This window comes from Macrotis lagotis, chromosome X (genome assembly GCF_037893015.1).
Source record: "Macrotis lagotis isolate mMagLag1 chromosome X, bilby.v1.9.chrom.fasta, whole genome shotgun sequence".
NCBI lineage: Eukaryota > Metazoa > Chordata > Mammalia > Peramelemorphia > Peramelidae > Macrotis > Macrotis lagotis.
In genome coordinates, this window is record NC_133666.1 from 411640446 (window position 1) to 411712534 (window position 72089).

Sequence of the window (72089 nt, forward strand, 5' to 3'; positions counted from 1 at the left end):
GAACCAAAAGAATGAAAAATTAGAAGAAAATGTGAAACATCTCATTGAAAAAACAACTGATATGGAAAACAGATTTAGGAAAGATAATGTAAAAATTATTGGAATAGGGTGGCTAGGTGGAGCAGTGGATAAAGCACCGGCCCTAGAGTCAGGAATACCTGGGTTCAAATCTGGTCTCAGACACTTAATAATTACCTAGCTGTGTGGCCTTGGGCAAGCCACTTAACCCCATTTGCCTTGCAAAAAAAATTATTGGAATACCTGAAAGTCATGATCAGGAAAAGAGCCTTGACATCATTTTCAAAGAACTACAGGAAAATTTCCCTGATATCCTAGAAGCAGAGGGCAAAATAGAAATGGAGAGAATCCACAGATCCCCCGAGAAAGAGATCCCCAAAATCCAACCCCCAGGAATATTATAGCCAAGTTACAGAACTCCCAAGTCAAAGAGAAAATATTACAAGCAGCCAGAAGGACACAATTCAAATATCATGGAGCTTCAATCAGGATCTCACAGGACTTAGCAGCAACTACATTAAAAGCTCATAGGGCTTGGAATATAATATACTGGAAGGCAAAAAAGCTTAGAATGCAACCGAGACTCAAATACCCAGCGAAACTGAATGTCCTCTTCCAGGGAAAAAGATGGACTTTCAATGAACCAGGGGAATTTCAAATGTTCCCATTGGAATGGCCAGAGCTGAACAGAAGGCTTGATCTTCAAATACAGCCCTCAGGTGAAGCATAAAAATTGGAGGAGAAGGAGAAAATATGAGGGACTCAATGATGATGAACTGCATGTATTCTTGTATAGAAAAATGACATTGATAATACTCATATGCACCTTTTCAGTTAATAGAGCAGGTAGAAGGTGATTTTATAGATGAAGCACAGGAGAAAGCTGATTTTTGAAGATAAAATACAGTATAAAAATGGAGTCAATAGAAAAAAGGGAAATGTAATGGGAGAAAGAAAAAGGAAAGGGGGGAATAGGCCAAGATATTTCATATAATAAGATTTTTTCTTTATTACAATGAACTATTGCAATGATATGGAAGGGGGGGAAGGCAAGGGGGAATGAGGGAATCTTTGCTGTCATCAGAGGTGGCTAGGAGAGGAAACAGCACATACAGTCATTGGGGTATAGACATCTGGAGTAAGAAGGGGGGGAACAGGAAGAAGGGGTGGGCATGTGAATGAAGGAGAGGACGGACCATGGGCAGAGAGTGGTCAGATATAACACATTTTCTTTTTTACTTTTTGCAAGGGGCTGGGATTGGATGGCCTGTCAGGGACCATAGGGCTGGGTGGATGCTGGGCCTAAGGGGTGGTATGGGGGCTTGGGGCCTCTTGGCCCCAGGACCAGGGATCTGTCTGCTGCACCACTCAGCTACCCTGCAGGAGAGTCAGAGTGAAAGGAGAGAGAAAATATAGTACATGGTAGTGGAGAAATATGAAAGGAGGAAGTTGCAATAAGCAATGGCAACGGTGGAAAAATATGGAAGTAACTTTTGTGATGGACTTATCATAAAGAATAAGATCCACCCGCGACAGAGTTAGTGGTGTTGGAACACAGAGTGAAGCACATTTTTTATTATTATTATTTTTTGGGGGGTGCAGGGCAAATGGGGCTGGGTGGGCCGCCTGGGGCCGCATAGCAGGTGATGGTTGGGTGTCTGAGGCCGGATTCAGACCTGGATGCTCCTGGCTCAAGGGCCAGTGCTTTGTCCGCCACCCAGCCACCCCTACTATTATTACTATTTTATTTTATTTTATGTCTTTTTTTTCTTTTTTTGGTTTTATGCAGGGCAGTGGGGTTGGGGTGGCTTGCATGTCACACGGCTGGGTGATTGTTGGGTGTACAGGGCCGGATATGGGCTCAGGTGCTCCTGGCTCCAGGGCTGGTGCTCTGTCCACTGTGCCACATGACCATACCTACAATTATTACTATTTTTTTTAATTTTAATTTTAATTTTTTTCTCTCCCCTTTACTTTATCGCTCAAGTGAGTCTATATTTTTTTGGGGGGTATTTTGTTTACTCTTAAACAAGACTATTTTATTAATGTATAAAAAACATTGTTTGTACAAAATGATAATAAATAATTATTAAATAGAAAAAAATACTGACATTATTAATAAAATGATTAAATCATCTTAAAAAAAGAAAGAGATTAGGATGTTTTAGGATTAGCAGAGCTGTTTGTGGTCCTGTAATGCTTCCATGGATGTTCTCATTTAGCTTGATATTTGCATATTGTTGCTATGGATCTCTTTTCTAAACCAGATGAAAATGGAGATAGATTGTAATCAACCAAGCAAATTATGTTGATGATTTTTGGAGTCTGAGATATATTTTAGAAATTCCACTAATACCATCTTCCCTCAAAATCATTCATTCTCTATCTTATTTCTTTTTTCTATTTTTGTTTCCCTACTTCTTTTTCTCTTTCTCTGCTTCTTTCTTTTCCTTTATCTCCAGTTCTCTGGTATTGCTTCTTTCCCTCTTTTTGATCCCTTCCCAATCTGAACTCCCTAACTCTCCTTCCTATTTCTTTCTCAAACACCTCTTTTCTCCATTGGCCATAATGGATATTTTTAAGCATTTTTGCTATTTGATATATTTATTAAATAAAGCTTTATAAACCTTGTTCTTTTAATTTTAAAAGTAGATGGACACATATTAGATTGACAAAAAGGAAATATGTTGAATGCTGGAAGGGCTGTAGGAAAACAAGTGCATTAATGCATTTTTCATAGAGTTGTGAATTGGTCCAGTCATTCTGGAAAGTAATTTGGAACTATGACCAAAAAGTCATTAAACTTTTGATCCACCAATACAACTGCTAGATCTATAACTCTAAAAAATAAAGAGGAAAAGACACCAAATGAACAAAAACATTTATAGCAGGTCTTCACAAGGCAAAGAAACTGAGGTGAAGAATGAATAAGTTATGATATGTATATGCAAAGCAATGGTATTATGCTATAGGAAATAGTGAAGAGGAGGGTTTTAGAAACACCTAGGAGAATTTGTTCTAACTGATGCAAAATGAAGTAAGCAGAACCATGACAATTTATACAATAATAACAATATTGTTAAGACAAAGAACTTTTATAGACTTGGGAACTCTGATCAACAAAATGGAACCAACTATAATTGTTTAGGAACACACACACATATATACACAAAATACACACTCACATTTACATATTTATTTATACCTTTATATCATATGTACATTTTATTGTGCACTCTGCCTAAATATGTATATATTTAAATGTATGTGATTATATATATGTGAATGACATGAGAGAATTTGTTTTCCTTGACTATACATATTTGTAATGGCTTTATTTTTCTAGGTTTCTCAGCAACTGTGGGGAGGGGAGGTAAGAAGGAGAGAATTTGGACCTAAAAATAAAATAAAACTGAAGTTTAAAAAATGGGATATGTTAATGTTTTATATCACTTTAAAGAAGAAACACCCAAAACAAATTGTCTTGTGTTTATGGCCCTCAAGTGATTTCCTACCTGCTCCTTGGGGGAATCAATAGCCCCTGAAGTGTTATTATTTATTAATGCCAGTCTTTTGAAATATTGTTTACTTACGAGTTCCACTGCTCTAATCCTTAAATATCTGGAGGCACTGTATTAAATGACCAGAACAATATACCATGATGGAATTCATTCCATAGCAAGAGTGACTAATCAATGCCATATCAAACTAAAGGTTAGATGAAATCAAGTAAAACACTGGTATGACCTCTACAGCAGAGTTTCACCATGCCTACTTTAAAGATTCAAAAAAGCTCTTTAACTATAGCTATCCTTAAGGTTTCGATGTGGTCATTATATATTAATTATAGAACACACATTCAAAATAATAATTGAAACACATAAAAGTTAGGTTTAAAGACAGCAGACAATTAATCAAGGAACTTTAAAAATGAGAAATAATTCAGATAAATGATAGAGTAGAAAATTTTGGAGGATTCCTTAATAAAGTAGCTCCCAAAAAGTGAAAATCTATAAGTTAATGTAAAGAAAATACTAAAAGCAAATCTTTCTTTAGTTTACTTTTGATTAAGAGGAAGACTTTTGGAAAAGGATAATGTTTGTAGACTTAAGTATTTTGAAGCATACCACCAACCTTTTATACCAGTACTATATAAACAAATCATAAATGGAGTGAGGTTAGAACTGTAATTCTCTAATTCCACAGTTTATGCTTCATTAAGAAAAATAACATCCCATTTCCCACAGTTTCTATTACATTTATATCTTATCCTTAGAATTCTCTAATCATAGTATTTTGTTCAGATTTGGGCACCACGTTTAGGAAAAACACTGACTGACTGAAGTGTGTCCAAAGAGTGAATAAACTAAAACTTGTTTTTGCATGTGACTGGGGAAAAAATAAAATAAAATGCAAAAAAAAAAAAAAGAAAATTGGTTGAAGGATCTGAGAATATTTAGTTTAGATAAGAGATGGATTAGAAAGGATGGATTCTTTCTAAGTATGTGAAAGACTATCAAATAGAAAAGTCATGAGACTTGTTATACCTGGCCCTAGTGGATAGAATTATGAGCATGGAGAGGAAGCTGTAATCCATTAATCAATCAACAAATATTTATTAAGTGCATATAATGTGTGAGGAAGCACTATATTAAGTGAGGGACAAAGAAATAGCAGGCAAAAATAGGGTCTTTGCTTTCAAAGAGATCATATTCCAATTGTCTGGACAACATGCAAATAACTATATACATGTAAAAAAAATACAGTGTAAGTGCAAGGTTTTTAGAAAACGTAGACTCAGTGGAAGGGACAGGGAGAGCCTTCTTAGAGCAAGATTTGAACTGAATCTTAAAGCAATGTGGAGAAGCTGGGAGGCAGAACTGAGGAGCATTCCCTGAAAGGGAAACAGTCAATATAAATAGATCATAGAATAAATGGAAGCTCATTCTACTGAAACTGTTCATTCCACTTTTGGATAGCTGTTAGGAAGTCTCATGATTCCTACCCTCACAACATCACTTTCATACTGTCCTCTTCTCTTTACTCAAATAGCTAGCACTCTGGTGAAGGGTCTGATCACCTCACTCTTACACTATTGCAATGACCTGCTGATTGACTTCCCTGCCTCACATCTCCATTTCAATTCCAGCCTCCACTCTTTTTAAACACAAATTTGGTGGAACTCCTTAAGTAAAATATGTTTGATGGTATCACCTGCATGACTAATATAAAATCTTTAAATTGGTTTGCTCTCTGTAGATGTTACATACTTAAGAATCATACTATAAAAACTCATCTTGACTTCCTAGTCATTTTTTACTTTCTTGTTTAGTAACAATATTAAACATTTTTGGAATCATTTCAGGGATGTCAGAAGTCATTAACTGTAACTTGCACAAAAATAGGAATTGTTTCTTTAACAATACACAAAGCTTAATTTAAATTTCACTGTATTAAGAAATGTAAAAGGTCCATTTCAAGAGATCATCATCTTGCCTGACCAGATGATGCCTAAGGAATGTATTCAGTTTGGGGCACTGCATTTCAAGGACACTCACAATCTAGAGCACATTCAGAAGAGACCAACTGGGCTGTTGAGGGGATATTATCTTGTTACATTTTTTTCATTAAAATAATGGCTGTTGTTTTTAAAATTGACTTTTATTTGCAAGAATCTTAATAATTTTGTTATAATCTAGATTTTTAAAAAAAAATTGGTAACACAGCATGCATTGCATCAGAATTACTAGAAGTAAACCCACATTGGACAAAGTTATTGTTACCATTGTGTTAATTTTGATAATACGATACTTAAATGAGTTTCCTGTATGTTTTTTCATTGTTAAGATCTTGGTCATTAACACTTTGGTTTGCTCTTCAGACTTTCCTAATTCCACCTAATTGCCCACAATGAGTTTTTTTTTAGGATTTTTTTTTTTGCAAGGCAAATGGGGTTAAGCGGTGTGCCCAAGGCCACACAGCTAGGTAATTATTAGGTGCCTGAGACCGGATTTGAACCCAGGTACTCCTGACTCCAGGGCCGGTGCTTTATCCACTATGCAACCTAGCTGCCCCTACAATGAGTTTTAATACACAAATACTTTTATTAGTCCGTTAACTTTCGCACTATACCGCTTTTTTAAAACACTGTGGAGACAGAGTAATAATTAACTAATAGTGTATCTATCATACATAATTTGATGAAATCAATGACATTCTAGACTAATAGGAAATCAACTTTAGTCAGACAATCAATTTCCATTAGTCTTCAATCATATTCTAAATTCAGAAAACAAGATATACAATGACCAAAACAATGTAAATGGAAAACACAATAACATAGAAATGAGATGCTTTTTCATTGTAAAGACCAAAGCTTGATTCTGGAGAAAAAATGTAACAAAAACTCTTCATTTCAGAGGTGGGGAACCATGGGGAATGTTGAAAATATTGTCAGATCTAAATCAGAGGGAAGTGTCAGATATGGGTTGATTTTGTTAAACTGTTTATTTTTTTATTTGCTTATCTATGTTATAGTAAAAACATTCTGAGTAGATCGGGGAAATGGATGTGTTCAGAAATGTGTAGGGTATAGAAATGAAGGATATTAATTTAAAAAGCTATCTAAAACCAATAAAACAGTAATTGATATTACTTTCTTGCATTTAGCTTCATGATGTTCCATGGAGGATGCTACCTAACATGTTGTTCTTAGATGGCATATGTGAATAATGATTTTAGTTCTGGGATATCACTGTTCAAGATAGCTTGTGAGAGCAGACCCTCTCAGATCAGTGATGGCAGGGAGGAATTGGCAGCATCTCTCCCCTCATAGCTCAACTTGGCTCTATAAGAACTACCTTTAGGGGAAAGAGAAATTCTATCCATTCATTCAAGATCTTAGTCTGTAGAGACTGCCAGCCTGAGGGTCAATTGTGATGTAGATGATTGTCCCCTGGGGGCAATACCAGAGACCTCAGAGCCAATTTACATGGGTAACAGCAGCTGTCTGATGCTTATGACTTCCTGACTCATCAGAGATTTGAAATGCTGACCTAAAGGTGGGAAAACTTCTTTTTTTATGGCCAATACCCAGATTGAGTCAGTGCCTCATTGGAGTAGTTTTTATTTGAAACAGCCATTAATCTTTCTGAAGGTGAAAAGGTCAGAAAACCAATTTTCGCTCTAAGCATTTTTAGTAGCAGAAGTTAAGATCTCTGCCTGCTTTTATCTCTGTGCTTCATTGTATTGTACCTCCTTCAAAATTTTGTTTGCTTTCAGATGATACACTAATTTCATGCCACTGACCATTCCTTTTTCCCAGCTGTGTCCAGAACCCTCATGACAATTCTGAATGCAAGGCTGACCAAAAATGGGGTTCAATTAAGGGATGACAAAGCAGAATGAATTAGCTGTTTATTGGAGGATTTAATAATTATGTTTAGTATTGTGACATTTTGTGAAACAAATTAGTATTTAATGCTTTAAAGGTTTAAATCCTTGAGTGGAATACTGATTTCAAAGGTGTGGATCCTGCCTTCTTAATGCATTTAACAACTCATTGTTATCTTACATTATGTGACTCTTACTTATTTTTCCCTATGAATTCTCCATGAAAGTTCTGCTCATTATGTTGAGGTTTTATATACATTTAATTTTATTTTCCTTAGCATAATTAACACTCATTCCAACACAAATTACACTCTAATGGTTAAAATGAGGGGGAAAAAATTGTTCATAGCTTTCTGAATGAAATAAAACCCAAAACAGGCTTGAAGCAGGTAAAAGCTCAGTTTTAATATAGAATAGCTTCTTGATTTTAAATAGTGGTTTGGGAGAAATTACTCTGTGCTTAATCATATGGCATTATAAAATCAGGTATGAACAAGATTTTTTAGTATGCTAGATCTTCATTTAAAAATGTAAATAGAAAAAAATTTTAAAAATAAAAATGTAAATAGAAGGAATGAAATATGATTAGCTGCCCACATCTTTGGTTAGGGGATAAAAATTTAAGTGGATCAAGAGAAGCTATAATCCTTACTACTGTAAACTGGTGACCTTAGACAAATGAAACCTCAAACTTGAGGAATTTTCAAACTAGAGTCCCATCTATCAAGCATTAGATAATATTGCTAAAATATCCTCTACAAGAGGGAAGTCCTATTGAGTATCATAAATACCCAAAGGGGTCAAATTCTGAGAATTCCAAGGATAGTCAAGGTTTTTCCATATGCATAATACTTAACTGAGCATTTAAATTAAATTCAAATTCAATAAACATTCATTAAGCATGAATATGTGGTGGGCAAAGAAAACTGAAAGAGATGTGGCAGGGAGGAGATCCATGACTGAGAAAAACTGTTATAATAATATGATAAAAATGGTGCAGGGGGAAAATAAACTTCAAGCAGGGAATATAATTCCCAGTAAGCATTGTACTGTCAATGCATTTTAGCATATCATAGAGTTGGCTTCTGTTTGAATTCCAAATATTTTTTTTAGGTTTTTGCAAGGCAATAGGGTTAAGTGGTTTGTCCAAGGCCACACAGCTAGGTAATTATTAAGTGTCTAAGGCTGGATTTGAACTCAGGTACACCTGACTCCAGGGCTGGTGCTCTATCCACTTCACCACCTAGCTGCCCCTGAATTCCAAATTTTGAAGTCAGTCTTTTGGGATAATTTTTCTCATGAAAAATCTTTCAATTGACAATGGGAGTTAATAAAAAATGGACTTAATTTTACAGAAATTAACTTTGAAAACTTCATTTTCAATGAAATTCAATTCTTCTACAAAGAGAGAGGTACATTACAGAATTAGAGTTGATCCTATGTCTCATTCTTGTTAGCTACAAAAGCAATAGACATTTTCAAATTTTCAAATGAAAGGAATTAAAATGAGAAATTGTGATTTCCTAAATCTGTTTCTTTAATCCTAACCTTTAAATTCTCCTCCATTGATGTGACTGCCAAGTACTGTTACTTGTGATTCACATTTAGGCATCTGGCAACTCTTGGTAAAGGCAATAAACATTCAAAAAATAAAATTTAGTATTTTTAGTTTATGTGATACTTTCTGAATTTAAAATTTCATGTTGGTGACCAAAACATAACTGTTTATTTGAAGCAGTGAATCATAACATTTTTGGACAAGAAGGAAACTTGGAGATCATTTAGTTTAACACCTTCAATTTACATTGTGGAAAATCAGATCAGTAGGTGTGAAATGATTTGTCCAAGATAATTAAAGTGAGACTAGATTTTAGGTTTCCTGAATTCCAGTTTATTCTATTAAACCATATTAATCCTTATTATACTATATGACTCCTTAAATAGATTAATTTATCTCAATTAGTTGTCTATCTCTGTGTATTTAATCACCATTTCAAATGTCAGTCATCTGTAGTTTGCTATGCCAGCTGTATTTTGTTCAAGTTTTACTGAGGTTTTCTGAACTGCTTTCAGTGTGGTGGAGGGGACAATGATGTTCTCTCCTGTGCTCATTCTTATTTGGTAGTATTAGAACCTGAGAAGCTGATAAGTTAGGATATTCTGTCAGAATAAAAAAGGGTCTTTGGCACAATAAAAGCTTAAGAATGCCTATACTGGAGGATAAGTAAGCCTTAATCTTGCTTTCTTTTGATTTTACTTGATTCTGTTCAATTTTAGTGTTCCTGGAATTTTTCAAGGAACAATAAGTACCAGACATAAAACTGTAACTTCATGGGTTTCTTGCCTATTCTCCATAGTCTAGAGCTCTCAGCTTATTGGATGGCTCCAAAATATTAATGAATATCTCAATTTTTTTTAATTAGAGATAAAATCTGGTAGATTTCACCAGAGGAATCACTCAATTTATTTTCTTAAAGTAACATCCACAAGAGTTTGTATTGGACTCAGAAGATAGGTGACAAGAGTCATGGAAGAAAGGAAAAACAAAAGATTGACAGGAAAATGAGAGGCAGGAAAGAGGAAAGAGAAAGGGGGGGCATACAAAGGAAGAGGGGGAGAAAGGAAACTCTCCTTTTGATCCTTTTGCCTCTTCTTTCTTAGATGGCTTCTTTTTTTTTTCTTAGGTTTTTGCAAGGCAAATAGGGTTAAGTGGCTTGCCCAAGGCCACACAGCTAGGTAATTATTAAGTTGCTGAGACCAGATTTGAACCCAGGTACTCCTGACTCCAGGGACAGTGCTTTATCGACGGTGCTTTATCCACTGCACCACCTAGCCGCCCCTAAACAATTTTTTTTTTTTGTTGGCAAGGCAAGTGGAGTTAAGTGGCTTGCTCAAGGCCACACAGCTAAGGTTATTATTATTGAGTGTCTAAGGTCGGATTTGAACCCAGGTACTCCTGACTCCAAGGCCGGTGCTTTATCCACTACGCCACCTAGCCGCCCCTAAACAAATTTTTTTTTTTTTTTTTGGCAAGGCAAGTGGAGTTAAGTGGCTTGCTCAAGGCCACACAGCTAGGTTATTATTGAGTGTCTGAGGTCGGATTTGAACCCAGGTACTCCTGACTCCAAGGCCAGTGCTCTATCCATTGCGCCACCTAGCCTCCCAGATGGCTTCTATTTTATGTAATTCCTTGTAGCTTCCTCATAAAAGAAAAATCTTATGCCATACTTCAAAAAAATTGAACAACTTAAAAGTCATGAATCCTAAATTTTAAAAATGCCAAATTTCTCCCCATGTCATCTGGCACATATTTTTTGGTATGTTAGCAGAGGAGATGGGAGAAGGCTACTTTAAAGGACCATCATTGATGGGGATGCAAAAGGCTTTGGGGGATTCCTAGATTGCCTTTGTGGAGGTAGCCTGACCCAAGGGGTGGAGGCACATTAAATGAATCTTCCTCAGACAAGGATTTATTGCCAGGTGAGCTAGCAACAAGGAATGATTTGTAGGTGAGAAAAGTTCAATATCTTGGGAGGGCAACTTCTGTCTTCACTGGTACAGCTGATGTTAATTCTTTGTGTTCAAGTTTCTATTAGTATAGTTTCATTGAAGCCTCAAACAGGGCTGATAGTTCCTCCTCCGACTGTGGGCGTGGTGCAAGTTTAGTTACTCTTTCCTGAAATAATAAATGAAAAGGGTTATGTGTAAAACTGGAAAAGTCTAAATACTGCTAAATTAAACTAGATTAACCTGATCTTAGAAAATAATGATTTGGTAACAAAAGAACATGACTTTTTATTTTTTTCAAAATCTTTTGCTGGATGTATCACTTATACTTAATAGTTTTTAGGAAGCTAGGTGGTACAGTGGATAGGGCCTAGCTTGGAATCACAGGAAAAGTCGGAGTTCAGGTATGGCCTCAGACACTGTGTGACCCTCAGTAAGTCTCTTTACTCCCCTTTGTCTCAGTTTCTCATCTGCAAAATGAGGACACCCTGTGGAAGGAAATGATAAACCACTCCAGTATCTCCATGGGGTCAATGTAGAGTTGTATATGACTCAACAACTTATTAGCTGACATTTATGGAATACATGGGATCCTTACATCCATTCTCCTATTTCTTATAATGACCCTGGATAGCTATTACATTTTCCAGATGAGGAAGCAAGCTCAAGAAAACTAAATAATTTTCCCAGTACCATATAATGAATAAATGAAAGAATTAGCATTGCAATCATAAACTTTTTTTTTTAGGTTTTTTTTTTTTTGTGTGAGGCAAATAGGGTTAAGTAGCTTGCCCAAGGCCACACAGCTAGGTAATTATTAAGTGTCTGAGTCTGAGACCGGATTTGAACCCAGGTACTCCTGACTCCAAGGCTGGTGCTTTATCCACTACGCCACCTAGCAGCCCCAATCATAAACCTTTTACTGTCCCATAGTTACGTCCTTTATTCTGTCAATTCCTCCAAGTAGGAGACATATATACAGGAATTTTTCTGTTTTATATGAGTTTTTGAAATTTGTTTCTTCTTTCCCCACTCTGCCTCTTTGTCCTGACCATCAAAAGACCAATTAAAAAAAGTAAACAAAATTCCAGTTGATGAACTATACCATACTACCCAGAGAGACCCAGAAGGATGATGCTGAAGGAGGAATGGCTGTGAATTCTTACTAAGATCATAGTTTAGGCTGCTGAAAGAAAAAGAAATAAGGAAGAAAGGAAGGAAGGAAGGAAGGAAGGAAGGAAGGAAGGAAGGAAGGAAGGAGGGAGAGAAAAAGAAAAAAGGAGAATGAAAGAAGGAAAGAAAAAAGGAAAGACCCACAATTATTTCAAAGCAAAACTAGTCAAAGTTCTTCTGAATATTCTTCTGAGGACTATACAATGACAAAAGTTTTCCAGTGGTTCTTGTTAAACATTCTTATTTGCTGTCATAGTAAGTAGTTACAATATTCCATTAAGTCACAAAATTTTAATCCAATTAGAAAACACATTTTGTGATTCTGGCAAAATAAATTGAGAACTGACTTTGGGGTCAGAAGAACCTGGGTTAAGGGATACTCATACTGGTATATGACTTTGGATAAAGCACTTAATCCTAATGAAAGAGACAAGTTTCTATTACTATAAATTGCAGAGAAGATGCTAATTAACACTGGTAGAAGTTTCTCACTGATAATTCTCTACAATAATTTTTTAAAAAAATAGTTTTGCTCAACCTATTTTCACAATGTGACATGACATGTTAGGCAATTAGAATAACTACTAATTAATTTTAGTGGATGTTCTGTTTTTTTCAACCCTGTCTGAAATATTTTGAGAAAGAGAATTTGAGAACACAAATTCATTTGTTAGAAAATTGTTGATTGGTTGCTGGTGTTGATGAAAAAGTCATTGCTAGTGACTAAAACCACATTATCAGGAATGTATTCTTATGGCTAGCTAAGTCAGTTTTGCTTAAGAGTATTGATTTGGTTGTTATTGTTATTGGGGTGAGTCAGGGTGGGGTGTTCTGATATTTTGGTCAATAATTGACCAGAGTTATTGATATAAAAAAAAGCTCATTAATGAATTCTTAAAAGCAGATTATAATATACTGATTTAGTGGACAGGCTAGATTTGAAGATAGAAAAGGTGGTATCAAATTTTATTTCTACGTATTACCTGTGAGGCATGGTTAAATCATTTTATTTCTCTGGGCCTCTGTTTCTTCTCAGTAAACTGAAGAGATTGGACTAGATGGTCTGACTACTAAGGTCCCCTCTTTCACCTTTCATTTTTATGATCCCAAGATCAGCCAATTAAAAAAATTTTTTTTAGGTTTTTGCAAGGCAATGGAGTTAAGTGACTTGTCCAAGGTCACATTGCTAGGTAATTAGTAAGTGTCTGAGGCCACATTTGAAGTCAGTCCTCCTATTCACTTGTACCATATCTGGCTGCCCAAGATCAGACAATTTAATGAAAAAAATCACAGATTTTCTTTTGATAAAATAACAAATATTCTGGTACTGGACTAACTACAAAAAAGCAAAAGGCAATCACTTTTCACAAGTTCTCTTGTGGAATAAGGAGTATTTCTTTAAAGCCCTACCTAGGGGCAGCTAGGTAGTGTAGTGGCTAAAACACTGACCCTGCGTTTAAATTCATTCTCAACCACTTGACACTTAGGAGCTGTGTGATACTGGGCAAATCACTTAACTCTGAAGACCTTATAACAAACAGACAGACAGACAGACAGACAGACAGACTGATAGATAGAGAGATAGATAGATGAATGTCCTATCTGAAGTCAGAGACTACTTTCTAAATGAAATTATGTCTACCTCATTCTCAAGTCCAGCCCTTGATTTTAGGCACCTAGTCCTGGTTGACTCCTGTCCAGGTTGAAGGATTCCTTTTAAAAATTATCCTGCTCATTCTTTTTGTGGTGGCAAAAATTGGAAATTGAAGGGATACCCCTCAATTGGGGAATGGCTAAGAATGGAAATATTATTGTGCTATAAGAAATGACAAGCAAGATACTTTCAAGAAAAACCTGAAAAAACTTAAATAAACTGGTGCATAGGGAAGTGAACAGAACCAGGTGAAACACTGCATAGTACCAGCAATATCATTGTTCAATGAGAATACTAAGTGACTTATTCTCTGCAAATATTTATATCAATAACTCTGGTCAATTATTGACCAAAATACCAGAACACCCCACGCTGACTCACCCCCAATAACAATAACAATCAAATCAATACTATTTCTTTTTTTTTTTTTAAGTTTTTTGCAAGGCAGTGGGGTTAAGTGGCTTGCCCAAGGGCACATCACTAGGTCATAGTTAAGTGTCTGAGGCGGATTTGAACTCCGATCCTCCTGCCTCCCGGCGCGGGTCTCTGCCCGCCGCGCCCCACCCCTAAGGTCACCCGTAGACTTTATGGTAGGCCGGAACTGAAGCTCTCCGGACACCCCGTCTCCTGGGGGGACACTGGGCGGGGGGCGGGGAGCAGACGGAAGGGGTTTTGTTAAATGAGGAGGCCCGCGGCGCCCGGCCCGGCCCGGCAGCCCCGGCTCCCCTGCGGCTCCCCCGGCCCGGCCCGGCAGCCCCGGCTCCCCCGCGGCAGCCCCGGCCCGGCCCGGCCCGGCAGCCCCGGCTCCCCTGCGGCTCCCCCGGCTCCCCTGCGGCTCCCCCGGCCCGGCCCGGCCCGGCAGCCCCGGCTCCCCTGCGGCTCCCCCGGCCCGGCCCGGCAGCCCCGGCTCCCCTGCGGCTCCCCCGGCCCGGCCCGGCAGCCCCGGCTCCCCCGCGGCAGCCCCGGCCCGGCCCGGCCCGGCAGCCCCGGCTCCCCTGCGGCAGCCCCGGCCCGGCCCGGCCCGGCAGCCCCGGCTCCCCCGCGGCAGCCCCGGCCCGGCCCGGCCCGGCAGCCCCGGCTCCCCTGCGGCTCCCCCGGCTCCCCCGCGGCAGCCCCGGCCCGGCCCGGCCCAGCAGCCCCGGCTCCCCGGCGGCAGCCCCGGCCCGGCCCGGCCCGGCCCGGCCCGGCAGCCCCGGCTCCCCTGCGGCTCCCCCGGCTCCCCCGCGGCAGCCCCGGCTCCCCTGCGGCTCCCCCGGCCCGGCCCGGCAGCCCCGGCTCCCCGGCGGCAGCCCCGGCCCGGCAGCCCCGGCTCACCTGCGGCAGCGTGCCTCGCACCAGCGCGGGCACGTCGGCCCGGGAGTAGCCCAGCGCCGCCAGGCCGTCGTCCACCTGCAGGTCCTGCAGCAGCGCGCGCAGCGTGTCCGCCAGGATGGGCCCCGCGTCCCGGGCGCGGGCGGTGCGGATGTCGGCCCCTGGAAGGCGGAGAGGCCGGCCTTAGCCGCGGGGGCTCCGGGGCCCGGCCCGGGGGCCCGCCCGGAGCCTTTTCCCGCCGGTCGGAACTGGCCTTTCTGAAAAATGACCTTGACCCCAAACAACCAACCAAAACCAGCCACTCCTCCGAAATGCCTCCGAGGGAAAGGAAAAGAAGAGACCCCCAAATAAGCCGGGGTGGGGCGGGGGCCGCGCGCGCGGGCGAAGACACTGGTGCGGGAGAGAAGGCGCGCCCGCCCCGCTCCCGCCGGCTCCCGCCCGCTCCGGCCCGCGCCCGCCCCGCTCCGCTCCCGGACCTGAGAGAACCCTCTCTTCAGCAGAGATACAGAAATACAAGAAAATACATGGAAACCAAAGCAATCGCAACATCACGGCAAAAATAATCAAAACATACGGGTTTGTAGACATATATAGGCACAGACAGATGTATGTTACATATCACATGGATACTCATTATTTTCAATTGATTTCATTCGATTGCCAACTCTGGAAGGGCAGGGCCGGCCGTCCAATAACGAGGAGCTGCGTGGGCCATGCGCACACCGCTTCTCGGAAAGGACCGTCTCCCATGCAGACACGGTGAGGAGAGGAGAGAACCACGTTGTAAACAAATCTTAAGTTTGAAAGGGGTGATCTGATATCTTTATGAATTCATTCTGTTACTAGTTCCTAGGAAAATAGGTCTTCGATAGATTATACTATGACCTCAGACAGAGGCCCATCTAAATCACTGAAAAGGAAAGGCACTTCTATTAGAGTTTTCAAGACTTTTCTGGTAGTAAGGTTCCAAAATCACCTCCTTAAATTCATCCCTTGAACTAAGCACCATTACAGTCAAGAAATTAAGACGTATAGAACATAAGATATTATTCATTAAACATAACAATAATTTCTCGAGCTTCAGTTTAAGCTAATTTTCTCTTTCTCAGTAAAAATTTAATGATAAATATTTTGCCAGAATTTCGTCAAAACCAAAAGTAATCATTCTCTATAGAATGACTGTTTTAGGAATTGTTGTGCTTTCTGCTATACTATGAAACTTGACAACTTTGTGTAAAGCATAACAAAAAGAATTATTTGAGGGATCTCTGGATAACTCATTTTAGAGACTAGTCCCTTTTTGGCAATGTAGGTGATACCATCAAAAGAAATCAGGCCAGAGCTTAAAAACAACAATTCGGATTTATAGAAAATATGAAAATAAACTAAACAAAATGATAACAAATACTAACAAGATATAGAACAGTAGAATGGGTAGGGACAGTATGGACTAAATGGGCTAGTCAGTCAATCTGAAATGTGGTTTATACAGAAAGTTGAAATATGAGAGGACTGTTTTTAAAACTTCCCTGATTCTGGGAAAGCAGCCATGAAATCTGCCATCAAAAACTCTAGATTTCCTTGTGAGGTCTATTACAATATAAAAATATTAGTGCTGGATGGTAACAGAAAGTCTCAGATCATTTAAAGAACATTTTTTTAAGGAAGTGAAAGAAAAGGGGGGGTAGTATAAAGCTAGGGTAGCTAATTGGCACAGCAGATAGAACATCTGGCCTACAGTCAGGAAGACCTGAGTTCAAATTTGACCTCAGACACTTACAAGCTATATTACCATAGACAAGTCATTTAACCCTGTTCAGCTCATTCCCTCATCTGTAAAATAAGCTGAAGAAAGAAATAGCAAACCACTAATATACTAATAATAATACTAATATTTGCCAAGAAAACCTTCTGTGGGGTCATGAAGAGTCAGACATGACTGAACAATAACAAAAGGAAAAGTTTAAGGTTTCAAAAAGGGCCTTAAAATATTTTAATGATTCCGTAGAGCATGACATAAAACAAACTTGAATATAAAGTTATATTTTTGCAATTGAAGCTTTACACTGCAGAAAGGACAAAATGATTAGTTTTTAATACACAAGTTTTACCCCCAAAGAGGAGTTACTAGTTTCTCAATGCTTTCATTAGCTTTCTAGGATGTTAATTAAATGTAACCTCTAAATTATCTTTGCAAACCATAAAGTAGACAATTGGAACTCCTCCCTACAAAGTCTAGATACAATACAAAGGCACTACAGTACCAGTTTGGGACTGTTTATCATCTCAGAGAAAGAGAAAAGAGAAATAGAATACCACCCTACCACCCCCTCCAAGATTAACAAAAATGATCACAGGAAAGTTAATCTTCCTGCAATAACTATGGCAATATCAAATTGCTTTGTGACAATGCTCATTTACCTTGGGTTTCTTTGAGTAACATAATATGAATAATATAATGAGAATAAGGGAGGTTCAGCAAACTCAATACACCCCTAGTGTAGCACCTGCACCCTGGAAGGATCACAAACACAGAAATGTAAAGAGCTCAGACTAGAAACTGAGGGAGATACATGGCATGGAGTTTAAGGAAATTTGAATTTCTGGAAAATAAAGCCAGAAAAACACAATGACATATTCTGACTAAATAAATGTCTTGGCTAATATTTAGCATCTACAGTATAAGTATTTAAATAATTTTCAATTCTTTGAAAATTGTTATTATACTTGTGCTATATATAGTTTCTTAGTTAAATAATAATTAGAGAGGGAAGAAGAGTGAATGGAGGAGGTAGCAACAAAGCTGCAAAAAAAGAAATGTCATTGATGTCCAAAATAATTCTGTGGATCTTTCAGGGTCCGAAAAAGCATCAGAATTATTATTAAGGGCATTAATCATAAAATATATTAATATTGTAATAATTTAATGTCATTCCTGAAAATCTCATTTGGCTTTACTGGGATTAGATTCTGGATAAGTGGGGTTTTGTAGCATAGCCTGCATTTAATTTAATTTAAAAAAATTTTTAAAAATTGAATTTGTTAAAAATTATTTTTAGTATTTGTCAGAAATGAATATAGCAGTCATTTGCAACATCAATGGAAAAGTAGGAGTGGCACTTTTGGGAGGGAGGGAAATTACTGAATACAACTAATTTCTGTGAAATTAATGGAAACAGTATTTCCATTTAATTACTTGTGCTTATAGGATCTAGTACTGGGAGAGAACTTAAAATCACACAATCCAACTCCCTTGTTTTACAGTTGAAACTAAAGCCCCAAAATACTAAGTGTTAATCACATTAAAGAATCAAAAGCAGGTGTCTAAAGAGTTAGAAGTACGTCCAGGTCTAGAGCTGGAAGTAATCTTAGAGGTCATGAACCCCAACTCTCTGTTTCAAAGATAAGGATCTAAGGCCCAATTAGTCTCAGTGACTTGTCTGGGGTCACACAAGCTCTAAGTGACAAAGTGAGGTTTGGACCCAGATCCTTGGACACTAATACCAAAGCTATTTGTGTTGTTGTTCGGCCTTTTCAGTCATATCTGACTCTGTGATCCCAATTGGGGTTTTCTTTATAGACAGATACTGGAGTAGGTTGCCATTTCCTTCTCCAGTTCATTTCATAGATGAAGAAACTGAGACAAATAGAATTAAGCTAGTAAGTGTTTAGGCCAGATTTGAATTCAGGAAGATGACTCTGCTTGACTCCATGCTAACATTCTATCCACTGGGCTACCTAGCTACCCCAAAGTCAAAGCCATATAGTTTTATCTATCATGAGACAAAAAGTCTCTTAACAGATCTCTAACTGATAACTATCTGGCCTCTCTGAATACTTCATGAGGAACCTTTTCATATTTAGAAACTTCTTTCTTATGTTTAGCTGAAACATGCCTGTTGAATAGCTAATGTTCCCTTAATATTTATTAATACGTAGTTTGGGAATGTTTAATGGGACAATCATTCTTGTTTAGTTGTGTCCAACTCTTAGTGACCCTATTTGGGGTTTTCTTGGCAAAGTTACTAGAGTGGTTTGTCATTTCCTTCTCCAGATCATTTTATAGATGAGGAAATGCAAACTGGGTAAATGAATTGCCAGGGTCACAAAGATAGTGTCTAAGTTCTGATTCAAATTCAGGTCTTCCTGACTCCAGGCTCCATGCTCTATCCATTGAACTACCTAGTTACAAACAATCACTACAAAATATTAATAATCTTTTGTAAGGAATGAGAGCAGTAGGCAGAAACTAGTTTTCACTGAATCACTTTCTAAAGATTTTTACTTGAATAAAGTCATTTGATCTCTGTAAGCCTCAATTGCCTCATCTATCAAACAGAGATAATACCTTACTTACCTGAAGGCAAGGGGAATGATGATCACTTATAGTCCTTCCTGGCTCTAAAATTTTTGATTCCATGAAATAGTGTTATAATTTAAGGTGAATTTCTGATTTATTTTGTGGCTTCAAACTCTTACCTCAGCAATAGTTTTAGATGATCATATCCATTTTTGCCACTGATAAGCAGCACTGGGAAATTTATCTGTCATTTCTATAAGGAACAGATTCGTGAATAGTAGAATCATACCCAAAATCCTTGCAGTCTCTAAGTGCCGCTCAGGAAACATTGGTGCCGTGAAAGTAAATACTGCTGGGGATGTGAGTACCACAGAAAGACCATGTGGCTGCAGGGGGGAAAAATACCAAAAAATGATGCATATTAACAGGTGTGAGAATCAGTTCTTCAACAGGTTTTAAACACTGACTTGTTTACCATGTGATTCAAAGAATTGAATATTACCAAAACTACCAAAAATGAATTTAAAAGAAAATTTACCACCAAAGAATGATCCACATTATAATCCTTTGCTTTATACGTCTTCACCAAACCAGAAATTGGGTAAGACATTCCGTGGCTGGAAACAAAAGAAAATTTTCATTCAGATACATGGATGTGATAATTATAAGTCTCTAAATTAACAATAAAAAATACTAACATGAAAAATTCTCATCTAGTTATGGCACTTTATAAAAGATACTAATAAAAATGGACTATATGAATACCACACACAATTCTCATGCAAGTCTGCCTTTCTGTTCTTTATTCTTGCCTATTTGACCTATCTAGACCTACTATCTAGTAGAGATACTAGATCTAGAGCCTTGTTTATGAACAAAATCGATGAAGCCATTCAATCCCAATGCTTATAGCATTTTGTGAGAAATGAATGTTGATACAAGAGAAAAAAGAAGCACCCATCTGTCCCCCAGCTTAATTGGTCTCATCTCCAAAGATGAGATAGCATCACCCAGAAAACTTCTTTAATCAAATATATGGAGGTTTTATTGAATAGACTGATGATATTTCCTCAGCACATACCCTCCACAGGATGTTATCTTCATTGAACATTGGAAATGCAATGAATGACACATTACAGTTGTCACTGATTTTTACCAAATGTTTCATTTAGTGAGGTTGGATAAATAGATCTGTATGATTATGAAGGACTCCAAAATATTTCTAGTACTAGTAAGTATACTAATTAACTTACAAGGTTATATACAACTTCGTGTTTCCACCTATGCATTTTGTTTTCTGTTTTGTACTATATTATTTGTATATAAAATCCTGATTCCTACAAAACTCAACTCAAGCACACCTACATGATGCTTTTCCTGATCTCTCCCACATGGTTCCTAGTGCACTTCCTCCCTGAAATACCTTATATTCATTTTGTATGATAGTTGGTGTGCATAGATATAAAACACATGCACAGATATATATATATATATATATATATATCTGTGCATGTGTGTAAATTTATGTATATGTGTATGTGTCTGTATCTATTTATGTATATAATATATCTCCATTAGAATATAATCTCCCTGAGGTCAAAAATTGTTTAATTTTTGTCTTTGTAGTCCCAGTAACTGATACATAATTAACCTAATAAATACTTGTTGATTGATTGTTTATGTTTTTTAAGTGGATAGAGCCTGTGGCCAGTTTGGATCTGATCTCAGACACTTTCTAACTGTGTGACTCTGGGTATTTTTGTATTAGTTTCCTCCTCTGGAAATGGCATTCCAATACCTTTATCAAGAAAACTCTAAAAAGGGGTGAAGAGTTGGATACAACTAAAAACAACTAACTAAAAAATATTCTTTGAGTATAGGGATAAAACTTTATTTTAAAAAGAAATCTCTCTGCATACTTATAGTAGTATAAGCACTTACACATTGAAATTGAATTAAACACAGCACTATTAGAGAAGGTTAGTTCTACTAACAGTTTTTTTTCATTTTTTTCCTTTTGGAAATTTTGGAAGAAAATATAAGAGTTGATGTCTTGCTTGAAGGCAACAACTGATGACATTAATGAATATCCATCATGTGTGAAGCGATGTGTTAGACAATAAAAGTCATGAGTTTTGCAGTCTAATAGATGAATGGAAACTATCCATTAACTGAGAAAAGAATTATGGTAGGTTAGGTTGAAGTTCTCACAACAGTATCTCTCAATTTGACCACTTGTCTTAACTCTGGAAGTTGAAATGAATTTAGCTTACCAGAGATGAACACCAGCATTTCCAAAGCCAATACCTGCAAATGTACTTGCCAAGTGCATGTTTGACCTTGCCTCAAGATCATCAGGATTTCTGACAGCTCTGTGAATAATATAAATAAATACCTAACATTAAAATATCAGCACTGGTATTAAAAAGTGGAAAAAGAGCTGCCCAAAAGATAAGAAAAGGATGTGATATTCTGTAGGAAAAAAGATGGTTGAATAATTTAATAGTTTCCTAAAACAAATCAATTCTCCAACGAACAGTTTCAGTAAAAGAATAATAAATAAGCTGTCACATTGGCCATATGAGACAAAAGTCCTGTGGGAAGAAAGGCACTGACCCTTAAATTTTAAGTCATTGCTTTAGAAAGTTACCCAGAGGCTCATTTTTCTTCTTCAACAGTAAATGATCATGACTAAAGCCATACTCTGTGTGTGTGTGTGTGTGTGTGTGTGTGTGTGTGTGTGTGTGTGTGTGTACACAGGATTAAAATGTAACTCTCCAAAGTCAACAGTTGCCAGGGAGCTTGTACAGACTGGAACATCATTATTTATAGTTGCTTCAAGTAGGATCCATTAGTAACCTCTTTGGTATCATTAGAAACAACATACACCTTTTAAAACTTATGATGATAGAACTGAGATATTTATTATTAGAATAAAAACTTTTCTTTACTCTTCATATTCTCAATGTTCTAGGGAAATAATGTGTTTTCTGAGCCTCATTTTCAAAGCAGCAAAATCCTCATATGGTAGGTAAAACCCTATCAACTGAGCTTATTTCTCATTTTATTTGTCACAATTCTATTTCACTGAAGGTTTTGTGCTATAAAATGACACAACTTTCCACCCCACCCCTGCTCCTTTTGAAATGGTTAGTTGTTTAATGTTGTTCTTTCACCAAAACCCTATAAAAGCTGTCCATTTTCTTTTATAGAAGGCAAAAATAGCTGACTTGGGAGGTTTCTATGTCTCCCACTTATCTATACTGGGCTGACCATCTTCCTAGTTCAGTTTGAGACCTGGGTCACCACCCTTTTCTGACAAATGAAAGAAAGACTTGGAATCAAAAGAGCTGGGTTCTGGTTCTAGTTCTAGCTCTGAGACTTTGGACAAGTTAGTTTTAGCTTTAAAAAGCTTCAGCTATAAAATGAAGAAAATAATACCTGTCATGCTTACTGCACAGAAATGTGAAAATGAGATAATGGATGTGAAAGCAATTTTCAAACTCTAATAAGCTATTCATGTGGATACTAATTGTATTTTCTTTCTATCCTACCTGAAATTTGTTCTCCTTCCCATCCTTTGATATTGGCGATGGTATCCTTTTTCTTGGAAGACTTCTCTGACAAGACTAATATGAAGAAACTATTGCCATCCACATATAATTCTCCAGTGCACCTTTCCTCATAAGACATAGAAATACTGACTTTCATACTTCCAGGATCTGTGATTTATTGGTTGGGGTGATGTCACTGATGTAAATAATAATCTTTCTAGAACTTAAATGATACCTTTCAGAGTTGTCATAGCCAAAAATCTTATCATGGTCAAACTGCTATTGAGTATAAATTGTTTATAGTTGTTTTGATTGTATATTTGTAGTTTTTTTGTGGATAAGAAATAAGTTTTTAAGAGTAGAGACCATAGGGGGCAGCTAAGTGGCACAGGGAATAAAGCAATGGCCCTGGAGTCAGGAGGACCTGAGTTCAAATTTGACCTCAGACACATAATAATTACCTAGCTGTGTGGCCTTGGGCAAGCCACTCTAAACCCCATTTGCCTTTAATAAATAAAAAAAATTTTAAAAGGGTAGGGACCATAGTTTCTCAACATCTTTGTACCTATAAATTGCTACTGTATTCTATGAATATTAAGAAAATTAACTGTTAATGAGCTGTAATTTTCTTTGATCACTTGGGTCAGCAATTACTTCATCTTCCTGCCTCCCCCCATATCTCTGACCACACATAGTGGTATTTGTATCCTGTAGTTTTCTAATGTATTTATAGTGCAACAGTGTGTCTAGAAGTGATCTGTGTTAGTATCATAAACATGAAGATAGATGAAATGAATATTTAGGTGAAAACACTGCTATAAGAAACTTTGTATAAATTGACATGCTTATCTATGTAGGGGGTCCTAATAATTGGACTTCTCTAGAAAAGGAATTGCTTTGGTAATCATAACTATACTTAGCTAGGATAATTTTTCACTCCCTTCAAGTTAGCTTAGACTTTCATAACATAATTCTCTGCAGTGTGCTTGGAGTGACATTTATGAATTTGGTTTTTCATTCTTGATCAATCATTGTTGTTATTTGAATTTATGAAATGGAAACAACCTATTTCTTTTTCCATAAAAGACTTTCATCTCTCGATATTTAAACCAAAAGGATTGCTTAATTTTTCCATGCTGTTTTTGTGGTCAATTCCTTTGAGTATGGTAAGGCTGTAGTTTATCTTAAACATGCCAAAAATACATCATGTCACTCTTCTACAGGAACACCGATTCTAGGAGGTTCAACTTAGCTTGTCTCATTTTTCCTGAATGAGTTTCTTACTGTCAAATCTAGAACTCATCTGAGAGATGCAAGAATAAGGGGTAATATATTGGCAAATCTTTCTGTAATATTGGTTAGTTTTCAAAATGTTAGTAAAAATTAAAATGAATAGGAAAAAAAATTGAAGCCTGGAATTGGAATTAGGAAGACTTGAATGCAGCCTTTAACTCATGCTGATTGTGTGATCCTGGGCAAATCATGTCACCTTTCAATGCCTCAGGCAACTTTCTAAGTTTATATGACAGATTATATATGACAATCTGCCTTGGAAGAAAAAAATTCTGAAAACTCCTTACATCAATGAAATCACAGTTCTGGTACAAAAGAGTTGGTATCTTACTGCTAAAATGTTGGGTGTGGTGCATGGTTAGACATCTTTAGTTTCCTAAGAAGCATCATTTTCATGGAAGACACCAGAAAATAGCATAGCCAGGTGGCACAGTGGATTAGAGTTCAGGAGGACCTGAATTCAAATCCAAGCTCAGATATTTAATAATTATCTAGTTGTGTGATCTTGGGCAAGTCACTTAACCTGATTGCCTTGCAACTTTCCCCCCCACTTCCAAAAAAAAAAAGACAACAGAAAATGCTTTTGGGAAGAGGAAGAGTCCCAGGATTCTAACCTAGCAGATGTCAGTATTGCTAAATCTGGACATGAACTTGGTAGGATGAGGCTATAAAGGAACTGAGTCTAATCCTTAATCTCCCCTCCTCCTCCATATATAGAGGAGATTATACCCCAAAGGTGTTAGGGAAAATGTCTGTTTGTTCTTGATATTTCTTTAAGGAAAATATCCCTTTGTAAAGTCTATGCAAGGTGAAACTGTTAAATGAAACTGGGGGACTACTCATTGGGTCCCTCAAAATTTGGCCTGAAGTCAGAAAGAACTGCATTCAAATTTGACTTCAGATACTTATGGTTGTTTGACTTTAGACAAGTCATTTAATCTTTTTTTGCCTCAGTTATCTCAATTGTAAAATGGTAATAATTACAGACCTTGCCTTGCAGGTTGTTGTAAGAATCAGATGAGATAATAGTTGTAAAATGCTTAGTAAAGTATCTGATATGTAGTAGGAGCTTCACAAATACTTATTGTTCCCTTCCCCTTAAACTCTGTATCCTTCTCCTCTAGCCCTTATTCCCCATTCCTAGCAGTAATGTTTGACAGTAATGTTTGAACACAGTAGACAATAATATTTGTTGTTATATAAAGTTTTATATATTATATCTATATATATATCTCTCTATATCTCTATGTCTATATCTATATAAAGTTAAATTGGATTATAACCATAATCTATCTGGCTCAGTAATCTCCAGTAAAAAATAAACTTCTTCAGGGAAAGGACTATTTTTAATTTTTGTCTTTTTTTATTTTTTATTCCAGCATCTGTCTCAGTATCCTGAACATAGTAACATAATGAAGTGCTTAAATATTTGGTGAATGAACATTTTCTTGAAATAGAGGCCCCAGGGAATGTTCATGATAGTCCTGCAAGTCTAACTACAACCTTGAAGGCTATATAGATATTAGATTCTATGAGCAATTATTTATGGCTACGTGTTTCATATATTTGTTCAAATCTTTTTTGAATTCATATATATATATATATATATATATATATATATATATATATGTATATGTATATTTGCCTTTACTAACTTCCTCTTGGTTGCAGTACCATAATTTACGTCTCAGTGCATCAAATAGCACAGATAAAAAGAACATTAGAATCAGAACAGATGGTAGAAACCTACTTTTACAGAATATGGAACCTAAGTAGAAACTTCCAGTTGTCCTTGCCTTGGTCAGTTGCTAAGGTATTCCCTCTTATCTTGACTAATTTCTAATTTAGGGAACTTTAAAGATATGTAAATGTTTTTGTACATTATTTCATTTGAGTTTGACAACAAACCTGTAAGATAGTTACTACAAATAGTATTATCTTTAGTTCTATCTTAATTTTACAGGTGAGGAAAAAATTTCAAAGATATTTGATTTGTCCATGATTACACAGCTACTGTCAAAAATGGGTTGTGATCTTGGGTCTTCCCAAATCCAAGTTCAGCCTCTACCTGACAAGCTGTGCTGCCTTATAATCATCACATCCTGGGATATGGAGGAAGAGTAGTGTGGACCATTATCCATACCATTCAGGATTTTACAGATTTTGGTCATGTTTCCCTGTTAGTCTTTTTAACCTTCACCTTTCTAGTTTGGAGGACCTTACTCTCTATTCTTATATATCAATCCTACCATACTTTTTATACCATTTTAGTGGACATTCTGTAATTCCATTATGCCCTTCCTGAGGTCAAATCACTAGATTGATGTACAGTATTACAGAAGCAGAAACTTCACATTTTCATATAACGGTAGGATAATAGGCAGAGCCTACCTCTTCAAATACTTGGCGACAATCTGAAGTGCATGTATGGCCCAGACATCACTTATAGGGTTGCTGCCCTGGTATGCTGGTCGGTTGATTGGATTTAAAGGGCAGGGGCTTCGCATATGGTAAGGAAGGGCTGTATATGATTCCAATGCATGACTGGAAAGGAAAAGTAAAAATAACTGAATGAAATGAAAGAGCTGTTTTCTCTTCATACAAAATATGAATTATTGCTTTGAAAATTTTTAATGTTTATTCTGCTGTGGATATGCTATTAGACCTGTTTATGAGCTTTTAGCTACTAATGATTTAACCCATCATGAAGGCTGGTTAATTGGTGACTCTTAAGCTCTGTTAAGTCTTTAAGTACATATATTAAGTTTCTTTAGGTAAAACAAACATGTAAAGTCATACTTATGTAGTGACTCATTTCATTAAAGAGCAGATACGAACTGTGAACAGAATTGTTGGCTTTGGTAGTAAGGAAGGCTGGGGCTGAAAGTTCTCACCATCAATCCCCAACCTCAACTTTTCCAAAGCATAAAGCCCTCTTTGGACTCCTCTTGTTTTCTTTTGGCGTCATATTTTTTCCTCTTCTTACCTTCACTTTCTCTCCTATGCCTTTCCCTATCTAAACTCCACTTCCACTTAATTCCAGGTGGACATTTAGCTTATAAACTTATTTTTATTGTTGAAACATTTTCAATTATGTCCAACTCTTCATGATCCCCCTTGAAGGGTTTTCTTGGCAAAAGTGCTAGAGTGATTTGTCAATTCATTTTATAGATGAGGAAATTGAGGCTGATTGGATTAAGTGACTTGCCCAGGATCACTTTGAGGCCAGATACAAATGCAGGAAGATAAGTCTTTTTGATTCTAGGCCTGGAGTTCTCTCCACTGTGCTACCTAGCTGCTCTAATCTTATTTTATTTATGTACTAATGAGAAAAGACTCCTGGTACTTGAACAGCAGACTCAGTCTGTGATCCTGATTATAATGTAAATAGTAGTACTATATAGTACATAATGTAAATAGTAGTACATATATATTACATATATAATGTAAATAGTATATATATATATATATGTGTATATATATATATATATATATGTGTATATATATATATATATATATATATATATATTCTTTTTTTTAGGCTTTTTTTTTTTTGCAAGGCAATGGGGTTAAGTGATTTGCCCAAGGTCACACAGCTAGGTAATTATTAAGTGTTTGACTCCAGGGCTGGTGCTCTATTCATTGCACCACCTAGCTGCTCCAGTGTGTTTTTATATTTTATTTAAAAAAATTTTCCCCTATTTACATCAAAGCAAATTTCAGCATTTACTTCTAAAACCTTGAGTTTCAAATTCTCTCCCTTCTTTTCACCTTACTCCTCCCACTGAGAAAGCAAGTTACTTGGTGGAGGTTAAAATGTGTAGCCATGAAACACATTACTATAATAGTCAGGTTGTAAAAGTAAACATAATCCTCCCCCCCACACCCCCACACACTAAGAAAGAGAAACCTCAAGAAAAATAAAGTGAGAAAAGAAAAAGAAGAAAAAAGTATGCTACTTTCTGTCTGGATTCACACTCCCTCAGTTCCTTCTTTGGGATTGTTAGCATTCTTTATCATAAGTCCATCAGAGGAATTGCTTCAGTATTTTTTTTCCACAATTACTATTGCTAGCTGTATTTCCTTCCATCCTATTCCTCTCACCCCATTCACTCTATTCTCTCTCCTTTCACCCTGTCCCTCCTCAAAAGTGAGTTGTCCTTTCCCACAATCTTCCCTATCACCTACAGCTCCCTTCCCTCCCTCTGTTCCTTTTCTCCAATCCCTTTCTTCTCTCATTTTCCTTTAGGGTAAGATAGATTTCTATACCTAGTTGAGTGTGTATGTTATTTCCTCTCTGAGCCTCTTCTGATGAGAATGAAGGTTCACTCACTTCCCCTCACCTCCCCCCTTCTATTCCATGGCAAAACTTTTTCTTGCCTCTTTTATGTGAAATAACTTATCCCATTCTACCTCTCTTTTCCCTATCTCCTAGGACATTTCTTTCTTGCCCATTAACTGCATCTTTTTAAATATATTAAACCTTCAAATTCAGCTCCCTCCTGCGCCTTGCTATATATGCTCCTTCTAACTGCCCTAATAAATGAGGTTAATATGAGTTATCAGTAGCATCCTCCCTTGCAGGAATACAAGCGGTTCAACATCATTAAATCCCTTATAATTTGCCCTTCTCATCCACTCTATGCTTCATCTGAGTTCTGTTCTTGAAGATCAAACTTTCTGTTCAGCTCTGGTCATTTCATCAAGAAAGTTTGAAAGTCCCCTATTTCATCGAATATACATCTTTTCCCCTGAAAGAGAATGTTTGGTTTTGCTGAGTAGTTGCTTCTTGGTTATAATATAGACTCTTTTGCCTTCTGGAATATTATATTCCAAGTTCAAGAATCCTTAATGTAGAAGCTGCTAAATCTTGTGTTTTCCTGACTGTAGCTCCTCAATATTTGAATTGTTTCTTTATGGCTGATTGTAATATTTTTCTTTGATTTGGGAATTCTGGAATTTGGTTATAATATTCTTGGGAATTTTCATTTGGGGATATTTTTCAGGAGGTCATCAATAGATTATTTCAGTTTCTATTATACCCTCTGCTTCTAGGATATTAGGGAAATTTTCCTGGAGAATTTCTTGAAAAATGAAGTCTAGGGTCTTTTTTTTTTTTGTTATGACTTTTTAAATTATCTCTCCTGGATCTGCTTTCCACATCAGTTGTTTTATCAATGAGATATTACACATTTTCTTCTAGTTTTTCATTCTTTTGGTTTTGTTTTTCTATTTTTTTTTAGGTATTTGCAAGGCAATGGGGTTAAGTGGTTTGCCCAAGGCCACACAGCTAGGTAATTATTAAGTGTCTGAGACCAGATTTGAACCCAGGTACTCCTGAGTCCAGGGCTGGTGCTTTATCCACTGCACCACCTAGCCGCCCTTGTTTTTCTATTTCTTGATTTCTCACAAAGTCATCAGCTTCCCTTAGTTCCATTCTACATATAAAGGAATTATTTTCTTCAGAAAACTTTATCTCCTTTTCCTTCTGACCAATTCTTCTTTATAAGGCATTCTTCTCCTTGTTGACCTTTTGGACTGCTTTTTACGTTTGACCCAAACTGGTTTTCAAGATGTTATTTTCTTCAGTATTTTTTAATTTCTTCACAAACTATTGGTTTTCATGATTTTCTTGCATCACTCTCATTTCTCTTCCCAATTTTTCCTCTGCCTCCCTTACTTGATTTTCATGATCTTTTTTTTTGAGCTCTTTCATAACCTGAAACCAATCCATATTTTTCTTGGAGACTTCAAATACAGGAGCTTGGACTTTGTTATCTTCTGAGTGTGTAATTTGATCCTCCATAGGAACAAAGTAATTTTCTACAGATTTTTTTCTTCTGTTGTTTGCTCATTTTCCCAGCCTATGATGTGATTTTAACTCTTTGTTAAAGTGGTGCTCTGCTCCCAAGGCGGAGTACGCTCTGTCCCAGGTTTTGGAGGGTTTTTGAACTGTTTGCAGGGTCACCTCTCCTCAGGACCTCAATTCCTTCAAGTTATTGAGAAGCTCCAACTGCTCCCCTGGCCTGTGCTCTGAACTATGGATGACCACCAGCACTCCCCTTTGCCCTGAGCCATGTGGGGATCCACTATGGCAGCAAAACTACTTTTTTGAGACTGGGGCCTCTGACTGTGACCTAGATCAGAGTATGGACAAAGCCAAAGAGTCCCACCTCAGGGATAGCAAAGAGACCTCTGTGGTCTCCCCCAACAACCTTACTGTCTGTGAGCTGAGTTCTCTGGAAGCAGCTGCTGGCTGGCTTACCAGGCTTGCTCCTGGGTCTGCATTGAGGCCTGTGATGGACAAGGCTCTGCCCTCACTCTGGTGTGGCAGAGTTTTCCTACTGAGTTTCCCAATGTCTTTAGCAATCCCTGGGCTGAGAAGTCTGGAAACCTCTGCTACTGCCAAGGACCCAGGTGCTCCCAGGGTCCAGTAATCCTGTGGTCTATTCCTAGATGACTGGAGCTGGTTCACTCTGGTGTGGCCTCAAGTTGCAGCCCTTTCTAACCTTGTAACAGAACTTTCCTGTGAATCTTCCAAGGTGCTGGAAAATTATTTTACTCAGTCTTTTTTAAAAACTTTTTTTTAGCTTTTTCTTTTTGTAAGGCAGTGGGGTTAAGTGACTTGCCCAAGGTCACACAGCTAGGTAATTAGTAAGTGTCTGAGGCCAGATTTGAACTCAGGTCCTCCTGACTCCAGGGCCAATGTTCTATTCACTGTGTCACCTAGCTGCCCCTTTAAAAAATTGTTTTTAGTTACTTAATCTTTTTGTGGGTTACAGAGTCAATATTTTAAAGGTATTTGGAGTAGTCTAGGGGGAAGCTTGTGGGAATTCCTGCCTTTACTTTGTCATCCATATATATTTTTATTTATTTATTTATTTGTTTAGTTTTTGCAAGGCAAATGGGGTTAAGTGGCTTGCCCAAGGCCACACAGCTAGGTAATTATTAAGTGTCTGAGACCGGATTTGAACCCAGGTACTCCTGACTCCAAGGCCGGTGCTTTATCCACTACGCCACCTAGCCGCCCCTATATATATATATTTTTAAAAAGAAATTAAGAAAAAAAGAGCAACTTCACAGTTCTTACCAAAGTACATCAAAACCACTGTTAGCTACCACCCGTGAGGGCATATGAAGTGTGTGCAAAGGATCAATTATTCCTAGGGTGGGTTTGAGAGCTCTGGAGGCAATACCTAAAATACAGGAATTAAAAAATGAATTAAAGGCATGAATATCATTTAAAAAAACTAATCACTTTCATAATAATTTTGAAAAATCAAAAAGATGAGAATCCTTAGTTTTATGTCAAAAGGCAATTGTCATATAGTGAAGTTATACTGGCAAATAAAAGAGAGGCCACTTAGTCCTTCAGTTTTGGTTTTAATTACTTAAGGCTAAAATTGTTTCACCTGAGATCCAACAGGCTATACCCCATATTAACTATGACACAGTTCCATAGTAGCTGCTGCAATAACCAATTGGCTAAGTCCTCATTTTTCTATGCTAGAAAGATCAGTTCAGATAAAGATGAGCCTGATGTGACACTGAATTAGATTCCAGGAAAGAAACATTTGGGCAAAATTTAACTGGTAGTGAAATGTAATTGTAAATTGATTGTATTTTGTTTTTTCTTTTTCTAAAGGGAAGGGGGAAATATGGAAAGGAGCAAAGCACAAATCACAGATACATAATGGGATTTCTTAGCTTAGAAGATATCTCACTGGTGGGGGAGAAGATTGGCATCTCACTATAGTTATTATGAGACAAATCTCTACTAAAGATGTAGGTTACAACTAAATCAAAGTAACTGGGGATGACTACTTATTTGTATGTTTATTTTGAGAGAGGAAGAAGATATATAGACATAATACCCTTCTTCAATCTTATTTTCTTTATTTTTTTTTATAGCAGGAATTTAAAAAAAAGTGTGAAAGGCAATAGAGATGATGAAACAAAGACTTAATGATAACTTACTGACAATATTCTTACCAGTTTTTACTTTTAAGTGCTCATAGTCAAAAATGGCAACCCCTGTTGTCTCACTCCCAGTTCCAGCTGTAGTTGGGACTAGAAGAAAAGAATATCAATATCAGCATGCATCTCAACAAGGGTTTGTAGAATTATTTAATTCAGCCTTAGAAAACAAGAGACAAAATGACATGGCAGCAGGTCAGTTTTCCTGACCTCATTCATTCAACCGTGTTAACAAAGTCTGTATTAGTTGGAGGAGGGGCATCATGGGAAGCTCTGGGGGGCTTCAACAGCCACAGCTGTGCCTTGGCTCACAAGCTGCTCAGTATCCCTTGTAAGAAAACTCAAATTTGAGCTCTCTGAAAGGCATCTCCTCTGGCAACAAGCATGGCAATGTTCTGCTTTTGCTCTGCTTCACGGTTCTGGACATCCTGTCAAGACTCTAAACTTTGCTAATCACCCCTCTGTGTGTTGCTGACACAGTTTTCACCAGGGGGTGCCATTTGCCAAACATCAATTATCCTTCTTCCTGCTGATACCTAATTCATGTCAAAACACTTCATTTGTCATCAACCGAATCGCACCACACATCACATCACAATGCTTCTTCACAATAGGCAATGGCTGGGGGCTGGGGGGGTGGTGGTGGTGGTGGTGGTGGTGGTGGTAGGAAAGGCTGTTTTTAAGTGTTGATGTAAACATGTCAGCTAAAAAAAATACTATAATATTGATAAGCTGCCCAAAAAATTGGAAGGGGAGAATGGTATGAAGATACTAAAGAATATGACCAGAAAGAAACCATTGTCACTTGTATTTGCATGTCCGTGAAGAAACGGTCAGGAATGGAGCAGATGTAATTCACAGCCACTCTGCTCCCATAATGTGGCTGATGCTATCCAAATGTCACTGGGGAGGGACAAAGCAGAGGGCAGCTGAATGGCAGATCATATGGGAGAAAGGGTTAGGCCAACACCAGAATAAACAATGAACAGTACCCTGCCACACCTCAGTGGCCAGTAAGATGGATAAAGACACAGAGATTTACAGCCAATAGGAACACATTATTCTGTGTCCAAAAGCATAACATTATTTGGTAGAGGGAAATGATACTAGATAAAGAATTATTTTTCACACATGGTTACTGTTTATTTTTTCCTGTTGATATTTTATTTTTCCACATGGTTACTAATTTATGATTTAATTTTTAAACAATTTTTTTTTGCAAGGCAAATGGGGTTAAGTGGCTTGCCCAAGGCCACAGAGCTAGGTAATTATTAAGTGTCTGAGGCTGAATTTGAACTCAGGTACTCCTGCCTCCAGGGCCAGTAGTCTATCCACTGTGCCACCTGGCCACCCCTTATGATTTAAATTTTGAAATTTTTTTCATCTACAAGTTTTTCTCATTTGTGAAATTATAAAGATCATGGAAATCAGACTCTAATATTTAATAATACCCAGTTGTTTTCATCACTCAGCTATCAAAATCCTGAAGTGAAGTGAAAATAAAGTATCATTCTTGAGCATTGTTTTTTTTATGAAGTTGGTATTCTTAAATTGTTGGATTAAATACCAAGGTGACATTCCCTTCTCCCTCTCCTCATTTCATGGAAGGTGAGAATGTTAAGCAAAAGAGCACTTTACCTGCAATTAGTGGCTTAAGAGTTACGGTGACAGGTTTTCCTTTTCCAATGGGAGCATTGACATAATCTAAGAAATCACTGTCAGGGCTGGATGCATACAGGTTGGCAGCTTTACAAGTGTCTATGGTAGAGCCACCACCCACAGCAACATAGGCATCATATGCTCCTCTTTTGGCAAATTCAGCAGCTTCCATAAAGCTAGGAAGAGAAAAAAAGAATCTTGTCATCTTTTATCAGAAACTGATGTTCATATCCTTAAATACTTCTGTTAAATGATGAGTATTTATTAAGTGCCTGCTACATTTTGGGCACTGGGCAAGGGGTTATCATGACCAAGGTGAAAGAGTTTCTGACCTGAAAAACTTATATTCCACTTCAGGGAAATAACATGGAGAAATAGCATGATGTGGTGGACAGAACATTGAACTTGGGAATCAGAAAGCTGTGGGTTCAAATCCCACTTTGGCCACTTATTATCTGTGGGTCCCTGGGCAAGTCACTTAACCTTTTGTGCCTCAGTTTCTCATCAATAAAATGAAAGGATTGATCTAAGGCAGACTCTGAAGTCCCTTTCAGCTCTAAATCTGCAATCCTATGGAATAGGCACAGAAAACATACTCTAAAGAGTTTATAGAAAACAAAAACATAGTAATAAGAGAATAGGGAGCACTAACATAGACCCCATGCAAATATAAAGAGTATATATTTACTAACATTTGAAGCAGCCAAAACCTTCCCCATATTTCCCCTCCCCTCCCAGAATACCTTGTATCAGTTGGTTCCACCCTGACTTTGTCGTAAACTTTAAAATTTATGCCATTCTTTTTTAAGGAATTCATGACTACTTCTACTGGTGGCAGCTGGGAAAGGTTCTTATCTGTCATCAAACAAACATTTTTCGCACCCATATTTTGAAGGTCCTATAATACAAAAAATATGTAATTTTGAAGTGATATCTAGATTTGTTAGAACTATGACTCTTGACTGATAAATTTGAACAATTCAATTCCTAGAAAGCCATTTTTTCTAGTACTTATATTATCATCAATTATTATTATTATTAATGAATGCCTACAAAATAGAATGTAGACTTTTAAATACATACCATGCCAACTTCTTTTGTCACTCCTGCTCCATATCTAATATTTGAAACTGCCATCTGCATGAACAAAGTGCAGGTTAATTACTTTGATATACATATAAATTTATTATGATGATGATATTGATAGACTTAATGTAAAAGCTTTAACATAAAGTTCACATCTGCTCTCCTCTCTTCCCTCACAATATTATTACTCTAGGGGCTATTAAAATAGTAGTCTCGATATAGAAATGTTTAACATGATCACACATGTATAATCTATATATGATTGTTTACTATCTTGGGGAAGTGAGGAGGAAAGAGGAGTAGAATTTAGAAATCAAAACTTAAAAACATTTTTTTAATTGTTTTAACATGTTATTGAGAGAAAAAAATAAAATATATTTAATAAGGAAAAAAGAGTAGTTTCACTTGGTCTTCTTGCTTTGAGCTTTTTCCAGTCTATAATCCTTTACATAGTTTCAAAATAAACTTTCTCAAGCACAATTCTGATTATATATTGTTTTTCTAAAAAATCTTTACTGGCTCCCTACTGCCATAGCATAAAATGCAAACTTCTTAGAATTTAAGACTTTTCACAATCTAGTTCCAAAAATTTTACTTTTCTACTTATTTTCTTTTATTCCCCACCATGCACTCTAGTCCTGACTGATTGACTAGACATTTTGTATGGCCTAAAATGCATTTCACCTCAGTCTGTTGAACTTTTTATTGGATTTTAAGTTCAAGTGTATGTCTTTCAAGGGGTCTTCGATCTGTTCCCCTCCTTCAAGTAAACATATCCTCCTCCCTCCAATTTTCCTAGTGTCCTTTTAATGAGTTACTCTTCACTTCCATCATACTCTGTCTTTTACTTATCTGTGTACATCTACATGCTCTTGTGAGATTAGCAACAACATCATTTTTCATACTTTATTTCCTATGTTTAGCACTAGCACTTGGCAATTAATATGCCCTGAGTAAATGCTTGTTGAACTAGAATGAACTTCTGAAATATTTAGGTTTTATAGTATTAGTTGAATATCTATTGAACTAGAATTTTTATCTTATCTATATGACAGGATAGAAGATTTCTGGACATTTGTGATTTGCAACATAGAGCTTCAATATTTGCAAAGCATTTTATATATGTTATTTCATTTCATCTTCATAATAATGCTGCATCCTTGTTTTTCAGAAAAAGGAATTGAGGCAGAGAGATGTTTAGGTGACTTTCCCAAGGTCAGACAGACAAAATGTGAACACAGGTTTTTCTGACCTTAGGTCAGAAAATCCTTATCAGCCCCAGCTGCTTCACAAGAGATATCTATGCCAGCATTATACCCTGAATGTACTTTATACTCGAAAGGGTTCATATAATTATAATGAATAACTTTAATTATTAGTTTTAAAAATTTTAATATTTGATGATTACAGACATTATATCCTTAAAAATTATCACCTAGCTAGGTTGTACAGTGGATAGAGTGCCTGGAGTTGAGGAGATCTGAGTTCACATTTAACCTCAGACACTTAATAGCTGCGTGATTCTGGGCAAGTCACTTTACACTCTATCTGCCTCAGTTTCCTAATGTGTAAAATGGGAATAATAATAATAGCATCTACCTCCTAGGGCTGTTGTGAAGATCAAATTGTTTAGCACAGCATAGGTGCTACAGGAATATTAGTTATTATTTTTTTATTACAAGTGATCTTGGTCTCATTAGTAACACTGCATATCTATTGTGAGAAGATAAACTTACCTAAGCTTGAAAAAACTCATTTACCAGGTTGGTAGTCGGGTGATCATGATATATATTTTTTTCTACAGTCATTATAAATACTGTCTATTAACTATATAGGTATTGCTATTTATTTTACAAAGATGACTTTACACAGATCTGACATGGTTAGATGGCCCATGCCAAGAAGGTTTTCATTAGTAGAGAATGAAAGTCAGGTATTTGAAGATGACCAGATACTATCATAGTTCTGACCATAAACAATTCTGATTAGAGCTCCTGAGCATTGTTATTACCATGTCCTGCCAGGCAGTTTCTGGTGGGTCTTTGGGTTTCAGGGAAAATAGAATTGCAGACCTGAGAGGAAAAGTCCATACTGACAATTAGATTACTGAGAGACAGGTTTTGATGTGCAGTATTGTTGCCAATTTGTCATCAGAAAATCACATTTCAGCACTTTGCTGGTTGTTGAGATGGTGCTCGATATAGGAGGATATCATATCCAGAAGGCCAAGAACTCCCACAGCATCCAGATATCATTACAAATTCTATTTCCTATCAAATCAGCCCGAGAGGTGAAATGGTTCTAGGAAAGGCCATGAGAAGGATATCTTTACATAGCACACCCCTCACTATAATAAACATACTCTGAAAGTCATGTCAACATGTACATAATGGCATGGTCCTCTTCTATCATGAAGAACAACTACTATAAAAATAGCTATGTGATTTATACATGTTATTTCATTTCATCTTCATAATAATGCTGCGAATGATTGAAGCAAACTTTAAAAAGATACCAGACAAACTGTTATTTTCTCTGATCATCCATAATAAAGATTGAGTTGTTTTCTACCTCAAATGCATAATCTGTTTTCTCGGAAGCAGGAAGTCCAGGAGCTGGAAGAGAAGTTGAATGATGAAAATCAGTGGGTTTCAAAAAACAAAATATCATTACTCTAAATTGATTCAAGTTTCCAAATAGTAAACATTTAAATTTGCCCATAGTGAAGTCTTTTTTTTTTTTTAAGAAAAAAGTTGTGTCAGGTTTCATTGTTGCAATTCTAATTAAATAAAAAATTTGTTTAAGTTTAGCCTGTAGCCCTAGACTGATTTGGAGGCTCCGCTTTAATACAAACATTTTCCTTGTTCAAGTTTGTTTTGGGGATGAAAGGAGGTACTCACAAGTCATTTAATGTTTGAAAAGTTTACTTTGCCTTAACACAGCAAAGACAGGAAACAAGGAAACAGTGACAATTCACTTCTTTCTTTGGATAAGGCCCAACCCCCTCTCCATATGGAAATGTACTGGTTAGTAGGTCATCAGGTGTGATAACTTATGAGCTCTTACCACCCATTAGGTCCCTCATAGCTAGGACTTTTTAAGTCCCTAGATGATCCAGAAGCTAGAGCAGTGAGGTCCCAAAGACCTTTGTGCCTTCTTTTAGAGAAAACCTCCCCATGTTGTGGTTGGTAGGAAAGAAGCTATGTCCAAGAAGATACTTATTTTTGAAAATGAATAGAATGATTTTAAATCTTCTATACTGAATTCTTTATTCATAGTGTAACTTAAAAACATGTCAAATGTCCATAGCCTAGATAAAAGGAATTGATATGTCCAGCCTAAGTAATGAATAAACTATTACCTTATACAAATGGTATAGCTCGAGCCCCATTTCATATTAATGAACAGATAATCCTTAGTTATTGGGGTAAAAATCACTATTAAATTTTTGGGAAAATTGAGGAGCAGTATGGTAGAAATTAGGTTTTGGTCAACATTTGAAACTATGCCAAGATAAGCTTCAATTGGTTACATAACTTAGACATGAAGTGTAACATAATTAACAAATTAGAGGGAAAAAAATACCTTTCAGATCCATTGATAGGATAAGTCTATAACCAAATAGAGATAGACCACCCCAAATAAAATGGAGAATATCGATTATATAGAATTTGAAAGTCTTTGCACAAACAAAACCAATACAAGCAATATTAGAAAAGAAGCAGGTAACCATGGAAAAGCATCCTTGTAGCTAATTTCTCTGAAAAGATCTAATTTATTATTTTTAATGACTTAATCATCATAATCATTTTATATATAGTACTTTAAGGCTCGATGAACACTTTATAAATCTTATCTAATTTTATCTTCCCAACCACCCTGGAATATTTATTATTAATTGTGTTTATTTATTAAATTAAATAATTATTAAATAATTATTTATTATTATTTCCATTTTACAAATGAAGAAACTGTGGCAGAGGTTAAGTGACTTATTCAAAGTCATATATCTAGTAAGTGTAGAGGTAGGATTTGACTCCAGCCCAGAGTTCTATTCATTGCACTACTTCCTACTTGTATGTCTAAGCTTAATAGTCATTCCCCGGTTTACAAATGGTCAGAGTATGAACAGGTTGTTTTCAAAGGAAGAAATTCAAGGTATAAATAGTCATGTGGAAAAAAATTCTCCAAATCTTCAATTAGAAAAATACACATTAAAGGAACTCTGAGGCACCATCTCAGATCCATTGGGCTGTCAAAACTGACAAAAAGGAAAATGATAGAGGTTGAAGCCCATAAATGAATGGCTGATGGAATTGAGAATTGGTACAGTCATTCTGGAAAGCAAATTGGAACACTGTGCATGCCTTTTGACTCAGTCATATCACTATAAGGTCAATACCCCCCAAATTATTTTAAAACTGGGGAAGAACTCATATGGAATGAATTTTCATTTTAGTCTTTTGTAATGGATGGGTAGTGTCAATTAATTACAGAATGACTGAACAAATTATGATATAAGATGTATCATGCTTTAATAAATGAAGAAAGGGATGATTCCACAAAAACCTTAATAAGAATACTTTTATAAACTGACACAGAGTGAATTAAGCAGAACCAGGAGAATAGTGCATACAATAACAAAAACAACATTGTAAAGACAAACAATCTTGAAAGATTTAAGAAATTCTGATCAAGCAATGACCATCATGATTCCAGATTAGTGATAAAGCATACTGCCCATCTCTTGACAGAAAATTGAAGGATTCAAGCTGCAGAATGAAACATGAATATTTTTTGGCATAGCCAATGTGAGAATATGTTTTGACTGATTATCCAAATTTCTTACAAATTATTTTTCTTTTTCAATAGTGGTGGTGGGGGGGCAGGAGGGGAGCGAAAGAAAATTAAAAAAATAAAGAATTTAAACAATCTATTCAGTAGGAACTCTCCCTTAATAAATTCATTAATTAGGATCTTAGTTATACTTCTACTACTTCCTGCAATAGTTTGTTTTCATTGTGATTGCTTTTGTTTATTAAAGTAACTATTACCTCTCATCAGGAAATGCCATCAAGCTATTTATGAATTGGAAAATGTTAAGGCTTTTTCTTTTGGAGATGAAGCCTTATTATTTCCATAGCATAATTCCATAGATAATTTTCAAGAAAGTTTAGGATCTTACTTATGCTAACAAAGGATTATGTTTCAGACAGAATTATAAATAGGACTCCAATGAATAAATACATAAATATTATATATCTATATATCTGTATCTTAGATAGTCATGACTCTTTAAGCTATAAATTTTCCAACAGATGCCAATCTACTTTGAATGAGGATATTTCCTCAGAAGTTTTCTGAATCAATGAAATCACAGGGCTGGTCCTCCAATGAATGATGATGATGATGATGGTGTTAGTGATGTTGATAGTGATGATGATGACGACTGGACCTATGATTTCATTGGAAGTTCTGTGTAAGGAACTTCTACTAATGCAGATTGTCTAGGACATTAAATTCTAACAGTTTCTAATATAATATCTTTTCCTTTAAAGTCTTACTCAGGAGGCAGCTAGGTGGTGCAGTGGGATAGAGCAACAGCCCTGGAGTCAGGAGGACCTGAGTTCAAATCTGACCTCAGACACTTAATAATTGCCTAGCTGTATGACCTTGGGCAAGCCACTTAACCCCATTGCCTTAAATAAATAATAAAAAAAAAACCAAATAGAGTCTTACTCTGATGTCTTATATTGGGGGTGGGGAAGGCAACCCTGGGTTCTCAAAGGTCATACCAACCAAGTATGAACTCTAGTTAGACATGTTAGGTTACAGAGATTTTGAATATGGGGCCTGGGTGATAGATTGTAGACCTGTATTCTGAGAACCAGTCAATCTAGATTGGAAGAACTTCATAACCAAGTTGGTAACAGATTGAAGAAATTCTTTTAGCCCTAGCAGCTCTGGAAGTTCTAAACTGTGGAAGTGTTGAACTCTATCAGTGAAGGATGTGCTCATACCAAGGAAATCACAGCATTCTGAAATATTTAAGTATAATAGCTGCTACTCTAAATTAACCAAATTGACCTGTTGCTTTAAACATCACAGAATTGAAGAATATTGGTTATACTTTTATAGTTATATAAACAAAATGACTGAGTGAACACCTTTCTGTAAGAATTTCTTCAGGAGTAAGACTTAATTGATGCATAAATTGCTTATAACTTATGGTCATTGAAAGATGGTGACTTGCTTATGTACTTGTAGGTGTCAGAGGCAGAATTTGAACTCAGTTCCCAAGTTTTCCAGACACTAAATACTGGCCTTTGGTCACAATCCCACACTTCCTCTATTACATTTTCCCTCTATGAAAAATTAGGGCATAATAGAATTTGAAATCTTTAAAGCCTCTCTAAGCAGTTGATTCAATATTTTGAAGTGGGAATCAAGTGAGTCTTTGTTAATTCTTGCCAATAGCTAGAAGAAAACAATTGTAAAAAAAAAAAGGAAAGACATCTGCTTTCCAGGAGATCCAAATGATTGAGTTACTACTTCTTGGTCTGACATAGAAGTTAAAATCTGAATTCTGAATCAAAGAATCAAGTTATGATAATAAACTCCAAATACTTTGAGGTTAAGCTTGAAATACTGAGCCACTAGACCAATATGGAAATGCACTAATATGTCTTCCCCTTTGTTCCCCTCCTTCACAAACTTCTCTTTTGTTTTCAGCTGTGGGTTTCATGCTGTTAAAAGCGCCTTCCTTACCACCCCTTGTCAGGTTGCTTGAATTTGACCTTTCTTTTTAGGGTCTAAATCAGTTTTTGAACTACTAATTAATATGACATGCGATGTACATGCTGATGATACAATGAGCATCCTGCTGGCCAGTTGGACAATGGACATTGTGAGGACAATGGACTTTGTAAAGGCTTAAGACTTTATGGGAACAGAAGATTGCTAGCTTATTTCAGAGTTTTGGAGAACTGCAGTATTATTTTAAACACACACAAAAACACTAGAAGTCTTTTCCTTAGAGAAACCACTTTTGATTTTAGTTTTCTGACTTTTATCAGAAGAAAATTTCATCTTGAGTAAAACCCATTTTTGATGAATTCAGATGGAACTTCCATTTCTGTCTAAAATACTACTTTCAGACCTGGCAAATCACTAATATTCACAGTCCTGTATGTCACTTATGTCAAGGGTAAAAACTATAAAAGTATATACTTAATATCTATCCTTAATCAACATTATACATCATGTTAATGTTATTACCAGTTTTACAGCTATGGGTCATTTAATCTTTTATGTTCACAGAATCTCTGCCTTCCTCCTACTGTTGTTTATTTTCTTACCTTGCTCTTTGTCTTAGTTTATAATAAACTTGAACTGCAAAGATTCAAAATGTAGCCATTTTAAAAATAAAATACATTACCTTGGGAATAAGTGTGAGAATGAGTAGGACACTGGCATCTAAGGACAAGGAAAAGAAGAAAGATGTATTTAAGGAAAACTGTAATGTCAGAAGATCAGATACTTGATTATGGCAGTGACTGTTATATTCCATTGCCCAAATTCTATAAAATGTTAGATTGGGTAATGAGTGACTATTAGCTGATAAAGCATAAATATTATCTAGGAATCATTCTGGATAATAAGTAGTTAATTGCTATGGCTACAGTTATTCATTCTGTCATCATTCATATTTATTTAACCAGTATTTACTGAGTAGCTATTATCCTGAAATATATTAAGTATTCAGTAAATGTTTATATAATCTATAATTTTGACCCAGCTCATAAGTATCTGCCCTTCTCCAAATCTAATGGTGATCACTTACTGTTCAAAGGCTTTAATTTACCCATCTGTACAATAGTGGGGTTAGACTAGATAACCTCTGAAGTCCCTTCCAGTTCTAAGTCAGTGATATTATTATCCTTTTCAAGGTCAATCCCTTCAACTATTCCCTCTTATTCCCTCCCACATCCTCTAGGAATTTGTTTCTTAAATTCTTCCCACTCTTAGGAATCTTCAAACTTTGTTTCTTATGAGCACTTTCCTCTTAAGCTTTTAAATCAGAATGGATCTTCCTGATTTAAAACAAAAACCATAAATTGAATCTATTCCTCCTTCAAGTGACGGTCCCTTTTGTTTCCTTTCTTTGACTTCCAAATTTTTATCTCCTAAAAGCCATGCAGAATGATTTCTACCTCTTATCACTCTGGTTGAATCTTGTCATTCTAGCATTAACTACACTCTTGACAAGGACTAAGTAACCATATCCAAGTGACCTTTTACTTGCTCTCTATTCCTAAGAGCTATCACATTTGCGTTCTCTCCTTTTGGAAACTTTATTCTTTCTTAGCTTTTTTTGTTCTTGTTTTTCTTTTTCTTATTTCTCTGACTGTTCTTTGAATCTTCTAACTGTCATTTAACTAACAAACAAAAGAGTTCCCCTTATTTAGCATTATAAGGTTTATAGAATGCATTTTATGATCTCAGAGACCAATTTCTTATTCTTCTGGGCAATCACTAAAGTATCTACCACAGGGAGTTGTGCTTGATTAATTCTTGGAATATTGCTGAATGATTCAAGTAATCAGAATTGCAGAACTGAATTGAATCTTGAGAATTGCCAACTTATTTTTTATACTGGATCAAGACTGCCATCTAGTGTTCTAAATAGTGAAATATCAATTGATTTTATTTTGAAGTAAACCTGGAACTCTGGAAACACAAGTAAAAGATTCTGATGATTCTCAACTATTAACAGTCAATAATTTTCCTCCTCTATTGGTTTTCATGATATTTCCCACTCAAGTAGAAATTTTAATTTCCATCAGAAGAAAGACAAGGACAAAATCCAAACTCATCATTTCCAATTCTGAATGGGTTCCCCCATTAGTTACATCACTAGGATGCATCATAGCCCTCGCATGGTAAGGTACTGCACAGGGCCATGTAATCTTATTCTGTCATTTTATATATGAGTCCCAGGGACTTTAAGAGATTTGCTTGAAGCCATATGAGAAGTGGAAACTGAAATGAGGTTCTCCAACTAGAGCCATTACTCTTTCCATTGAGTCATGTTGCTATGTTTAGATTTTCTTTCCATCTTACTTCTCATTATGCCTTTCTTTCTAGGACTTGCCTCATCTGAATGTATTTTTATTTTCCTATTTCTACTTTTATTCCTCCATTCCCCCCCATTCTCTATGTTTCAGATTGTTATTGTTATTTATTCTTCATTTTCTAATATAAGGGGAAAAATGTTTCAAATAAAGAATGTCCTCCTTTATAGGAAGGCCTGAAATGATTTCTCTATTTTTCTTTTAGTAGATTGTTGTTGCTGTTGTGCAGTCATTCAGGAGTGTGACTCTTTGTGACCCATAGACCACAGCACACCATGACCCATCTATCCTCCACTATCTCCCAAAGTCTATCCAAGCTCATGATTTACTCTTTTCCAACAGCAGAGGCTTTTCCAATGAATCTTCTCCATGAGTCCAAACACCATGAGGGCCAAGGAGGAGAGGGAAGTATCATGTCATTTTCCTTCTGAAACTTAAGTTTCAGTTTCAGTATTTTGCCTTACAGTGAATTGTCTGAATTAATTTCTTTTAATATTGATTGACTTGATCTCCTTGCTGTTCAAGGGATTCTCAAAAGTTTTCTCCAGCACCACAATTCAAAAACATTGATTCAAGGGCGGCTAGGTGGATAGAGTACTGGCCTTGGATAGAGTACTGGCCTTGGAGTCAGGAGTACCTGAGTTCAAATTTGGCCTCAGACACTTAATAATTACCTAGCAGTGTGGCCTTGGGCAAGCCACTTAACCCCATTGCCTTAGAAAATCTAAAACCAAAACAAAACAAAAACAAAAACACTGATTCTGTGGTACTTAGCTTTTTAACTCTCACAGCCATTTATTGACAGTGGAAAAAAATATATAGCTTTGACTATATCTTAGATTCCAGAATCTTAGTAGATTGGATTTATAGTTAAAACACTCAACTTATTTCTTGAATTCTAAGCATTAGCAACAAATATAGGGACTGAATCTTTCTGATTTAAAACAAAAACCACAGGGTGGCTAGGTGGTGTAGTGGATAAAGCACAGGTCCTGGAGTCAGGGGTACCTGGGTTCAAATCCGGTCTCAGATCCTTAAAAACTACCTAGCTGTGTGGCCTTGGGCAAGCCACTTAACTCCATTTGCCTTGCAAAAACCTAAAAAAAAACCCCAAACAAAGCCATAACTTGAATCTATTCCTCCTTCAAATAACTGTCCCTTTTGTTTCCTTTCTTTGACTTCCATATTTTTATCTCCTAAAAGCCATGCAGGATGACTTCTGCCTCTTATCACTCTGGTGGAATCTTATCATTTTAGCATTAACTACACTCTTGACAATGACTAAGTTACCATATCCAAGTAATCTTTTACTTGCTCTCTATTGTTCTTAAGAGTTATCACATTTGAGGAAACTCCCTCTAACAAGAAAGATTGGCATCTTCTCTGTAATTAGTTATAGAAAGTTACCTAGAACATTGGGAAGTTTATTGACTCGTCCAGCCAGTTCATAATCAAGACAGGGTTTGAACTCATATCTTTTTGACCCTGAAGTTAGCTCTCTACTATGTAATACTACCTCTCAATAAGTATATAGGTGCTGAAATATTTCAATGACACATATTAACAATGAATATGAAGGAGAAATGTGGGCATAAAGCATGGATATCAGATCTGTAATGGAAAACACATGCTTATCAAGAATAAGAAATGGAATTTTGCATTTTAAAAATGACATGATACTTCCCTTTCCTCTCCCATCAGGACTATTGAATGTTATCTAGAAAGGCCTTTGGAGGCCATCTAGACTAAGGCATTCATTTTGGAGATGATAAAACTGAAACTCAAAAAGCTAAGAGATTTTGGCTAGTATTCAGACTAGCCAAATTGTCTGAATCAGGCTGTTCATTTTGCCTTTGGGTTTATTATTTTTTTAAAAATAGGGGTGGAGAGATCTAACTAGTTCTTGAGGTTGCATAGTTTGACTAGCATTCAGGGAATTTCTTTTATTTATTAAGTACTTAGGACTGGCAAAGAGTGGTGCAGTTGGGCTAAACAAAGACTAAATTAACCCTTCCCCCCACCCTAAATCCTTGCCTTCAGGAAGCATACATTCTATTCAGAGAAGAAAAATAAATAGATAAGTTAAAAAGCAAAAAACAAAAAACAAATGCTAAAGTAATTTCAATTAGAAAAACAGGCAAGAGCAATTGGGAAGGAACATCTTTAGGTAAGTACTTTAACCTCTGATTTTTCTCATTTTCTTCATATGCAGAACAGATACTTGCTTTATATACTTCATAGGAATCCATCTTTTTTCTTTTTTGGGGGGGAGGAGGTTCAGATTATATTGAACCAAATACTATTAACAGAAGAATCTGTCTCAGGAACACTTGCCCCCCCCCCCCCCATCTTGAAGTGCTATACAATTTGAATTATTATTGTTATATTGAAATACACAAATAGATCTGTTATTTTGTCACCTCTCTCTCCAAAATTACAGACTGAAACTCATTCGACATCCTCGTATCCTTGTTTAGCTTTTCTCCCCATTCTGCCATTTCTTCCACATTCAACCTGCTGGAAGCTTTCCTCCCTTCCTCCTGAAATCTGTCTGTCTGTCCATCTGCTGGGCCAAGACTGTGGTTACAAAAGAGGAACCGAAGGCCCAGAGTTGTTAAGTGACTGAGAATCGCAGAAGATTAAAGCTTGAGGGAAAAGGGCCTTCAAGATCATCTGGTTGCAGTTCGGTCTTAATCTATGGAGACTCAGAAAAGTCAAGTTAATACTGAAAGTCATGCAATATCAGAGTTTTAGAGAAAGCTTGTCTGGAGTCCGGCCCCGGGAGGAGGGGGAGGGGACCTAGCCCGCGCCTTCTTTCCCTCCCCGCCCCCTCCCGAAGTGCCTGCCGGGCTGGGAGGTGCGGGGGGCCCGGGGGGCGCCCGCAGCGGCTGTGGGGGGTCTCAGCCGGCGGCCCCCTCCCAGCACTCGGCCCAGGCCCGGGCGGGGCCCACGGGGCCGGAGCACTCACGCCGCGCGCTGCAGCTGCCTCAGCAGGTGAGCGACCCTGTCCCTGCCCGCGGCGGCCATGGCTGCCCCGGAGCTGCGCGCGCAGGCGGGGCCGAGGGCGGCCCCGCGGGACACGCCCCCCGGCTCGGCCAATGGCCGGCCCGGCTCGCGGCCCCCGCCCCCGGCTCGGCCAATGGCTGGCCCGGCTCGCGGCCCCCGCCCTTCGCCTTCCGCCCCGCCCAGACACTCTCTGTGGTCAAGTTCAAGGGAAAGAGCTGCCTTGCCTCCCGCTAGTTACTGACGCAGCCGACAACCCCGCCCCCTCCCCAGCTCCTTCCATCCTTGGGGGGGCGGGGAGCACGTGGTCCGCGGACCTTTGACCTTTGAGGTGCACTTCGGACGGAATTCCAGCCCTCGGCATATTTGTGCAAACCAAACTCGTGTGGCTTTTGAGTAAAACAAGGGGGAGGAGGGGGAACCCAGGAGCTGAGGTTGCTCGGGCACAAGGGCTGGTTCTCCGTCTCCGGACTTGTTTCTCTTTAAAATGTGAGCGTTGGCTTACACGACCTATCAGAGACCCCTTCCCTTGAGGCTACACTGTTCTAAAATGTTGGCCCTGGAAACTTTTTTGGGACTCAGTTTCCTTCTCTGTAAAAAAAAGTAGTAAAAATTCTTTCCTTTTTTTCTATATTTCAGTACTAGGAAGGTGTGCTAGTTTCTGAGGATACAAAAATCCAAAAACTGCTCTCACCGTGCTTTTACACTCTCCTGGAAGGAATGAACAGTACAAAGATAAGAACATAACCAATACATGCAGAAAAATACAAAATAGTTTTAGGTGGTGTCAAAAGTATCATTTCTACAAGGTCTTTCCTTAATTTAGTGTCTTCCCTCAGATTATTTCCATTTTTACGCTATAAATTTCTTGTTTGTACATCAATGCTTGAATATTGTCACTCAGATTGTGAGCTTCTTGAGAGCTGAGGGACTGGTTTATTTGCGTAGCCCCAGCTCTTAGCGTAGTGCCTGGCAGATACAATAGAATCTTTGCTCTCAAAGAGGACCAAAGTGACATCACTATGCGGGTGGCAACTGTTTAATGTGGCCAACTGTGACTGATTGGACAATAAGAGCTTAGAAGGCACTACACAGGCCAGGAACAAATAGCCTGGCACAACATTAACAATGAACAAATGTTTATTGACTGACCAGGGAGAAGTGCACCAATAACCAGGAGATAAGGAAAGGTCTTCTAAAGGCCCCAGAGCATGATTTGAATGGAATCTAGGGATTCTATGAGACAGAAATGAGTGAGGAAAATAAACAGGGTTGGCAACAATAGCCTGTATACATAAAGGAAGAATTGGGAGACAAGACATTCTATGGTTGGAACACCAAGTGGACTACTCTGAGTGGAAAGTAGAATTGAAAGGAAGAATATTTGATGAGAAGTCTAGAAAGCCAAGATGGAGTCACATCATGTTGTTTAGTCATTTCGGTCTTGTTCAATTCTTCATGACTCTGGAGTTTTCTTGGCAAAGATACTGGAGGGGTTTGCCATTTTCTGTTCCAGCTCATTTTCTAGAGGAGAAAACCAAGGCAAATAGGGTTAAGTGACTTGCCCTGGTCACAAAGCTGGTAATGTCTGAGACCAGATTTGTACTCAGATCCTTCTGACTCCAACCTGCTTCAAAGTCACATGGTGAATGTTAAATGACAGACTGAGGAATGTATATTGTCTTAAAGGCAATTGAAGTCAAAGCTTGGCTTGGGCAAGAGTGTCATGGTCAGACCTTGCTAGCAGTATATGCTACAAAAGTAGGCTCTTAATATTTTAAAATTATTTCTCACTTTCTTTTTTGGTCATTTTTCCATTTTATCAGAAATTTCTTCTGATATTCTTTGAATGTTGAAATTATAGGGGGCAGCTAGGTGGCATAGTTGACAAAGCACTGGCCTTGGAGTCAAGAGTACCTGGGTTCAAATCTGGTCTCAGACACTTAATAATTACCTAGCTGTGTGGCCTTGAGCAAGCCACTTGACCCTATTTGTCTTGCAAAAAAGAAAACCCCTAAAAAAAAAAGAAATTAACAGTAAGGGTTTAAAGTTTCTTTAGTTAAAAGAAACCCTTGAAAAGTCTAGTACAAACCTTCCTCATATACATTGATGACTTAAAATAGTGTAGCCTAGTGGAAAAAATATTAGACTTGGAGCCACTTTTAAGTTCAAATCCAGTCTTTACCCATTTATTAACTATTTGACCTTTCTGCTAGTCACCTCCTATCTTCAGGCCCATTTCGTCATTGATGAAATGGTGATGGTGGTTTACCCTAAATGATTTTTAGGGTCCTTTCCAGTAAAAGGTAAATTTTACTGGACCAGAATGCACATGGGGGATATGAAAATTCACCGTAACATTTGAATCTGTAGAGGATTGGGGCACTAATACCAGTAACTGAATAAACCTTTAATCTCCCGAGTCTATTTCTTCATCTATTAACTAAAATAATTGGCCCTAATGATACATGTTATATTTTAAGTGCTTTTATGGAGTCTCAAAAGCTTTCTTATTGTGCAGTTGTGTAATTATTTGCTAATTTTTTTTGGGGGGAGGGGGAAATCTACAATTTCACCAGATTCCAAAGCAACTATGCTTCTGCTGCTGCCACTAGCCTGTGAGCATAAAGGTTAAGTGACCCCTATCAAAATAACACATCAGAAGTGGACTCTAAGCACAGCCCTTCCTTTTTTATATTTATACTTTTATGGTACTCAAAAGGGTGACATTATTGTAAAATTACAAAGGAATTAAACCATTTCTAGGTTTTAGGCTAAGATGAAAAGGATCCTAGAGGTTAGCATTCTAGGGAAGACTCTCATGCCTGGACTACTGCTTGTGTTGGCCTTCCGCAAGATTTTGTCCACTTCAGCCATTAATATTTTCCTAAATCATTAAATCCAATCATGTCAATTTCTCCTTCCTTCCCAACTTAATAAACTAGTAGTTTTCTGTTGCCTCCAGGAATACAAAATGCTGTTGACATTTTAAATTCTTCATACACCTCACTATCTTTTCAGTCTTCTACCCTAGACCCCAACATTGGTCTCTAGGTTGTTCTGTGAACAAGATATCCCATCTCTGGGTATTTCCTCTGGTTGTTCCCCACTTCCTGGAATGTGCTTCCTCTTCTGTTCTATTTACCTTCTCGGCTTCTTTGGAAGTCTCAACTAAAAATTCACCTTTACAAGGAAGCTTTCCCAAAATCCTTGATTCTAGTGCTTCCTCTCTCAATTATTTCCTGAATAAAATTTTTATCCTATATGACACTTGTTTTGTGTATCAGTTTACTTGTTACCTCCTCCATTAGAATGTAAGCTTGTTGAGGACAGGGACTGCCATTTGCCTTTTTTTTTGGTGTGCCTGCTCCTTCCCCCACCCAGTACTGATCTAGCAATCTTTCACATAAGATCTGGACAAATTTTTCTGATTCCAAATCTAGCTCTTTCCGCTGTAAATATGCTATGGTCTAATTCAGCCATTGCTAGAGATAATGCAAATTTATTCAGTAAATTGAAATGTTTAGAATATTCATGTATTTTTACTATGGATCAATTTGAATTTTTCTTTTATAAAGTTAATAGGGGTTGACCCTGACTAGAAAACATGCATCTATCAGTTTTTAAAAATGACTAATTTTAAAAAGAAAATAAGACAGTGTAAGTTTCAGGGGAACATCAAGTGCTTCCGACCTAGTGAAAATTAGAAGTCCATCATGCTAAGCAAAAACCTCAGTGAAAGGGGCAGCTAGGTGGCCCAGTGGATAGAGTACTGGCCCTGGAGTTAGGAGTACCAGAGTTCAAATCTGGCCTCCTATGCTTAATATACCCAGCTGTGTTTTGCCCTTGGGCAGCCACTTAACCCCATTTGCCTTGCAAAAACCTAAAAAAACCCCAAACCTCAGTGAAGAGAAAAAAGGGACAATTATTGCTGAAAAAGAATGAAGGTTATGTGTTCTATATGTAGGAGCACTCACATACTATACTAGAGATAATACAAAATATAGGACCAGCACAAAATCACTTCCTAATTCCCTCTAAATTGGCACCTACAATTTTCTTCATTTTTTAATGTAATTACTATAGCGTAAATACTAGTTTGTATTTTCATGAAAGTTCCATATAGGCTCCTGATAAATTTTCTTCACTTTTGCATTGCTCAGCAAATAGAACAAAATATGCTTAAATATTCAATTGAAAATTCACCATTTTCTATATTTTGAACTAGTTATATCAAAAGGATAAGGGCTGCCTAAATATTAGGGATACCATGCTAAGTTTTTAAACAGTAGACTACCAATTTCTACTGTAGGTATAAGCTTGAGGGACAAGAATCACATCTTTGTTAGCTTTGCCCTTACTTGTACTCAGATTCCCCCCAATTAGGACCAGTACTCTTATGAATGATTTTTAAAGTTTCTTCTAGGAGCTTGCAAGTTTAAGAATTCTATGATATGAATGTATAATTACTCAATGCAGACTCAAAATATAACATGTTTTTCCAGTATTCATTCTCCTCTCTCCCATACCCCCCACCCCAAATATAACAAAGTGGTTTGGAAATTTTGCTATATTTTCTTTCCATAACCTAGCAGTCAGGCTACTGTTTTTGGGATGGCAAATCCAGAATGCTAGTCATATATATATAAATATAAATATATATATATTTTAGGTTTTTGCAAGGCAAGTGGGGTTAAGTGGCTTGCCCAAGGCCACACAGATAGGTAATTATTAAGTGTCTGAGACCGGATTTGAACTCAGGTACTCCTGACTCCAGGGCGGGTGCTTTGTCCACTACCCCACCTAGCTGCCCCTAGAGTCATATTTTTAAAGCTCCCAAACAGACAAATTTTGGAAAGTTATTCAACATTTATTAATCTTCAAGACTGGTTACTTGTAAACTCAAATCTGAACTCGTATTATTAAACCCTTAAGAATCTGAAATATATTCATACACTCCTCAACAATGTCCCTCCTCCAAGAGTTACAAGTTGTTTAAGTTTTGAAGTTCGGAAAACCATTTGAAGCCAAGCTTCAGTCCCAAAACCACTGGATTACTTTGCCCCCATTCAACTCGTTATATTAAACTCTGGGCCAGAGTTAGGTGCTTAAGCCATATAAGGCCAAACTTCCCGGGGGCAGGGGCTCGGTGCTAATTTCTGTTAACCCAGGGGAGTGCCCACTACAAGAAGGCAATCCCTATACCAGTCCGTGATTGAACACATGTACCAGAGAGTCCTCACTTCCTTCTCTTCCCTCCTTGGCGCTGTCCTTTCTTGCCCCCCAGGCCAGGCGGTCCCCCTTTCCGCTTGCTTCCTGGGCCTTGGGGTCCCCCTTTCCTCTTCCCCCCCGGCCCTGGGGGTCTCCCTTTCCCCTTGCCCCCACGGCCCTTCCTGCCGCCCGCCCTGGCCAGCTTCCTCTTCTTGGCAGCCTCTTCCCTGTCCTCCTCCCTCATCTGCTTGTTGGTGGCCCTGGTCACGTCCATCTTGGGCTTTTTGCTGTTCATGACCCTGATCAGCTCCAGCTGGCTCTGCTTTTCGGCCGAGAAGTCGCCGACGTTGGGCTGGAAGCGGCGCTTCTTGCCGGGGCCCCGGGGCGGCTTCTCCTTGGGCAGCCGCTCCTGGAAGCGGCCCACGGAGGCGGTGGAGACCTTGGCCACCTGCATGGCCCTGCCCAGCTCGGCGCGGCTCTGGTGGCCCGTGGGGCGCATCCCTCCCTGGCTGGGCAGCTGCACCCGGTGGGCCCGGGCGATGTTGCGCAGCCGGTTCAGCTCGTTCTTGGCCACGCGCTCCTTCTTGGCCCGCAGCCTCTCGGCGAACTGGTCGGCGTCGGGGTCGGCGGTGGCGGGCACCTCGATCAGCCAGTCCTTGGTGTCGTCGCGGGCCCGCCGGTAGCCCCAGCGCCGGCGCCACTGCCCGGTGGCCTCGTCCCACACCAGGCTGGACTTCTTGCGCGGCCGGATGCCCTTGAGGCGCGCGAAGCGCTGCCAGCGCGTGAGCGGCCGCGGCCCGGGCAGCGGCTTCTCGCGGGGCAGCCGCAGGCCGGGCTCGGGGAGCTTGGCCACCACCGCCTCCTCCACGCGCTCCGAGGGCAGCTGCCACAGCCGGTTCACCAGCAGCTGCGCGTTGCCGCGCGCCAGCCCCAGCAGCTGCGCCTCCAGCTCCGGCCCGCTGCGCCGCCGCAGGCCCGTCGGGGGGTTCCGGTCCACGGCCAGCAGGTTGCCCAGATCGAACTCCAGCTCCAGGTCCTTGTGCACCGTGATGAGCCGCAGCTTCTCCGCCTCCGCCCGCTCGGCCTGGGCCAGCACCTCCTCCGCCCGGGGGGCCGCCATCGCTGCCCCGCCGAGGAGCACCGCCCTCCGAGGGGACCGCAGGCTCACCGAGCCGGCAACGCCGCACACGTGGAGCTCCGCTCGCGCGAGCTTCCGCTTCCGCTCATCCGGAAGGCAGACCCCTTCCGGCGTCACACAACAACTTCCGGGCCTCTCGGCCGGCCGGAGGCGGCGTTGCTGTTCCGATTGGCTAAGAGCGGGCTCTGAGGTTCGGTTGGGGGCGGTATTCGTTGTGCGACTACAAGTCCCAGCGGCCCAGCTAGGACTACGGATCCCAGAATGCCCCGCAGCCCGGGTCCCCACGTGTTTAGAGCTAGTAAGTAGCAGAGTCGGAATTACAAACCGGTCCTGAAAGCTCGGACCCGGGGTTTTCGCCACTGGCCGCGCGGCGTCGCGTCACTTACGCAGGAACAGAAAAGTTGCAAGCATGCTTTAAAATCTAGATTAAAAATGAGTTCAGCACACGCTTTCCTACGGAACAAAAATGAGGAAATGATGAATGTGAACAAAAATGATGCGTGGGGAAGGAAGCAGACTCCGAGGTGCCACCCACAGTGGCGCTTGTAGTCGTTTCCCTCACTAAAAACCAAATGTGCGTTTGATTCCTGACGCCCCTGGCTCAGGCCAGAGGCCGGCTCTGGGCGGCCTTCAGATAGGATAGCCTCTGTTTGCAGAAGGGGAAACTGATGTGCCAAGACCAGGTATTAAAGACTACAACCCAGATCTTGATTCTCTGATTCCTCCGTGACGCTTTGGTGCTTGGTTAGAAAGCTGTGTTTTTGGTCACATGGCTTCTTTTTTGCCTCTTACTCTTGCCCCCCCCCCCCATTGAAACCATCGGAATTTGCTTAGGGAAGGATAAAGATGGATAATCCAGGCAACACATTAAATTACTAGGTGAAGAACACTTGGCTAAAACATCGAGGTAATGTCTCTTCCTTGGTCGGGGCAGTCTAGTGGGGAGATATGTCAAGTGAATAACCGGGACAAAATGAGATGTCATTCTTGTGTTTTAGAGGTATGACAAAAGACTGTGAGATCCGAGAAGATCTGGACTGACCGGACAAAGAGGAATCCAGAAGACTGGAGATGGTCCTGGCTTGCCGAGGTCACACAGCCACTGTCCAAAGTTTCAGAGTGGTGCTGGTGGGCTTGGTCAGTCTGAAGAGGGCTTTTGAGTGTGGCTGGGGAGAAAGGAATTCAAGCATAAAAAAGAGATAAAGAAACATGGAAAAATTCAGGATTTGTAGCGCAAGAATCCTTAAGGGATGATAATACAGTCCATCTACAGTATAGCATATATATATATATATATATATATATATCTATATCTATATCTATATGGAAAAGTTATAGCTATAAGTTGTAAGGAATTGAAATGCCAGGATGAGGAGATGGATACTTATTTAGTTGAAATAGGGAACTATTCAAGAATTCTGGGCAGAGGAATGACAGCCAGTTGTAGGCATAAGAAATAAATTTGACTTTCAGCATGAAGAATTTATTAGGGAGGGAAGTGGATGAAGGCAGGAGGAGGAATATATTGTAGCACTGTATTTCCCCAAATATAAGACCAGGACTTTTACTAATTTTTTTTTCTGCCAAAAGATGTATTAGGGATAATTTCAGGGAATGTCTTTTTTTTTTTAATGTATAACAATCTACAACCATTCATTTATTCAAATCCGTCATGTCATCTTCTTCTGGAACATTGTCATAACTCTCCAAACAATGAATTTTGACCTGAAATTTCTTGTGACTCCATTTCCTGCAGAACCTTTGGCCCCCAATCTCTCATGTCCAGCCGTAGTGCTCTCCTTAACTGAGCACCTCTTGTCCTTGGAGCATAGGCAACACAGCTAGCAGTCTGTGATTTTATCCCAAGAGTTCTTCTTGCAGGTTAGGTTTCAGTTTCCACTACAATTTCTCTCATTCTATTTTCATTGATATCCATGCACAAATGGTACTTGAATGGGGTATTTATTGCAATATCAAGAGCCAGGAGTCATTCCTGCAGGAATGATTATTTGTTCTATTCTCTCTTCATATCTTTAGTTCTGTGAGTGCTGATTGAATCCCAGACTAGCAGACCTCTTTAGCCACCTCAAAAAACAAATGGCAGCATCAAATCCTCCCACTTCCTTATAACTGTGTGGTTTTTTCAGTTCCAAGAACTTAAATACCAGAAAAAACCTTTCAGTCTTATCTTTTTTTGCCCTTAGCAATGATTAAAGGTGGGGCTTTCTTTCCATCCAGAAGTTATCAACTGCCCTAGTTTTTCCTTTTGTCCTTTACTCGGATTGGTCTTTTGGCAATAAGTTTCTTTTAGAGTTTATCTGTTTACATAGATACATACCAAAGGTACCTACTTGGGTGCTCACAAATGCTTAATTATAATTGATATTATCAATTTAATTAAGTCAATAATAGTATTTATGTTAATTATATATATTATTTTATAATTCAATACATCTGTAGTGTGTTGCAACAAGTGTACTAAATGCATCCATTTGGCTGATTGTCTTAACTGGGGCTTATTTTGGGACTTATATTATGAAACACCCTGAAAAAATCATGCTAGGTCTTATTTTCATGGAAATACTGTAGTCTACCCTGTTGCTGGTGAGAGCCTTGGGGTGGTAGCAGTGGGAATGTGGGGAATGAATGGATATGAGAAATATTGCAGGTAAGTGACTAGATATGGGAAGTGAATGGAAGGGAAGAATCAAAGAGAAAACCAAAGGTTGATGATGATAATGGTCATCTAGTCTCAAAGAAGACATTTGGGAGGTGATGCCATGACAAACACATGGATTGAATTTGAATAAAAGGGTTCTGTGCTAAGTTACCAGCCGTACTTTCTTCTCCAGAGTCATCTGGGTTCAGTGGACAAAGATGAATCAAGAAGACTGGAGATGGTCTTGCATGTGAGGCAATCAGGGTTGAAGCCCAAGGTCACACAGCTAGTGTCAAGTATCTGATGTCAAATTTGAACTAGGTCAGCTGGGTGGCGCAGTGGATACAGTACTTAGAGTCAGAAAAACCCAAGTTCGAATCTAGCCTTCAGATCCTATCTGTGTGAACTTAGGTCCAGCATCTCTCACTCAAATCCATTTCATGTGCTTGTCATGATATCACCTCCGAAGGTCAAATATCACATCATGAAATGTTAGGAAGTTGATGGACAATCAAGGATTTGACAAAAATTTAAAAGGATTTTTTTTTTTAGGTCTTTGCAAGACAAATGGGGTTAACTGGTTTGTCCAAGGCCACACAACTCAGGTACTTCTGACTCCAGGGCAGTGCTCTATCCACTTCACCACCTAGCTGACCCCTAAAAGGAATTTCTTGACCTTAAGTCAGGTCATTTATAAAAATTGAAAGCATCAGAACAGTCAATCTAAAGTACAGAATTAATCTTAACCTGGGGCTTCTGTGGACTTTTTAAAAATTGACTCTCTAGATGAGTGATCTCACTAGCCTGAGTGATCATGGCTTTAATCTCTTTGAAAGATTAAAAGTGCTTTAATCCTCCCTTGTAAAGGAACTGGCTTTTTAGCAGTTTCATCCTGGTAGATGGAAACAAAGAGCAGCTTTTGTCATCGAAAAGGGATAGTATAGGTGAATACCAGTAGATGGAAGCAGAGAACAGTGAATGCAGCATCTAGAGCATCTAGAGATCAGGGGAACCTTTTCAGAGTACAGGAGCAAAACAGATGGACCCTCCAGCATCCAGCAAAAAAGCCCTGGAGATGGAACTTCTGCTGCAAGGCAGCACAGGGATATATCCACAGAATTCTGGCATTTCTGCAGTCTCAGAGATGGGAGTATGCTCATCTGTGTCCTTATATATGGGCATTTCACAGACTGTCACCGCATCATGCTTTTTTTTTAAAAATTATATTTATTTTATTTTTGTACAAATGATTTTTTATACATTACTAAAATATTTTTGTTTAAGAGTAAACATAATACCCCCCCAAATATAGACCTTCATGAGCAATAAAGAGGAAAAAATTAAAATTAAAATTAAAAAAATTATAATAGGGGCAGCTAGGTGGCGCAGTGGATGGAATACCAGCCCTGAAGCCAGGAGCACCCAAGCTCAAATCTGGCCCCAAACACCCAACAATCACTCAGCTGTGTGACCCTGGGCAAGCCACCCCATTCCCATTGCCCTGCAAAAACCACCCCCCAAAATAAAATAACAAAAACAACAACAACAACAATAATAATAATAATAATAATGGTGGTCAGGTGGCACAGGGGACAGAGCACTGGCCCTGAAGTCAGGAGTGCTCGGTCTCAAATCCGGTCTCAGACACCCAACAATCACCCAGCTGTTCAACCCTGGGCAAGCCACCCAACCCCATTTGCCCCGCAACTCCCCCAAATATTACTACTACTACTACTACTACTACTAAAATGCTTCAGTCTGTGTTCCAACACCACCAGCTCTGTTACAGGTGGATCACATTCTTTAGGATAAGTCCATCACAAAAGCTACTTCCATATTTTTCCACTATTGCCATTGCTGATTGCAACTTCCTCCATTCGTACTTCCTCACTACCATACACTATATTTTCTCTCTCCTTTCACTCTGTCCCTCTTCTTAAATGTGCTGTAAGGTAGCTGAGTGGCACAGTGGACTGATCAGCAGCCCTGGGGCCAAGAAGGCCCCAAGCCTACATAGCACCTCTAAGGCCCAGCAACCACCCGGCTATGTGATCCTGGACAGGCCATCCAATCCCAGCCCCTTGCAAGCAGTAAAAAAGATAATGTGTTATATCTGACCACTCTCCCCCATGGTCTACCCTGTCCTCCATCACTCACATCCCCCCCCTACCCCCCTGTCCCCCTTCTCTCCTACTTACTCTAGATGTCTATACCCTATTGAGTATATATGCTGTCCCCTTTCTGAGCCACCTCTGATGAGAGCGAAGTTTCCCTCCACTCCCCTTTGCCTTCCCCACCTTCCATATCATTGCAATAGCTCATTGTAATAAAAAAATCTTATTATATGAAATATCTTAGCGTATTTCACCTCTCCCTTCTCTTACTCCCATTACATTTCCCTTTTAGCCATTGACTTCATTTTTACAATATATTATATCTTCAAATTCAGCTCTCTCCTGTGCTTCATCTATAGAACCTACTTCTACCTGCTCTATTAAATGAGAGGTTTCTTATGAGTATTATCAGTATCATTTTTCTATGCAGGACTACATGCAGTTCATCATCATTAACTTCTTCATAATTTACCCTTCTCCTCCACTCTCTATGCTTCACCTGAGTCCTGTACTTGAAGATCAAACTTTCTGTACAGCTCTGGCCATTTTAACAGGAACATTTGAAATTTCCCTGGTTCATTGAAAGTCCATCTTTTTCTCTGGAAGAGGACTTTCAGTTTTGCTGGGTAGTTGATTCTTGGTTTCATTTTGAGCTCTTTTGCCTTCCAGAATATTATATTCTAAGCCCTATGAACCTTTAATGTAGTTGCTGCTAAGTCCTGTGTGACCCTGACTGCAGCTCCACGATATTTGAATTGTGTCCTTCTGGCTACTTGTAATATTTTCTGTTTGACTTGGGAGTTCTGGACCTTGACTATACTATTCCTGGTTTGTTTTTTTTTTTTGATCTCTTTCTGGGGGAGATCGGTGGATTCTCTTAATTTCTATTTCGCCCTCTGCTTCTAGGATATCTGGGCAGTTTTCCTGTAGGAATTCTTTAAAAATGATGCCAAAGCTCTTTTCCTGATCATGACTTTCAGGTATCCCAATAATTTTTAAATTATCTTTCCTGAATCTGTTTTCTAGATCAGTTGTTTTTTTCAATGAGATGTTTCACATTTTCTTCTAATTTTATTCTTTTGGTTCTGAAGTATTGTGTCTTGTGTCTTGACTTCTCACAAAGTCAACAGCTTTCTTTAGTTCCATTCTACTTCTGAAATATTTGTTTTCTTCAGAGAGCTTTCTTATCTCTTTTTCCATCTGACTAATTCTGCTTTTTAAAGCATTCTTCTACTCAATAACTTTTTGAACTGTGTTGTCCATTTGAATTATGCTTGTTTTTAACATGTTTTTTTCTTCAGCATTTTTTTGGATCTCTTTGACTAAGCTGCTGACTTTTTTTTCATGTTTTTTCTGCATCTCTCTCATTTCTTTTCCCAATTTTTCTTCTATCTCCCTCAGTTGATTTTCAAAATCTGTTTTTGAGCTCTATCATAACCTGAACCCAATTTCTGTTTTTCTTGGAATCTTTAGTTGCAGGAGCTTGTACTTCCTCATCTTCCGACTGAATATTTTGGTCCTTCTTGGGATCATAGACAATGTATTTATCAATGGTGCTCCTCTTTTTTCTTTGTTTGTTCATTTGTTTGCTCAATGAATCAATTTATTAGCTAACATTTATTCAAGTACAGATATAAAATGGCATAGATATAAAAAAGACAAAAATGAAAGTCAGTCCTGAAAGAGTTTCCATCCAAATATACATTCATTCAACAACATAACTGTAACCAGTTCAAGTTTAAGGAACCATGCCTAAAAATCATACCATAGTCAACTCTACTTAGTAAAGCTAGCATTAGGTATGGAACTCATTAAGTTTGTGAAAGGGAGCAAAAATGAGCTCTCTGTGTTTGAAGACCTTTGTAAGTTAAGAATTATCTCTTTGAAATGTATCTGGTGGTGGGTACCAACTCTTGCATGGAATAAATAGGGAAGACCTTTTAGGGTGTATGATCACTCTCAGGACAGACCCACTACCTGTAGAGGGTTTTTTTAAGTAATTGGGGTTGAGTGACTTGCCCAGGGTCACACACAGTTAGTAGCAGCAGCAGCAGCAGCAGCAGCAGCAGCAGCAGCAGCAGCAGCAGTAGTAGTAGTAGTAGTAGTAGTAGTAGTAGTAGTAGTAGTCTGAGATTGGATTTGAACTCAGGTCTTCCTTATTCTAGGGCCAATGTACCATCTTTCTGCCCCTCTTTGTAGAGTGTTTCATGCTTCTTTGTAATTAAGCATAGTTTTGCTAGATAGTACAGTAGGTAAAAGTGCTGGACTTGGAGCCATAAATATCTGAGTTCAAACCCTGCCTCAGATACTGTCTGTAAGACCCTGGGCAAAGTTTTAACCTCTTTCAATCACATCTTTAAAATGGTAATGATAATTGTACCTCCCAGGATAGTTGTGAATATTCAGTGGAATTTAATGGACTAAGCTGTAACATTTTTTGCAGACTTTAAAGTACTATGTAAATGTTAGCTATTATTATTTCTTATTAGTATTCCATCGTATCAGTGTACCACAGTGTACCACAATTTCGTTTCCCTATTGTCAGACATTTAACTTATCTCCATTTTTCCCAATTCTAAATAATGTTGCTAAATGAAAATCTATGAGCAATCAATTCTTTGTTTCATGAAATCAATTAATAACAAGTAATTTTTGAGAAATTATGATTGTTTTTATTGATGTTTAATGTTAAGCTTCTAATGTCAAGGTAACAGGATAAAAAAGAATCAGCAGTGGTAGGTTCCATATAGGACTATTTTCACTTATTGTTTAGTACATATATGCCCAGAACTTCACTGGTTGGAAGATATAAGGCAAAGATTTAAAAAAAAAAATTCCTTCACTCAAGCCCCAGTCTTATCTTTTTGATACAAATGAAATATACTCTCCATAGGAGCTTATGAGATGATAATTCTCAGTTCTGTCAGTGGCAGAGTTTATTTAAGACTTTCCGACATCTGGAAGAGAATTTGTACCTATCTGAACATTTGCACCTATTTGCACCTAATTCTTCATCCCAATTCAATCTCTAAGGTAGAGATTCAGTGGTAAAACTATTAATTGGGACATAGTTTTTGCTAAGCAGCAAGGTGGATAGAATGCTGGATTCTGACACTTACTAGGTATGTGACCTTGGGCAAGTCCCTTGACTCTGCCTCAGTTTCTTGAGCTGTATATTTTTATGCCAGTTGCTGTTTAAAATGTGAAGGTTTCATATGATGTTGATGGTGTGTTCAAAACCAATATACATACCTTGTACTACTTGGGAGTAGAAATGGGTCTTAGAAATACTTGAATAGATCTGTGATCTGATCCTTTCAAAGATAGGCATTATAATCTATCTTCCCAACAAATTAGAGCTGTCTAAAAGTGGAATGAGTTGTCTTTGGAGAAGGTAGGTTCCTCCTCATTGGAAGTTTTCAGGAAGACTTATGAGCACAAATGAGTTCTAGTAAAATAGGGTACTCCTTTTGGGTATGACTTAGACCAGCTATCTGCTAATTGTACCTTCCAACTCTAAAGTTCTTTGAGAATTCTTACCTTTTGGAGAGAAAACTAACACTTTCTGCATAAGGGACATTCAATCTAACTGAAAAAGCTGAAGTATAAGTTACAAGGAAAAAAAGATTTGACACAGTTAACTCCTTTTAGGGGAAAGAGTTAGCACCTCAGCTAAGCTCAATAAATGACAGCAGTGAGAACAACCCAATGTGGAATAGACTCAGCAGAGAATAGATGAGGGTGATGATGTCACCAGAAGATAGCAACAGCCTTGTAGCTTTAGAGGTGTGATTTGCCTCATATACCCTCCCTACAGGTGTTCCTTAACTGCATACCACTTATATGTGATCCCTATCTTTATTGACTTTTCATAATGATGTTGTGTGTTTTTGTGGGAGAGTGTACCCCAGTTCTGTGAGTGGTTTATCTTTCATTGTTCCATTTCTTACTGTGCTATTCCATTAAATGCCTTTAACTAATTGTACCTTTTAACAGACTAGTAAAAGGAAATTCATCACTGGGAGGCTTTTGAGCTATAGTTTTGAGTGAAAAAAGACCTACAGAGTGTCTGAGCTAGCTTTATTTATTTATTTGTTACATATATGAAAATACTTTGAAAAATATAAACAAATGTAAAACTATTAATATCATATCACATCTCCTACTTTAAAGATAATATCACAGTTGTGATTTTTAAATAAAGGCAGTTGGGCAGCTAGTTGTTGCAACAGATAGAATACTGGGCCTAGAATGAGGAAGATTCATTCTTCTTAGTGAGTTCAAAATTGGCCTCAGATATATACTAGCTGTGTAATTATGGACAAGTCATTTTACTTCAGTTTTGCATCATAAAATGAGCTGGAAAAGGAAATGGCAAACCACTTAAGTATCTTTGCCAAGAAAATCCTAAATTGTGAGTTACAAAGATTTAGAAATGATTGAAAAATGACTCAACAATAGCAACAAATAAAGGCAGTAAAAGATGTTTATTCTGTTTTACAAAGTACTTACAAAGTCCTGTGAAAGAAGTATTATCTCTATTTTTAGTGAGGGAACTAAATTACAGAGAGATTAAGAGATTAAACCAGAATCTCAACTGGATGGGATTTCAGATCCAGTCTCAACTAAGTGTTATCTCAAGTGTAATTCTCTGGATAACATTTTTGTATATCAGTCTTTCTTTATAGATCTACTGGCATAGGGGATTTTTGCTTCCTGAAACTTCCCATTCTATTTTTGCCTTACTTTTTTGTTGTTCCATTTGTGTTCAACTTTTTGTGATACTGTTTGGGATTTTCTTGGAAAAGACACAGGAGTGGTTTGCCATTTCTTTCTCCAGCTCATTTTCTAGATGAGGAAACTGAGGTAAATGACTTGCCCAGGTCACACAACTAGTAAGTGTCTGAGGTCAACTTTGAACTCATGTCTTCCTGATTCCTGATCTGAGTACCTCTAGTAGTTAAGACTGATTCTGTCCTTGTATCTTCCACCCATTGGACTAGAAAAGCTGTGTGGTCACCAAGAGACTTATAAAATATCAACATATATCTTTTACTGTCACTTTAAAAAGTATTTTTGGTCTTAAAGTTTAATTTCAACTAGCAGTTCAAGGGAATTTTCATCTGAGCTTGTGGCTTTATTCTTATATGTTTCTCCATTGTCTTAAGAATATTTCTCCAGAAAGGCAGAAATGAGGCATTGGTCAGAAAGAATGAAAATATTTTTCATCTTTCTGTTAATATTTAGAAAAATTTTCAATAAGAAAGGAGAAAGGAGTGATAGTGTTATTGGTTTGTTTTTGTTTCCCTATCTCACCCAGGCTGAAAGTTCAGGAGTTACTCATGATCCCAAAATCACAACCAAATGACATGGGAGCTTTGACCTGTTCAATATCTAATCTGGACAGTCAACTAACTCATGTATCCCTGGGATTTGCCATATTATGCCTTCCTAAGTGCAGTCTTTTGTTACTGTGGCTCAGAATACTTACCCTCTAGAGATTTGCCAGCTTCTGCCATCCCTGTAGCTGAGATTAAAGACTGAGCCACTACACCCACTTAGTGTTAATGTTCTCATAAACCATAGATAAAAAACATGTAAAGTATATGTCTCTCATTCCTTTGTACTTCTCAGAAAATTGACCTGTTTTCGTCAATGAAGCATATTCTTACAATTTTTTCCCCATTACTTTTTGCATTCTGTAATACTTTAGATTTTCTCCCCAAATTTTTCTCAATTACCACTAGTTGTCAACAGAAATTATGGGAATGATTCAACCATTTCCTTATCCCTGCTGTGAGCATAGTTACTATGAATATTTTCATCTAGAAAACTCAATGTACTTGTAATTTAATAAAATAGCAGAAAAGGGTCCTTAAAATACTTATAACATTTCCAAGTGATTCTTGTTTGCTGATTTATAATTTTAATTTAGGAGTACTTGAAGTGAAAGTTTCATTCTGACGACATTAATCACAGCTATTGTAAAGATTGCTTAGTCATGTATTCCGGCTTCAATCTTGACAACTACATAGAACTTGTACCAATGTAAAACATTTTCCTTTCAGAGAAGAAAAGACAACTCGCTGGCTTTTCATAGTGCCTAAGCAAATACAAGGCATAAGCTGAGCCCAGAGGGCAAAATGCTTCAGCTTCCAGGATATTACATGTTAGAGAGGTAATAGCATCAGAGTGATACTAATGACTTTAAAAGTCACAATTCTGATCAAGTCACTTAATTTCCTTGGGCCTCAATCTCCTCATCTGTAAAATGAGGGGATTGGTTTAGGTGATCTCTAAAACCCCTTTCAGTGCTTGAAGTTCATAATATTTTATAGATTCAATTATAATCTTCAGATGAAATTGATTTCTCTTGTATATGTTGTGGCAAAAATAACTTAAGTAAATTGAAATGAATCCTTTCACAGATATTATACACTTTTAACTGAATGTAAAGTATATGTAAAGTTAAAGGCATGGAAGACGGAATGTTTTTGACTTCTCTTTAAATCAGTCACTCATCTTCATGGTGGAGAGCTATCATGGCATGATGATTAAGCTTACATCAGGGAGAACTCACCCCTTTACGTTTACTTTCTGGGTGATAAGTGACTTCACCTCACAAGTCACCTCATGGGAGGTCACTTTATTCTCTATAAAATATGAGAGATAGGACCTGAATCCCCACAGAATTTTTGAGTGGTCCAAATAAGATAATGTATATAAAATGCTTTACAAACTTAAAACACAATATAATGTTATCATGATAAGGGATCTGGGATGTTCAGAAAATATTAGTGCTTTCCATCAACTCTATGACAAGCTGTAACCAAGATCTTCTCAGGGAATTCTATGGGCTCTAAGTAAATTCTTTTTCTTTGTAAATGGAATATTTGTGGAACTAAAGCCAGAGGGACTGTTTGAAGATAAATTCAGAAGAGCAGCAGGTAAACACATCTTACATTTGAATGAGTGCTTTGAACAATTGCTTAGGCAAAATTTCATACCTGTTCAAGGTCTGAAAGTTTTGGTCCTGGATCTGTTGAGAATAATTTAAATGTTCAGGGGGTCTTCTAAATTTAACTTCATGGAAGCAGCTAGGTGGCACTGTGGATAGAGTATAGGGCCTGAAGGCAGGAAGACTAATTCAGTTTGAACTCAGTTTCCTGAGTTTGAATCTGGCCTCAGGTGTCCCTGGGCAAATCACTTGACCTGGTTTGCTTCAGTTTCTTTGTAAAATGAATTGGAGAAGGAAATGGCAAACCACTTCAGCATCTTTGCCAGGAAAATCCATTCTTCTGGTCACAAAGAGTTGGGATATGACAGAAACAACAACATGATGATGATGATGATGATTTTTTTTTTACAGGGCAATGGGGTTAAATAACTTGCCTAAGGTCACACAAGTAGGTAATTTTTAAGTGTCTGTGGTTAGATTTGAACTCATGTCCTCCTGACTCCAGGGCTAGTGCTCTATCCACTGTATCACCTATCTTCCCCAACATGATGATGATGATGATGATGATGATGATGATGATGATAATGTTTGTCATTCATTCTGGAAGAAGATCATGACATCAATGCAGGTGATGCCATAACAAGCACATGAACTGGATATGAGTGAGGGGTCATGCTCAGTCACCAATTTCATTTTCTCCACTAGAACCATCTGGATCCAGTGGTCAGATATTAGGATAACTGGAATTGGCCCTGGATGTGAGTCAATCAGGGTAAAGTGACTTGTTCAAGGTCACACAGCTATTTAGGTTGGATTAGAACTCTCATTCTCCTGACTCCAAAGGCCAGTATCTACCTACTGCACAATCTCGCTGCCTAACAACAACAATAACAAAAGTGGAAGCCCATTCACAAAACAGATCTTCAGTTATAAACCATTCTCCAATTTTGAGATTAATGAAGGCAGGAGGTGAGGGGTTGCTTAGAGTACGTCATTTCAGGTAAACTTAATTTGTACCAATCTGAAATAGTACACTATACCATTTATGAAACACATTACATTAAATTCATTTAAATGTATACTTAAAAGTATTCATAAAACACACAAGAATAGCACTGAGATTGTGAAAGTTTCCTTATCTAAAATTAGAGAGCAGAGTATGTATTTGTATGTTTGTGTGTGTGTGTGTGTGTATGTGTGTGTAAAGGAGAAAAGCAATTGAATCAGGTAATCCTTAAGGCCCCTTCTGCAGAAGATATACATTTGCTTTCCTTGTTCAATGTTCATCTTGTCATATCTGATGGTATCACACACTTCTTAATCTGTAAAAAGGGTAGGAGAGAAAAGAATAAGTAGAGAACTACTTTAGAAAAGTGATAAAAGAATCAGTGGGGAATAAGGAGGTGATTAGTATCTCCAAGAAATGAATGCTTTGAGAATAGTTGCACTTTCCTTCTTTCCAATTTACTCTGAGCTGTGTAAGACAGCTTTATCTCTAATGAGAAGAGGCTTGTTAGAATTTTCTCTAATCACCAATGCTGGGTGCCATCCTTGGAGCAAATTGAAGGGGTTTTACCATGATTGGAAAGTAGTTAATAGCTACATGTCTAGAAATGTAACATTTACAAAAGACTGTACATGCATTACCTCATTTGCACTATCTCATTAGCTCTTTTCAATAACACAGTATTTTATGCTAGGAACATTTTCTTAAATATCAGTTTTCCATCTAATTCTAAATTTTAAGCACCATCTCAAAAGAGATATGATTTCCAAATTTTTATTAGGCAATTGTATTATTTTGTTAGGTTAATAAAGGCAGGTTGTAATACTACAGATTAGGGTTTCCATGATTTCTTTAAAAAAGTCAATTGGGGCGGCTAGGTGGCGTAGTGGATAAAGCATTGGCCCTGGAGTCAGGAGTACCTGGGTTCAAATCTGGTCTCAGACACTTAATAATTACCTAATTGTGTGGCAAGCCACTTAACCCCGTTTGCCTTTCAAAAAAAAAAAACCCTAAAAAAGTCAATTGGCAAATTTTGTTTTGTTGCATCATAACAAATGGAATAGGTCTTTCTTTGCTGTGTTCTGAGAAAAGTAGGTGGAGATGAAGTGTTTATGCATTGATGCTAATGGTACCTTTCTTCCAGTTGAATCTCCTACAATATACAATCTTTGACCAATCTGAAAATGATTATATAATATGCTGTTGCTGTTCAGAAGTGGAGAAGTAGGTATATTTTGTTGTTTGGTGTTTGGGTTCTTCATCGGCTTTCTAGTTTCTCACAGTTCAGATTTCTTTAGTTGATCCATTCATTTACTTTTCTATAGCCATTATGCAATTGTTCTTCTGGTTTTACTTATTTAATTTGCAACAGAATTTTTTTCCATGTTTCTCTAAATTTTTCATGTTTGTTGTTTCTTAATTCACAATAATATCCCATTGCACACATACACCAATGGTTTCAGCAATTCTTATTTTAAAAAAATTAATTTATTTTGATATTTTTAAAAATTTGAGTTCCAAATTCTCTTCTCTCCAATCTCACCCCAACACATTGAGAAGGTAAACAATAGGATTATATATGTGAAGTCATGCAAAACATATTTTCATATTAGTTGTTTTGCAAACAAGCCCCCCAAACCCAAAACAAAATAAAAGAATTAGAAAAATAAAGAAAATGATGAAGTAAGTTTCAAGGTATACTCAGTTTATCCTTCCATCTCTGGAGATGGATTGCATTTTTCATTATGAATTCTTTGAAATTGTCTTGGATCATTATATTGATGAGAGTAGCTAAGTCTTTCATAGTTGATCATCATTATAATATTGTTGTTACTATGTACAATGTTCAAGTTCTGTTTTCTTCAATATGCATCAATTCATATGTCTTCCCAGATTTTTCTGAAACTGTTCTTATTTCTTAGACAATGGTATTCTACCACAATCATATATACAACTTGCTCAGTCATTCCCGTAATTGATGGGCATCCCTTCAATTTCCTATTCTATGCCACCACAAAGAGATGCTATAAATATTTTTGTGTATATATATATATATATATATATATATATATATATATATATGTATTTTCCTTTTTCTTTGATCTCCTTGGCATTTCATCCATACTCAAAGCAATGATCTTTGTGCCAAGGTTTTTTTTTTTTCCACCTGAAATCTCTTAGTTGAGGTCAAGGTGGGATGTGTGTGGGTGTGTGTGAGTGTGTATTTGTAGCCTGACAGGGTGTTAAAATGATAGAATCTTAGGATTGGAAGGGAGCTCCTTTTATACATGAAGACATTAACACCCAAGAGATTAAATATTTTGTGCAATGTCACAGTTAATGTAATGGAAATGCCAGCCTGGAAGAAGTGGGGGTGGGTAATGTCCAAAGATGTTGTCAGGGAACTCCCATTAGCAATTCACAAAGAAGATGGAAAGAGATATTTTTGGCAGTTTCTGGCTTTGGCCTATTTCCCTATGTAAATAGTTTTATGACCACATGATTCTGTCTTCAAGTGATTTTCTTTCCTGTGGGTCATGGGCATTTAAAATGATGTCCCCTAAATGTTTGTAAGTGGTAGAGATGGAGGTGAGGTTTTTGTAAAGTCCTTTAACATCCTCTCCCAATCAGACTGGTATTTCAAATCCCTTGGAGTCAAGGTCAATAACCTCTTGAGAATACTTGGAATCATGTTGAAAAGTGGAAAGCTCACTAGATTTATAGTCATATGAACTAAATTTGAAACCTGGATCTGCTATAATTTAGAGTTAATGACCACTTAGTTATGTACTACCATATGATATAGGGAGAAAATGCTAGGTTTCAAGACAGAGGACCTGAGTTTCCATCTTGGTTCAGTTATTTATCATTGGACATTTCCCTTAACTTCTTTGCTTCCCAATTTCCTCATCTGTAAAAGAAGGTCTACATTCCACCAGGTTCCTTTCCTGTTTCAACCTCAAACAAATGGCTTACCCTCTTTGGAAAGGATTGAACTAGGCTCTTAGCCTGAGTGTCCATGAAATTGTTTTAAAAAAATATCTCAAGATTCAATGTAATTATTTCCCTTTATCCTTATGTGTGTGTGTGTGTGTGTGTGTGTGTGTGTGTGTGTGTGTATTTTTTTGAAACCTCATTTTAAAGCGTTATTCTGAGAATGAGTTCATAGGGTTCAATAAACTGTCCATGCATATACAAGAAAGGTTAAGAACCTCTAGAGTAGATGAAGTCTGAAGTCTCTTCTAATGCCAAAGCTTATGAAATTAGGCAGAACAGTTTTTCAACCTTTAAAGCAGCTTTGTGGTGGCAACAAACTAGAAATTGCAAAGATGTTCATCAGTAGGAGAATGGCTGAATAAATTGTGGTATATGATTCTTTCATTTATTTATTTATTTTTTATTCTCATTTTGTACAAATGTATTTTTTTTTACATTAATAAAATATACATGCTTACAAGTAAACAAAAATACCCCTCCCCCCATGAATATAGATAGACTTGCTTGGGTGAAAAAGTAAAGGGGAGAGAAAAAAAATTAAAATTAAAAAAATAATAGTAATAATGGTAGGTATGGCCAGGTGGCACAATAGACAAAGCACCAGCCCTGGAGCCACGAGCACCCGAGTCTATATCCAGCCTCGTAAACCCAATAATCACCCAGCCATGTGACATACAAGCCACTCCATCCTCCCACTGCCCTGCAAAAACCAAAAAGAAGAAAAAAAAAGACCCAAAATAAAGTAAAATAGTAATAATAGTAGGGGTGGCTGGGTGGCAGACAGAGCATTGGCCTTTGAGCCAGGAGCACCTGGGTCCGAATCCGGCCCCAGACACCCAAAGATCACCCTGCTATGTGGCCCCAGGCAGGCCACCCAGCCCCACTTGCCTTGCACCCTCCCCCAAATAATAATAACAAAAAATGTGCTTCAGTCTTTGTTCCAATACCAACAACTCTGTCATGAGTGGATCACATTCTTTATGATAAGTCCATCATAAAAGTTACTTCCATATTTTTCCAACATTGCCATTGCTGATCGCAACTCCCTCCTTTCTTATTTCTCCACTACCATGTACTATATTTTCCCTCTCCTTTCACTCTGACTCTGCTGTAGGGTTGCTGAGTGGTGCAGCAGACAGATTCCTGGTCCTGGGGCCAAGAAGCCCTGAACCCCCATATCACTCCTTAGGCCCAGAATCCACCTGGCCCTATGGTCCTGGGCAGGCCATCCAATCCAAGCCCCTTGCAAGAAGTAAAAAAAGAAATGTGTTATATCTGACCACTCTCCCCCCATGGTCCATCCTGTCCTCCTTCATTCACATCCCCACCCCTTCCCCCCTGTTCCTCGTTCCTTCTTACTGCAGATGCTTATACCCCATTGAGTATATTTGCTGTTTCCTCTCCTAGCCATCTCTGATGAGAGCAAAGGTTCCCTCATTCTCCCTTGCCTCCCCCCTTCCATATCATCACAATAGCTCATTGTAATAAAAAAATCTTATTATGTGAAATATCTTGGACTATTCCCCCTCTCCTTTTTCTTTCTCCCATTCCATTTCCCTTTTTTTCCTATTGACTCCATTTTTACACTATATTTTATCTTCGAATTCAGCTTTCTCCTGTGCTTCAACTCTAAAAGCTCCCTCTACCTGCTCTATTAACTGAGATGGTTCACATGTATCGTTTTTCTATACATGCAGTTCATCCTCATTAAGTCCCGCATATTTCCCCCCTCTCCTCCAATCTCTATGCTTCACCTGAGTCCTGTATCTGAAGATCAAACCTTCTGTTCAGCTCTGGCCATTCCAAAAGGAACCTTTGAAATTCCCCTGGTTCATTGAAAGTCCATCTTTTTCCCTGGAAGAGGACATTCAGCCTTGATGGGTAGTTCATTCTTGGCTGCATTCAAAGCTCTTTTGCCTTCCGGTATATTGTATTCCAAGCCCTATGAGCTTCCAATGTAGTTGCTGCTAAGTCCTGTGTGATCCTGACTGCAGCTCCACAATATTTGAACTGTGTCCTTCTGGCTGCTTGTAATATTTTCTCTTTGACTTGGGAGTTCTGGAACTTGGCTATAACATTCCTGGGGGTTGGTTTTTTGGGATCTCTTTCTTGGGGGGATTGGTGGATTCTCTCCATTTCTATCTTGCCCTCTGACTCTAGAATATCAGGGCAATTTTCCTGTAGTAATTCTTTGAAAATGATGTCAAGGCTCTTTTCCTGATCATGACTTTCAGGTATTCCAATAATTTTCAAATTATCTTTCCTAAGTCTGTTTTCCATATCAGTTGTTTTTTCAATGAGATATTTCACATTTTCTTCTAATTTTTCATTTTTTTGGTTTTGAAGTATTGATTCCTGATTTCTGGTAAATTTATCAATCTCCCTGAATTCTATTCTTTGTCTGAAGAATTTGTTCTCCTCAGAGAGTTTTCTTATCTCTTTTTCCATCTGGCCAATTTTGCTTTTTAAAGCATTCTTCTCCTCAGTAACTTTTTGAACTGTTTTATCCATTTGACCTTAGCATGCTATTTTCTTCAGCATTTTTTTGGATTTCCTTGACTAAGCTGCTGACTTCATTTTCATGTTTTTCCTACCTCTCTCTCCTTTCTTTTCCCAGTTTTTCTTCCAACTCCCTCATTTGATTTTCAAAGTCTTTTTTGAGCCCTGTCATAACCTGAGCCCAATTTTTGTGTTTTTGGAGTCTTTAGATTCAGGAGCTTGTGCTTCCTCATCTTCAGACTGAGTATTTTGATCCTTCTTGGGCTCATTTGCAAAATATTTCTCAATGGTCTTCCTCTTGTTTCTTTGCTTGTTCATTTTCCCAGCCTAAGCCTGTTTTTTGGGGTGCTTCCTGAGCTTTTGGGACACTCCCACAAGGGTCTCAGTGTGTGAGGTTCTGTCCTCCCTCCTGGTCTGTGAATGAACATAAGCGCCCCCCTCTTCCA

General features: G+C 38.1%; 2 protein-coding genes across 3 annotated transcripts; both read right to left on the minus strand.

Annotated features, from left to right (window-relative positions):
• Positions 1 to 3962: 3962 nt before the first annotated feature.
• LOC141502975 (hydroxyacid-oxoacid transhydrogenase, mitochondrial-like) lies at positions 3963 to 47099 on the minus strand. Of its 2 annotated transcripts, XM_074208018.1 has the most exons (14): positions 47027 to 47099; positions 42363 to 42400; positions 37496 to 37539; positions 34922 to 34975; positions 34582 to 34736; positions 33818 to 34014; positions 32195 to 32272; positions 31293 to 31398; positions 26594 to 26746; positions 21629 to 21727; positions 19894 to 19972; positions 19645 to 19741; positions 15059 to 15216; positions 3964 to 11086 (listed from the first exon to the last, which is right to left on the minus strand). In XM_074208018.1, exons 1-14 carry the CDS (start codon positions 47083 to 47085, stop codon positions 11003 to 11005), a joined length of 1401 nt encoding a protein of 466 aa, XP_074064119.1. In that variant the 5' UTR covers positions 47086 to 47099; the 3' UTR covers positions 3964 to 11002. The 2 variants fall into 2 exon arrangements, with proteins under 2 accessions (XP_074064120.1, XP_074064119.1); XM_074208019.1 differs by lacking the exon at positions 15059 to 15216 and having other exon boundaries at positions 3963 to 11086.
• A 2895-nt stretch (positions 47100 to 49994) lies between these two features.
• RRS1 (ribosome biogenesis regulator 1 homolog) lies at positions 49995 to 53418 on the minus strand. The gene has a single exon (XM_074200613.1). It carries the CDS (start codon positions 53390 to 53392, stop codon positions 52301 to 52303), a length of 1092 nt encoding a protein of 363 aa, XP_074056714.1. The 5' UTR covers positions 53393 to 53418; the 3' UTR covers positions 49995 to 52300.
• Between the last annotated feature and the right edge of the window lie 18671 nt (positions 53419 to 72089).

What these genes read in the sequence shown, in the direction of transcription:
- LOC141502975 (XM_074208018.1), bottom strand. Translation starts at nt 47,085, where the DNA reads ATGGCCGCCGCGGGCAGGGACAGGGTCGCTCACCTGCTGAGGCAGCTG. An exon ending in TGACAAAAGAAGTTGGCATG is followed by an intron (nt 34,737 to 34,921) that starts GTATGTATTTAA and finishes TTTGTATTATAG; the next exon opens with GACCTTCAAAATATGGGTGC. An exon ending in TCTTAAGCCACTAATTGCAG is followed by an intron (nt 32,273 to 33,817) that starts GTAAAGTGCTCT and finishes CTTTTCTTCTAG; the next exon opens with TCCCAACTACAGCTGGAACT.
- RRS1 (XM_074200613.1), bottom strand. Translation starts at nt 53,392, where the DNA reads ATGGCGGCCCCCCGGGCGGAGGAGGTGCTGGCCCAGGCCGAGCGGGCG.